This window comes from Heterocephalus glaber, unplaced genomic scaffold, assembly GCF_053883595.1.
Source record: "Heterocephalus glaber isolate CG9 unplaced genomic scaffold, H.glaber_assembly_v1.0 deba00001586, whole genome shotgun sequence".
Lineage (NCBI taxonomy): Eukaryota > Metazoa > Chordata > Mammalia > Rodentia > Bathyergidae > Heterocephalus > Heterocephalus glaber.
In genome coordinates, this window is record NW_028258364.1 from 693,169 (window position 1) to 765,257 (window position 72,089).

Sequence of the window (72,089 nt, forward strand, 5' to 3'; positions counted from 1 at the left end):
CCACGATACCTAAAACATGGAAGCATCCTAAGTATCAATGGATAAATGGACAGACAAAATCTGGCTTATACCCAGTCTTCAATAGGAAGGAATTCTGACATAGGCTACCACATGCATAACGTTGAGGCTATTATACTAAGTGAAATAAACCAGTCAGAAAAAGACAGATACTGTATGATTCTATTTATACAAGGTACTTAAGAGTAGTCAAAATCACAGAGACAGAAAGAGGGTGGTAGTTGCCAGGAGCTGAGGGGGAAGAGGAATGGGAGAATTATTGTTTAATGAGTATAGAGCTTCTGTTTTATAAGACAGAAAGACTTGAGGAAATGAGTGATGATAATGGTTGCATAATATTATGAAGGTATTTAATACCACTGACTGCACCATTTAAAATGATACTATTATACATTTTATATTATGTGCATTTTGCCACAATAAAAAATTTGGAGGAAAAAAGAAAACCTAGGCCAATAAAAATGTCAGTTATTTCTTTCACTTTAGTAGAAGAGCTTTAAACAGAATGAGATTGATAGGGTGTGTGTATAAGATCAATACCACCAAGTACAACAGACTAGGTGGCTTAAACTACAGAAATATGTTACTCTCGGTTCTGGTGGCTGGAAGGCACAGCATGGTTGATTTCTGGTAAGATCTCTCTTGCTTGGGGGCAACCATCTTCTCACTGTCATTACGTGGTGGAGGGGAGAGATATTAGGGCTTCAACATAGGAATCTGGGGAGACACAATTCAGTCCACAGCAGACTGTTTTTATTTATTTCATTAGGCCCTGAATATTTCATGCTAAATATCAAAAAGAAGAAAGAGTATAAGGTGATGATAAACCCACGATAACATTTCAGCTCATCACAAAGATAAATTATTTTCTTAATTCTATTTTTCCGTACATTTCTAAATTGACAATGATATGTCTGTATAGCAAAGGGAGCCTGTAGCTGGTGTTCACACTTGACTCAATCTCTTCTCCCTGAGATGGGGTTCTGGAACCTTACTCACAGTTGGGAGCATGTTACCAACTCCCACAGGGGAGGTTTTCATCAGCTCTCTCGGCTGATAGCAGAGGGTTATCACTTTAAGGACCCAGACCATGGGTTTTCAACAGGCTGAGAATAGCAGGCAGAACTACAAAAGGGCTCTGATGAGGATTCACCTCCTGATATCTGGTTGTTCTCACCTCTATGACAGATGCCAGGCTGTGAATTCTGGCTGTTTGAATAACACCTTCACTCTACTTATCCTAATCTCCATCCTCGGTCCCTGTCACTGTAATTTCCATCTGATTCTTTCACTCTGGATTACTTGTTTCCCAGTAACTGATATTTCTCCTTCATAAAGTGGAGGATACAGACACAGCAAGCACTTGCTCTACTACCCTTTGCTGCCCTCTGCTGACCATGACTGGAAAGTATGCTTAACCTGTTAGGCCTTTGGCCCAAAGCACAATTCTGAGATGAGTGAAGTGTGGATCTGAGATTGTACCCCCAATACTACATAAATAAGATAAATAATATTTTAAGCAATATCTTAAAAATTGAAAACAATTGTAAGAAATACATTAACAAACTATGTGAATATATCCTCAAATAGTGCTTCTAGCGTATACGTATTCATGCCTGTCATCCATCTTCTCATTAACAGCACTCTTAGGCACTTCCCTCAGTGCTGAAACCCAATGCCCAACAGTTAAATAAGGAAACATTTATTTTGGCTCAGTTTGTAGAGGTTTCAGTCCATAGTCGGTTGGCTCCACAGCAAGGCTGCATGGGCAGAGGGGCATTGTAGAGGAGAAGCTGCTATAGTCAGGGTGGAGCAGGGAAGCAGGGAGGGTGAAAGGAGAAGCCAGGGAGGGAGATACATCCTTCCAGGCCACGCCTCTCTATAGACCCACACAATGCAATCACCTTCCAAAAGCCCCACCTGTGAGCACATCAACCATATCAACCATAGTGGAAATTATGCTATTAATATTGATCAACCTTATCCATCAATTTTGAGAGGTGGTCCCCACCTAATGGGAGGTGTTTAGGTCATCAGGGCCCCACTCTCAGGAGTGGAATGATGTCTTCATTGTGAATTGGATGTTACCTCAGGAGTCCATTTGTCATCAAAGTGAGTTTGGTCCCCTCCTGCTTGCTCTCAGGTGCTTGTTTGCCCTGTCATCCACCATGGAATAACCCAGCAAGAAGACCCTCATCAGATGTGGCCCCCAACCTCTAGAACCATGACTCAAATAAACTTCCATTGTATGTAAACTACCCAGTCTCTGGTACCCTGTATCACAGGAGTGCAAAACAGACCAAGATGCTATCTAAAGTGGAAACTATAAGAAACAAGACTTTTATCATATGCTTAGGGGTATGTGATAATCACCAGCAGAACAAAGTGTTTTACAGGAGAGCACTAGAAGTAGGGAAAAGAAAATCAGGTAGAGAATTTACTTTTCATTTGGTGTCACTCTATATTGTTTGATGTTTTAAAAATTTTGTCCATGTATTAATTTATAGTATAAAAGTTCAAAGAAAAAAAAAAAAAAATCTGAAACTGTGCAGCTGTAGCTCTTGGGACTATTTCCTTCCCCAGCTGCAACCATGCTCAGCTTATTCATGGTAAGATCCTGCTGCAACAGGAAGGAGTCAAAAAAGAGCAACAGACAGAAGTTTCTGGTCTACAGTTTGGTTTTCTGGGGCCTTTTGGTGTGTGCTTAAATTCTTTATTTTTGAAGTGCTAACTTTTGGCTATTTTAACCCATGATAGCTACAACCTCATTAAAGTTTTTGCTAAACTTTCGGATATTTGTTATTTCTTGACAGGAATAAACTTGACTCACTAGCTCTGGGGTGTGTGTGTGTGTGTGTGTGTGTTTTTTCAAAAAGTCATGGCTTAGGGCCGGGGATTAGCTCAGTGGTTCTGCCTCCTGCCTCACAAGCCTCACAAGCACAAGGACCTGAGTTTGGTCCCTGGTACCAAAAAAAAAAAAAAAAGGCATGGCTTTGGTCAATTACTAGCCATCTGGGAGCAAATTGACCTGCCTAGGTAGGGATGAAGAATCTATGAAACAGTAGACTCTTACTACTATTACCAGAATGAATACAATGGGATGCATATTAAGACAATACTAAGGGAGTAGGATGACAGTCATTCTTCCATTCCTCACGTTTTCCTGAAGAAGAGTGGGTGCCTTCCCTCCTAGAGAGAACACACTGGAGAAATGTGGGAGTCCACAACCTCATATCAAAGTGCCCAAAGCATGAGATTAGAAACAGAAATGAAGAAACCAGGTCATCTAAATTTTCTAAGTAGGAATAATGTCTCATATTCCACTCACTGAGAAATAATTAATACACATGAGTTTTCCGGAGGAATCACCCCCAAGAATAACAAACCACACACACGTGGGAGCACAATTGTTTATGGGCAATTTCTGCTCCATGAATATAGCAAACTGGCCTCCCATGGTCTCAAACATGCTGAGTTCAGGGCCTGGCTGTCTACCACACAACCATCAGCCACACTGTTTGGCTGGCAACAGCTGTGTCAAACAAAACTATACAACTGGCTTAAATCTGGGACTGACCTTATTTTTATTTACAATGACTTCTATAGTACAGCTGCAGTTTATTCTATCACTACTGACCCCTTGGAAAGCTTAACTAATTAGATTTGAATTAATCTAATTTTGAAGAGGCTGAAGAAGTCATATCCATTCCTGAGTCAGCCCAGCATATGGCCAAAATTTTAGGAATCTTGGCATTTACGTAAGACCTCCTGGCTGAGAATGAGCCAACTGTATTAACTTGTGAATGGAGGGATCTGGACTTTTTAACTCCTATGTTCTTTTCATTTGAAAGTGGATTCAGTTTGGGGGAAGTTTCATATTGCACAAATTTGAAACTTGTTTGTGATTGACCAGTCTTTGCATCCATTCCATGGACTCTGGTGTGCTATTTTGGATATGACTGGGCATCATTAGTAATAAAACATAGAATAGTATTGTGGTTAAGATTAAATTGCCCCCAGAAGTCTCCTTGTTCAGATAGGGCTTTTGGAAGTAACTGGATTGTGAGGGCTCTAATTTAATGCACTGATAACAACATAATGTAAAGGCATTATTGGGAGGCAATGGATACTTAGGAGGTGGTGCATAGTTGATAGTGGTTCATCAGGGTGTGACCTTGGGGACTCATCTGTCCTGAGTATCCTCACTGGCTCTCTCCTTTCTCTGCTTCCTAGCTGCTGTGAGGTGAGTAGCTTTCCTCGACACGCTCTTCTTCTATGCTATTTCTGCTTTGCCATAGGCCTAAAAGCAATGAAGCCAGATGACTCTGGACTGAAATCTCTGAAACTGTAAGCCAAAGTAAATCTTTTCTACCTTAAATTGTTTTTCTTAGGTATTTGGTCAGAATGATGAAATGCTAACACAAATAGGGAACTGATTTTCAGCTTCTGGTGCTCTACGGAGTCCTGTCTGACGCATTGCTAGAGTCCTTTGTGGGCAAAAAGGCAAACTACTCAACAGCAGTTCCAAAGTCTTACTATAGAAAGGTTTTAAGAACACACAGTCCTGTGGCATACAGACTTCCCTGCGAAGAGCCACCCTGGCTTACTTCTGAATTTCTTAAGTCCAAGGGGTTCTGATGTTTCCCAGCCTCCCTTCACAGGCATGTTGCATTAAACATTTTTCTATATCTGTATATCACCTGTACTAACAGTGATGTATTTCTTTATTCAGTGTGCACTTTTGGAATCTCTGGCTTAATCCTTTGCTCATGATAAACAATGTGTTAAAATGTGCTAGTTATATGATTCTATGAATACAGATTGTGAATGTGTGTGTGTGTGTGTACAATTTCTTAAAAATGTCTGTCAGCCTGCTTTCTAAAATCAACTTACTCAATGCCAGTCGGAAACACACTGTAATATAAGTACGAGAAGAAAAAGCTGGCAAACACTTCTAGGAATTCTTATTCTTCCACCCTTCAGGTTTCTATTCCAGTCTTGATGATAGAAAATGGCACTGGAGGAATATTCTGGGCCTAATTTTCCACCCTCTCTCACTCTCACTCCAGCACAAACAGCAAAGAAGGAATCTAAGACTTACAGGAGCTCCAGGACAGTGCTAATTCTGCCTGTGGCAGCTCAGCGGGCAAGTCTCACTTCCAGGTTGGAGCTGGCTGGAAGAAGGCAGAAATTGTCAGCAAACTCCATTTCTCCCTTAGTCTAAGCTTCACTCTCCCATCCAGCCTGGCTGGAGAAACCTAGTTTGGATAGTAATAGATAAATTAAATTTCAATCCTCCTTCTCCTTTTATTTCCCAAAATTGGTCAAAGCCCACAGAGTAAAAGGGTTAGGATTTCACGTTAAACACAAACTTGAACACATCATTTGATTACAAAAACAAGACAGATAAATGAGTGAAGAAAATACTGATGGAAGAAAATAAATATAGTAAAATATCCTGTTTAAATATTAATGGCAGTGTGTTATGAAAAAGTGTTTTCTATAAATAGTTAATCCATCTTAAAACAACAGAGATTCCACCTCACTCCAGAAAGAATGGCTATAATCACTACTTATATAATTGTGGAATTGTGAAAGTATTGAAATGCATTATTTTTTTTGTTAAATTCTTTTATTGGTACATTTTAGGTATGCAACACAATTACCTTTCTTGTTGGGAATTGTACCTTTACATAATGCACCTTGGTTCTTATTTTTTCCCCATTCCTAGCCCTCCCTTCATGCCCTCCACCCTTCCCTATTTTCAAAGACTTTATTTCCATTTTTGCCATTTCTCATCATTTTTCCTTTCCCTTCTTTCCTTTCCCCTCCCCCTCCCACTACCCCTACCCCTTTGGACCTTTTCTTCCTATTTTACATTATCGGTTATTCATTCTAATCATTGGTACATTTTAGGTATACAATATAATGACATTCATCATTGGAAATTTGCACCTTTACATAATCTCTCTGGGTTCTTATTTTTCAACCTTGCCCAGCCCTCCCTTCAACCCCTCCAGTCCTCCCTATTTACAAAGATTTTGTTCCTATTTTTCCATTTTCTCATATTAATCCCATTCCCTTCTATCCTTTCCCCTACCCCTCCCACTTCCTTCCCCTTTGCCCCTTTTCTTCCTATTTCACATTACCTATTATACATTTTAGTCCTTGTTTACACTTTCAGTTTCTCACACCAGAGAAACTATTCGGTATTTATATGTGTGTCCTATTTATTTCACTTAAGAGTATCACCTCAATGTGCATCCATTTAGCTATAAATGTCTCTAATTTCTCATTTTTGATGGCTGAGTAGTACTTCATTCTATAAAAAAAAAAATTTCATTATCCAGTCTCCAGTTGATGGGCATTTGGGCTGTTTCCAAGTTTTACCTATCACAAATTGTGCTGTTATGAACATAGGTGCACATTTATCACTGTGGTATGATTCTTTTAATTCTTTGGGGAAGAAACCCAGCAGGGGAATACCAGGGTTAAATGGGACTTCCAGTCCTAGTTCTTTGAGGTATCGCCATACTGATTTCCACAGTGGTTGCACCAGTCTACACTCCCACCAGCAGTGGAGCAGGGTTCCTCTTTCCCCACAGCCCCGCCGGCATTTGTTATTGGTTCATTTCATGATAGCAGCCATTCTTTCTGGAGTGAGGTGGAATCTCAGCATTGTTTTCATTTGCATCTCTTGAATGACCAATGATGTTGAACATTTTTTCATGTATTTATTTGCTATTTCTACTTCTTTGTCTGAGAAATGTCTGTTCACTTCAGATGCCCATTTTCGGATTGGGTCTTTAAATTTGGGAGGTCTGATCTTTTTAAGTTCTTTATAGATTCGGGATAGTAGACCTTTGTCTGAGGAAAAGCAGGTGAAGATTTTTTCCCACATTGTGGGTTGTCTCTTCACACTGCTGGTGGTTTCTCTTGCTGTGCAGAAGCTTAATAAGAAGAGATCCCACTTGTTGATTGTTTTGTGCTAGTTCATAGGCAACTGAGGTTTGTTCATAAAATCTTTTCTACACTGATGTCTTCAAGGTTTCTACCTAACCTCTGTTCCAACTGGTTCAGAGTTTCTATTTTAATACTTAGATCTTTAATCCATTTCAATTTTAGTTTAGTGTAAAGTAAGAATTTTTATTTTTTCCCAGTACTGGGGATCAAGCTTGGGTCCTTGCGCTTGCGCAGCAGGCGACGAAACCACTGAGCTAAATCCCCGGCGAAATGCATTATTTCAAACTGTGCTTACTTAGAAGAAATCCAAGTACAATGAAAAATATTGTCAAAAAAAAAAAAAGATGACTATTATCAAGAAATCAATAAATAATAAATGCTGGCAGGGCTGTGGGGGGAAAGAAACCCTAGATTGTAGATTGGTGCAACTACTGTGAAAAAGTGTGGAGATTCCTCAAAAAACAAACTAGTGGTTCCTTTTGACCCAGCTATTCCTCTTCTTAGTATCTTCCTAAAAGAATTAAAAGCATCATACCACAGTGATATATGCACACTTATGTTTACAGCAGCACAATTTGTAATAGGCAAATCTTGGAAACAGCCCAAATGCCCATCAATGGATAAATGGATAAAGATGTGGAACTTTTTTTTTTGGTACCGGGGATTGAACTCGGGTCCTTGCACTTTCAGGGCAGGCGGTGGAACCACTGAGCTAAGTCCCCACCCCTGGAACTTTTTTATACAGGGAGTACTACTCTGCTATAAAGGATAAACCTGAGAATTTCTAGATAAATGAGTGCATCTTGAGACCATACTTTTACATGAAATAAATTGGACACACATGTTTAAATACATTGTTTCTCTAGTGTGAGAAACCCAAAGTATAAAGGAGGACCAATATGTATAACAGATATTGTAAAATAGGAAGAAAATGTTTAAATGGGAAAAGGAACAAGGTAGGGGGCAGAGGGAAAGGAAGAGAAAAGAAAAAAAATAGAAGGAAAAAATGGAAACAAAGCTTTTATAAAGGAGGGAAAAAAGGGTTGAGGGGAAGGGATTAGGTAAAAAAGAATTAAGATACATCATGTACAGGTATAAATTCCCTATGATGAATGTGACTGTTAATGCATATCTAAGGTGTACCAATAAAATTAATTTTCAAACATGTCAGTCCTCAAAAAATAAGTCACCCTGTTTTAATTTCACACTAAAAATAAAAAATAAAGAAAAAGTGAATGCACCTTGATACTCAAATATTGAGATTACAAATTCTCATTTCTCTAAAACCACACCTTCGGGTCCAAGTCTCTCACCTCCCCAAAATCCCAACCTCCAGGTACCAGGTATAAAGTGGCTTAATGGTGTCTGGCATACAGATGAGCAATATCTACAAATATCCTTTCCCAGATCTGCAAGATATAGACTGTACAGTCTATTTTTCCAGAACTATACTATTGCCATTGTAAACATAACAATCCAAAAGCTTTTAGATATACAATATTTTAGACAATCTTTAAAACCACTAGTTTCTTTTTAATTTTTTTTTTTTAAGACAAGGTCTATGTATATAGTCCAATCTGGCCTTGAAGTATGTGGCCTTGAACTCTCAATGATCCTCCTGCCCTGCCTCCCTAGAGCTGGGATCACAAGTGTGCACCACCATGCCTGGCTGGCCACTAGTTTCTTGACTTGGTCCCTGAGACTGCCATTTCAGAAAGTCATTCATATCCATGTCCACACACCCACTGGACATGTCCATATCTAGACAGTTTTTAAAGATGTTTGAGATGCATGGAAATAAAGTATGAATTATCCAGATTATACTTACAGCTTTCTCAGCAAAGATAATATCCCAAGGCAATAATGATGTTGATCTAAGTTCCTTTGAGCAAACAAGGTTGCACAGCGAGACAGTACAGATAAACATACATAAAAATGGGCGTTGTACAAATAAATGAAACTGTTTCTCTGGCATAAAAACAAATCAGATGTAGGACAAAAATAGGTGACATGGTAACATAAACTGAGTTCTGTAATTAGAGGGTCAACATTGACACATTTCTCTCTAGGCCTTTTCTAGCAGTCTTGTTGCTAGAGCTACAATGTTTTTGCCAGAGTGGAACAGAATTGTCAACTCTAATGGAGATTAAGTAGTTCACCCAACTAGATTTTTTAAAAGAAGCATTAGTGAATACTGCTGGCTTTCAAAGCCGTAATTATGAAGAATGGAAAGATTTCTAAAGATGGTAGAAAACACAAATAATAAAATTTGAAATTTAGCAGTTTCCATTCCACATTCTAATATTTTATTATAATCAACATAAAGACATCTTAAAATGAAATTTCATACATTTAATGAGTAATAAATTATTTTTAAGTTAAACTGAAACTTATTCTCCAAAGATCCTGAATAAGTTTACTTAATGAACAATTCTTCTGATCAGCTGGAAAACTATATTTCATGACTTCAAAAACTTTACATTAATTTATTCTTCAGTCACTATAGATAGGGTACAGGATAAAGTCCTCTTTGTTTGGTTCTTCTCATTCAGTGGTCAGTCACCCAACAATGATTTATCTGAGGAAAATTTAAATACAATTTACCCACTAAGCCATGCTCAAGTTTTGCAAAGCTCATTTTCCATGCCTGGTGACACTATTATTCTACTTCAGCACTAACACAAGAGAAATAAAATGAGACATATAAAGTACTTAGCATGTAAGAAAGGGGTGTTTTTTCCTCTGTGTACTTATATTTTTGTATAAAATCCAATGTTAAACCCCAATAATAAAAGCTAAATATTAGTCATTAGAGTAAAAAAGAATTTCACCTTTATTTGAACATTATAGCTCTAGTGACATCTGGTGGAAAATACAGGAGTTATAAAGTGGCATTAGATAGCTATTCTGATCTTTTATGTAGAATAAATTTTAACATTAATTTTACATACTAAGCACTAAACAAAAATGGAAGGTGAAGAAAAGAATGCCTAGAAGGACATTTTACTTCATTAATAATTTTTTTAGTCTGTTTCAAAATACATAGGTTAATGAACACAGGAAACTAGTCCATTCCAATAATAAAAAAATATTTATTCAACATGTATGCTTAGGTGAAAAATAAGCAAAAGAATTTATGGATCCTTTATACTGTTTTAAGTCTCTTTTTATTCATTACATGCCAATGAGCCTTCCTTCTCAAGCTTTTAGATCATAATTAACTATATGGTGTCCTACATACTACCTAGAAGTAGCCAGCTGTACTGCAGATAAAATGGAGATACTGTGCGACAATGATGACACTTTGTGAGCCTGAAAAGGTACAAACTAAAATGCTATGAGCTAGGTAGGGATGGGCTTGAATATTTGTGACCAGAAGAGCATGCTGTGATCTAATAATACTGTACGTGGTTTGAAAACTAAAATTCTTGGGCCTAATCCAAGCCACCTGGTTTTTGTTGCTGAAACAGAGCCATTCTCATTCATTGACATGATGTCTGTAGTTGCTTTCAGTGCTCAGTTATGGACATATTATCTCTGGTTCCTTTCAAGCTACAATGACTGACTTAAGTAAATGTAGGAGAAGATTCAATATGCCTGAACTATGTGCCATCTGACCATTTACAGCTTCCACTCCTTAGTCCATAAGATTTCTCTCATCAAACATTCAGATGCCCCTTATCCCTTATCACCACAGAATACTGTTAAGCTTCCATATCTGCAATTGTGCATCCTTAGATTGAACCAATTTTAGAGTGTATTTTAATAATTGGTACCTGTACTGAACAGGTAAACTTGTCTTGTCATTTTTCCCTAAACAATACAGTATGAAAACTACATAGGATTTTTTTTTTATATTAGACATAAGTAATCTAGAGATTTAAAGTGGATGAAAGGACATGTGTGTTATATGCAAATACTACAACATTTTATAGAAGGGACTCCAGCAGCCCCAGATTCTGGTATCCAATCCCCTGAGGCTACTTAGAGAATCAGAGACTATTTGGGCTCATGGATGTTTTGATGTGGCCATAGACTAGACCAGTGGAAAATTGTATAAATATAGTGTAAGTTTTCAAGCTAAACCTCCATTTTTGGCTAGCTACTGCCCCTTCAAAGAATAAAATGAGAACAGGACCACTGTAGTTGATTGGGACTTGGATGAGAAAAAGAAGAGGGGGTATAGTGTTGATGTTCTATGGTTTTTTGTTATGCAGCCAAAGCCAACAAATACAAAAGGTTAAAACTTCTGCCTAAAATAGAGACTGCCAAAAAAAAAATGTATACACACTTCAGAAAAACTTGTATAAATATTTTAATATTTTCATCTACGAGGGATCTTAAAGTATACTGTATATTGCAGAAATCCATTACACTGCCAGCCCTTAGAGATGAAACTGAAAATGCCTGTGCAGCAATCTCAATGGACACTTTGACCAAGACTACCCAAGCAGCAGTTCACTGTGCTAATAAATTTCTGGAAGCTAATGGCCACTGCTTTGAGCACTTCTTGTAACTGTAGAGGCCAAAGGTAAATTGTATTAATTTCATTTATACAAGTTATTCTTTTCCTAAACTGTGTGTACACCTTTGGCAAACTCTATACTCCCATGGAGGTTTAACTTCTCTAACTGAAGATATTGGAAAGATCCTGAAAGGGTGTGGTTTAGTCCCTTCTAGGCTATTTCAAACTTTGATCGGATCAACTAGAACATTTCCTTTCTCTACCTAAGATAAGCAAAACTGAGTCACAATCAGGCCTGACCTAGAGATCCACTAGACTGTCTCAGAATCTTACCTTTCCTATGTTTAACATGGTATGAGAGCCTGTCAGTTTTTTGGGTGCTGGTTTAAATGTCTTCTTCCTAAGCTGAGCCTCGAAGAGGGAGGGACAAGGGCAACTGGGGTCACAGACTAAAGCTTTCCCAATCTAGCTTTGCACATGAAGTTCACAACTGGACTCCTTACTCAACTGCAAAATGTGTATCCCTTAAGGAGTAAGAGAAATAATGGCTCCTCAGAAACTTCCCAAGAGTTAATATATTAACCAATAGTTAACATGTAAATGACAGTGGGGAGGTGATCAAACTACATGCTCAACTTTTAAAAACATAATTTCACAGAATTTAGTCTTACATCTCAAATTGTTAGAATGCAAACTTTTTTAGTGTCATTTTCTTGAAATCATCAAGCAAAACATCAGCAATCCATTTGCTTCAGAAAGATACTCAGGGTCTACAAATTTGTCACTGAGAACCCTGCAAGCTGTCCTTATTCTTCGGTATTCAACCTTTCCTTTGATTCTCTATGCCACTAATATTCTACCATGGGGAGATCTGTCCATGGCCAGTTTTTGTTTCCAACAAGCAAGAGTGGTACATGACTACAATCCTGGTATTTGGGAGGATTGCTGCAAGTTCAAGGCCAGCTTGGGCTACAGAGTAAATTCAAGGTCAGCTTGAACTCTATATAGCAAAACCCTGTTTCAAAACAAAACAAAAAAAAAACCCAGGCTGGGGATTTAGCTCAGTGGTTCCGGCACCTGCCTCAAAAGGTCCTGAGTTCGATCTCCAGTACCAACCCCCCTCCCCCCACAAAATATCTTTTCTTAAATACAAACTGGAAAAAACCTCCTGAAGTTTCAGAAAGGCCAAGACCTTATTTGTTTCATCTTGGCACTTTGCATATAGTATCCTGCGCATTAATAGATGCTAAATATGTAATGTTGCATAAGTGGATACAGACTATGTACATGTACCTAGCAATGAAGGTTATATGACAAATATAAAGACCTTAGGAGAGTTTTTAATAGGAGTGTTTTAAATTATTACAAAATAAGTAAGATTTAGAATAGGAAAAAGTTTTTAGAAGTTTGTCTTAAAATGACTTTGGAAGAATGAGAATTGAGTAGAAAGAATATACTGCTAAAGAGTAGCTCAGTTGTTCCACCACCTGCCTTGCAAGCCCAAGGTCCCGAGTCCGATCCCCGGTACCAAAAAACAAAAACAAAGAGTATTAAAGAAGACAAAGAAAATAAGTCTCGTGCTTAACTACATAAGGAAAACGAGGCTGACAGTGAATCTAAGTGTACAGAAAAATACAACCCAACATTTGCTAAAATGAACAGCAAACTATTACAATGATGCTGATTGTACATCTACTTTATGAGATGAAGAAAGTTTAATCAGAACTTACCCAGTAGACTCAAAGTACCTCATAACTTGCAACTTTGTATAACTGTAGGCTCTAAAACTTAGTAGGCATAAGAAATCATTTGCTATACTGAATCCATTCTACCATTTACCTGTTAATAGCATACAAATATCAAAATATTTTAAGACAAATTTAAAACAACAGATTTAACTTTATTTCATCATTGTCATTTAAAGCTTGATTTTGTTAAAAAGCATTTTCAAACATTCAGAAATTCTGTATTATAGGAATTAAACAATACAAACATTGCTTTATGGGTTCAAGTTATATAAATTAAAATCAAATAATTACAATTTTTTTCAATATTGGAACTATACAAAAAAATGACAAAAAGACCCAATAAAGCAACATTTCATTACTTTCAGGATCTACAAAAAGGTTCTGAATTTTCACTTTCCTTGCTGTTTTATATTCACGTATCTCTCTATCCAGCTTAATCATTTAACCAAAATGAGTAGCTTTATAGCAAAGTAGCTTTTTAGAAAAAGATTCTCCATCTACAATCACCACCTTCAAAGGAATTCCCATTACAATATTGATGAAATCTGCTGGTTCCTGATGAACAATGTGCAGTATCCTCATTATGTTAGCCTAATGGTAAGTCAAACAGGCACTTAAAAAAATGGAACAATTATGCACAGTTCATTAAAGTATAATGTTGGTTTTTCCCATCTAAAAATTAACCAATGAAATAAAACATCAACTGTAGTTGACTTGGTTTCAGGAAAACCACATTTGAGAATTTTTTTCCATTACATTACTTCCCTCATCTCATCCTCAGTCATTGACAGGAATTTTGTAGGCCACCATGCTATTTACTTTGTGGATTGTGGTAGTAAATGAACGAAGACGGACTTCCTCAGAATTGGTAATGAACTGTGGTCCCGACTCTTCCCATTTTTCAGGTACAACCAAATCTTTGTCTGTATAAATCAGGAGGTCAAATGAACCTAAATTGGGGAAAAGATCATTAAAATACTCAAAAGTAAAACTACCCTCTCAATCTCTCTCATGGCAACACATTTTGAACCACTCATTATTAGAAAAGATACTTTAGCTTGGTTTCTAATCACTTAATTTGTTTTCCTCAATGGAAATCTTAGTTCAAAAAATATTATACTCTTCTATCTTAGCTTACAAAATGTTTTGTTAAAGAGAAAAACTATTAAAAATACAATAAGTGTATTATCACATGAGAAAATATGAATATAAGCCACTAAAAAGCTGACATCTTAGTCCTGTCACTGCTGTATTCCAGTGACCAGAATAGCAGCTGGCACATAGTAGGCATCTAGAAAATATTTGATGAATGGAGTAATTCAATAAAAAAGCAAGATACAATAATATCTATCATTGCAGGACACAAAATAAAAGTAGTGAAAGGAATTACAGTATATCAAAATGTTTAATAATGGCTGTTATGGAATACCTTTTCTTTTCAGTATTTCCAAGTTTTCTAGACTATGTATTATTTTGCTTTATAATGCTTTCTCCCCATCTATATTACATGGCACTAACAATTAAGAAAAAAATTAATAAGGGGATAATTCTTAAAGCAGTACCTTAGTCTTTTTCTCAGTAAATTTAAGTCATAGAGAAGTTACTACAACTTACAAGAAACTTCTAATAATGGAAGAAATGTCACTGTAGCTGTGATCTGTCTGATCACAGAACGAATTTCATCCTGGATAGCTTTCTGAGACTTTTCTCTGGGAGCACTATCAAAAAAAAAAAAAAATCAGTTAATTCATTTTAGGTTTAATAAGTTATTTTGCTTCCAAATTGAAATAAGTCATGCATTTAAAGGGATTAAAAAAAGAATAAAAGTATCCTAAGGACTGCTACCTTCATAGGCATTACACATCTTTTACCATTTTATTTATCCCTCTAATAATCTTTTAGGGCTGATTTTAGTAACAGGTCATTTAATGTGAGAGTACTAAAAAATTTGCCAACTACTTCAATTTAAGAAAACTTCAGTATCTCTTACAAATAAGTAGTATCTGAAATATTTAATTGGTACAGTGAGCCCTCGAGTTACATTTGGCCTGGCATATGAACAACTTAGGTTATGACCAGGATTTTAGTTTTAACTTATGACCAAAGTCTTCAGTTATGACCTGAAGGCTATCTGCTTGTGCTTCCAGATGGTCTCAGATACAGATTTAACCCTTAAAGAGTTCTCAAAGGAACATTACAACATCCTTTCTTGTGTGGGGTTAATTGACAAATCAGGGCCAATCTCTCTCTAAGGACACTGAGATCCACATGTACACAGGAGACTTTGAAGGCTGTATAGGGGAGCCTGAGTCTTCATTGACCAACCTGAGTTACAATTAGCCCTTGTGAACGAACTGAGTTTGTAAGTCAAGGGTCCACTGTATCATCATTTTCAGTAATACCTAAATATCAAATTTCCTGTTGGCTCAAATAAAACATTAACTTACATATCATATTATTTTTATAAGCTAAAATTTTCCTAAAATACATCAAAAGCTTTTGAAGCAAAGTACATTTCATTAAAAGAAATGCTCCTAAGTTTACAGAAAAGCATGCCTAGGACAATCCTAAACATAACATTAATATGGGCGCTTCCCAACTAAGGAGTGTTAGAACCTTCAGAAGTTTATAAAATGTCTTAGGGGCCGGGGATTTAGCTCACTGGTTCCACCACCTGCCTTGAAAGTGCAAGGACCCTAGTTCGATCCCTGGTACCAAAAAAAAAAAGTCTTAGGTAGTGCATGGCATTCACTGAAGTACAGCAGAGCTACAACTTAAACTGGAACATAATCCAGGATCATCCCTTGTAGTTAAAAGTACCTTTGAACGACTGATTAAATGGCCCACCTAGTGTATCTAAAAGATTATTTTTCCATATATCACCATAAATCCTCAGGTTCAAATTTCACTGATTCAAACCACAGGCAATTATATTAAAAGTATCCTAACCATACAAAGTAATGACATACTAACATAAGCACAGGAATTTTTCATAGGAGACTGAAAAAGAAAACTCACCTTAGAAACAAACTATATATGAAACTAGTTCAATATAATTAGAACTCACAGAGAAATAAAGCTAATTCTGAAAAAAAAATCAAAGTGGAACATTTTAAACCATACTTACCTGTCATCTTTTGCAGTCTTGTCACACTCAATATCAAACTGCCATCTTTCAAGGACTTCACCACTTTCAACATTTGAGATGACTACTACAAGTTTCTGAACAGAACACTTGTACAGCCAATCTGTAACACATAACAGTGCAATTTTATGGTCCACAGCATTACAAAGCCAATCTCTTCTCAGGTCCTACTTCCTGTCCTCAGCAAATTCCTATCACTGCTATTGTGGATCTCCTCTCACATGTAAGGCAACTCCTCTATCAATAATCAAGCTTGTTTTTAAATTCTTAGTATCGGCAGTGATGTAATACCAGGTGCTGAAGACAGTCATGAACACAGGATACTTTCACCTTAAAAACATAGTAGATAGGCACTAATCTTACCATCACACTAACAAATTGAAATTATAATTGCTTTGGAGGGACAGGTAGTAAAATGAGAGAAAAATGTGATTCCAGGAGGTGAGGGAAGGACTGCATGCATTTAGCTTTAAGGATTTATGGCATCAAATAGACAAAAATAGAAAAAGGAGTCTTTCAATAATCAAAAAGGATGAGAATGTGACCAGAGGACTGAACATAGGCCAGTACAAATGCAATGAATAAAGAGAATTAGCTAGGTAATTTCGTCAAAATGGGGGCCATCTGACCCAAAGCTTGGGGGATCAAATTAAAGAAATTTTACTTTAAGAACCTGGGAAGATATTACTGTGTTTGAAGCAGGGCATGAGGTAATTAGTTATATTTCAAAACCAACATTTTGGCTATAATGCACAAAGCGGACTAGAGTATAAAAAGGGAATCTAGGGGTGCTAGTTAATTAGTAATTCAAGCAAGAGATGAAGTACATAGGAGGATTAACTGGTAGAGATGAAGCAGAAGACATTACATGGTTAAAATATATTAAAAGTTCCTAGATTAGTTCTGGAGTAAGGAAAAAGAATGACTTAGGGGTGACTTTCAAGTTTCTGACTAACATTTTTCATTGGACGATTACACTATTTATTGAAAGAGTATCAACTTTGGAGATGATCCTAAATTTTGCTTTTACTACGCTGAGCACATAAAGATAAAGCTGCTGGATACACAGGTCTGGAATAAGAAGAGATTTGGGTTAGATACAAGTTTGTGAGCCAACTACGTAAAAGCTGCTAGTGAAGATATGCACATATCAAATACAACACACATAGACTGTAAAGAGAGAAGAGGGCTTTAGAATAGGCCCTAAATTGGAATTGGGATAGAACATTCAGGAGATACTCTTTTTGTAAAAAAATAAAAACATTCTTAGCATATGGACAGAACAAAGCGTACATACTACATTGTCTGTGGGGCCTATCAATTTGACACATTATCAACAACTTTTTATTACCCTGAAAATAAGATTGGGTCGCAATCTAAAAGAGATTTATGGTGGACAATAATGTGATTTTTTATTGTAATTTTAACAGAGATAAAACCAATGAGAATAATTAAAATCAAAAGTTAATAAAAAACAAAAACAAAAACAGAAAAAAACAAGATAAAGTCCTTAAAAGACTAGTGGAAATAGGATTCAAACACAATGAATAATTTTACTCTAAGGGAGAGTAACTCTTCTAGTTTAAGTAAAATAAAAAGAAGATCTAGATACACAGGAAGTGAAAAATCCCTGGAGACAACACAAACTAGCACATTGGGCAAGTCTTCCTTTTCCACCAAATTACGAGGCACAAGAGCCATGGTTGCCTAGAGGTTCCAGGCCAAATGATCTGGGTGTAGCCCTATGATCACCGATTCTGGATGCAACTATGGGAAAGTGGGCCCGTTCCTGCCAATGTGTTTGTCTGTCTGCACTGGTGAATGGAAGTCTATCTCTATACCCTCAGAGGGCTCATCTTGCTATTCTGACAGCAATGATCTAAACAGCTGAACTTTTCTTGATCTTAATCTTAGGATGACTTTAGACTCCAGTTACAGAAAATTAATAAAACTTTCTCAAACAGATAATGGAATACCATCATAAATATGTAAAAGTCCAACCTGTTTCTTCTGGACACATTAACTGCAAAAGCCATTTCTAAGGGAGTTACTGGAGACTGTTTTGCTAAGCCATATAAGATTCCTAACATAAATATTCAGCCCACTTAAAATGTAGTGGGGATGGGTAGGATTTCTTTCAGTTTGTACATTATATGCTTCCTCCCAATTGAGAAACACTGTATTTGAGATGGTGGTGCTTTCTTATATTTGTATGTAAAGAGCTAAAAAATGCCCAGATGTTAAAAAAATGTGGATGCTAGAAAAATCTGTGAAACTCAAATTATTAATAGTTAAGTACCTTTTAGTTGTTCCACCACGTTATTGAGGTATTTTATGAGCTCAGGATCAGTAGTTACAAGCAAGGTGAGTCCATATTTCTGCACTCGAGTAAAGGTTTCAGATGGATATATACCACGCTGATATAAAATGCTGTTGATGCCAAATGCTGAAAGCAAAAGAAATGAAAAAACTGTATATGCCTAAAGAAGGGTTTGCATGTCTTCATGAAAGCCGAGTAGGTACAAAGTGGCATCAAGAGGTCTTAAAATCTTCCTTTCAGGAAATCTCTGCATTTAATGCTGCAGAAAAAGAAAACTGTCAAACTGCATTAACCCGCCACTGCTAAATTGCACCTCTCTGTAATCCAAGCCCAAATTCAGATTATGACGTCAGGGATGTCCAACCAGCCAGTTGTATCCCTATTAGCAATGGTTTGTTTCCTCTGATACTCCAGTCCCTCCCTCCATTTTTCCTCCTTTTCTCCCGAAGGTTCGGCTAAAAGGTCCTGCAGGCCGGGTGCAGCAAGGCTCCTCCACACTCCTGGTGAGGGCAGAGTCTCGGTCAAAATGCACCCTAGCGCCCGCCCCATTCACTACGCGTGCTGAGACTCCGAGGGGAAGGGGTACAAGGAGACAGAGGCTGGGGAAGGGGAAGTCTGTAACTTCAACGCTCATGAAGAAAAGGCCACACGCCGAGGCCTGCCTCCCTCCCCCTCGAGCAAGGCGGCGGAGGAGCCGCTTCCGTCTCCCACAGTTGCTCCGATGGGCTCCCCGAGCCCGAGGCCGGGGACCAGGGCCGCTCGAGCTCCTTATCTCTGGCCTGCGGGAGGAGGACTTACAGAAGAACTCGGCCACGATTTCGGCGCTCCCGCGCAAGGTGATGCCTTGCTCCCGGGCGAGCTGCAGCGCCATGGCTGGCCCGCAGACTTAGCCGCGGGGTTTCACTCAGCAAACAGCGACGGCTCCAGCTCGCACAGCACTTCCCCGCCTAACGTTCGAAAATAACGACGCAGCGCGCGGCCGTCAGCCCCTTGCGCCTGCGCGCCCGACTGCTAAGGCCCGCCCCCCACAGCCCTCCCGCCTCCTTTCTTCTGGGCCTTGCCTGAGCGGCCGATCGGCGCAGGCGCAGTAGATGGGCGTGAGTATCCTCTTTCCGGTTGTCCGCCGCTCTTGGTGGAAAGTGGATGGCTGGAACAGAATTTGTGAGATTTTTGGACTAATGTTAACTGTCTGTCAGCTGAGACCGATGTAGTTGAGATGCAGTGCCCATGTACCTCTGTGGTGTCTAATGGATGGTGAAAACTTCCGCCGGATACTTTGGAAGTTCTTAGAAAAACTCCCTGCGTAGCAACCAAACCGCAGCCCCGGAGGGCCTGATTTCTGTGTGGCAAGCTGGTTTTCTGAAAAATGAGATTCAAGAGGCAGTCCGCGTTTCTGTCCCTTGTCCCCCCGAAGCAGGGCAAAGCGGGGTGGTGGGGGCTCCACCCAGGTCCACCCTACGCAACCCCAGGCGGCTGGCTAGGAATAGACCAGAAAGCCCAGCAACGCTGAAGAAATTCTTAGTGAATTTTGAGTCACAGATTAAATGAGTTCATGTTAGGATGAAAAGTATTGAAATGGTGCACAATTAATATTTATGTTAATTGTGAAAAAAATTAACCAGCATGGACGATAACTTGAAAAATGAACTGAGAAACTAACGTCTACCAGGCATACTGTTAATTACATGAGAAATGCCTGAATGTAATAGTTTTTTATTGCTGCATAATAAATAACCATAAATTAATGGCTTAAAAGCAGGACCTGTTAAGTGCTGGAAGAAAGAAGTCTGCGGAGAAGGGCATAGGTGCGTGCTCTGCTTAGTGTCACACACACAAATCAGAAAGCCTGGGATCACATCTGAGATTTGTTGTCCTCTAAGATCTCTGGTTGCTAGATTGAGGTCCCTGTTGTCTTGCTAGCTGTTAGAAGGCCAGTCTTAATGTTTGCTAAGTAGGCTTTTTTACAGTTCCAATTTCTCTATGGAGAGACCTCAGTCCCTTTTGACTCATCTAATTAGATAAGGATCATGTCAGATAATCTCCCTTTTCATGAAATTGATAAACCCTTACATTCCTAGATTCTGCCCTCACCGGGGAAAGGTTTCTATAGTATGTGGTCACTAGGAGCCAGGAATTTGAGGGATCATCTTAAAATTCGGCCTTGTACAGTATTGTGTATCACATTTTAATGAGTTTGAAGAGTAAAACATGGATGTAATGGGATACCTTGACCCACTAAAATATTTCTTACAGCCTTAAGTCTGTGTGTGTACATATCACAGTTTTTAATATGGAGAATAATGATGTTAGGGAAATTAAGGAGTAAGGAAATTGGATGTCCATCTCCTTTCACTGGGAGTTGGGCTAGGACCAAAATTCTGGTATTAGTCTGATAGATATGGTAGTCACCTTTCTCCATGTAAAAATTATCTCCAGAATTTTATGCTTAAACCCAGAACTTCAGGAAAGGATTTCCTCAGTTTCATGTTAATATAGTTTATAAATTATCTGCAAATACAAATAATTACTACTATAACCTGGAGATTCTAGAAATTAAAGAACTAGCAAAGTAGAAATTTTCTCTCCGTAGAGGAAGTATTTATGGTAATAGCTGTATAACATAAGAAGATATAAAAATAAAGTTTGAAAGGTATGTTTTGTGCCCTTTGAGTTTAGAATCTAGTTCTAAATGTCTACTTTTTAAAGAAAAGAAAAAATTGGAGGGTCATGTATTTACCCTTAGCTGTCTTCTGCTTGCCTTGGTGGCTCTTGTTTTGATTACAGTCATGTGCTGCATAATAATATTTTGGTCAGTGAGGGGTTATATTTATGATGGTGTTCCCATATGTCCAATTATGATGAGGTTGAAAAAATTCCTGTCATCTAATATTTTTACTATACTTTTTCCATGTTTAGATGTGTTTGGGTACACCAATACCTGCTGTTGTGTAATAAGCAGTACAAGTTTGTACCCTAGTAGCCAGGTGCTGTATTATATAGTATACCCTAAATGTGAAGTAGATTTGTATAAGCACATTTCAAGATACTCACACAGTGATAAAATTGCATAACAACTTATTATGACACTGTCCCTGTCACTAACTGATGCACGACTGTATTTTCCTAATCTGCTCCTTTTAGCAACTTGGCATTTCATAATCTCTTCCATCTCAGTGCTTTCCATAATGTGTTTGCTCTGGCTAGAAATTTCGTTTTTATCTGCTCAGATTTCTAGTCATTAACGCCTATGTGTTAAAGAAATTTTGCTTGAACCCTCAGACTATGTAAGAATTTGAACTAAAGTACATATTGTCAGGGTATTTCATAATGCTACTCCAGAGGATTTCTTTGATTGTTAATAATTATGTAATGATTTATATCATATTTGAAAGAAATTGAGCTGAAATAGGAGCACCTGAGGCAGGGCTTTATTGGGGAAAGAGCTGCTGGGCTGTCTAACAATGGGGAGAGAGTGAGAAACTAGGTGAGGTTTATAAAGGGTTGTATGGCTGGAGAGCATCATGGGGGTTGAGGATTGGTTGTATTGCTGGGGCAGGTGACAGAGTTTAAACTTCTTGGCAGATGAGTAGCGGGCTGGGGTGACAAGTTCAGTTATACTTTCCCAGAGAGGAAATGATCCAAGTACAAGAAGCGGGCTCCATTTTGAGTAACAGACCGCCCTGCGACCATTTTGTTTAACAATATTTACCCTGGTTTCTTGTGTCAAAGATCGTATCAAGTTACAGTATAACTAAAAACTTATGTCACATAGAAAGTATAGCCCTCTACCTTGGAGACTTCAGACCAAGTGGTAAGGCTGGTAAGGAGCTTGCCACACAGAGTTATAGCACTATTGATACAACACAAAGAGAGCATATTTTGACCTTTTTCATGATGGACTGTTATGGGTTGTTTTTATTTGTTTGCTTTTTATGGCAAATAGAACTGTTAAGGTGATTTATCTATATTGGCTTAATCATACTTACAAGGATAAGAGTATAAAGCTTAAGTTTGATTATGATTAGAAATAGCATTTCAGGAAATCAGATGACTTAATATTTGGTTATATGGATATGGACAGTTTGCCTTGGAGTTTATCTAAGCCATGACCTCCACTTAATTTCTTTAACACTTATATTATCTAGGATAGTATTTAATGGATTCTCAATAAATATTTGTTGAATAAATGAGCATTTGAATATTTTCTTAGAAAAAATTCATGGAAGAATCTAAACATTTTTCTAATTGGAGAGCAGCTTAGGTGAATGAGGCTTCTTTTGGGGAGTTTTGAATATATGAGTTGACTGAACTGGAGGTACCAGAAATTTCTAAGTTTGTAGGATTGACAAATTAAAGGAGGATTATTTGAATTATTACTTCAGTAAAATCAAAGACATGAACACTGCCTTTACAGAATGTTTCTTAAAATCTTTTTATCACTTGAGCTTTTTAACATTCTTCACAATTTCATGAAATCTTTATGTGTATTGTTTAGGGAGAGGCTATTTTGACTAGGACAAGTGTCAAGAAATTACATCCATGTGCATAACCAAGAAAACTCATATTAATTAAAGAGATATCTGTGTAGGAAATATCATAAACAGGCCTATATTTCATTTAAAAAAAAGAAATACTCATAAAATTTTCTAAAGGTAGAAACAAATGGAATCTTTGACTGAAAGCAACTTCATTAATGACTTAATCTTATAGATGAGGAAACTGAGGTCCCAAGTATTTACATAGTCTAAGATTCAATATCTGGTTAGTGGAAGATTTAGTAGAAAGTCTATAGTTAGTGAATTAGTGTCCGCTTAAATTATATCTATATGAAAACATGCTGAGCAGTGTTCCTAATTTTGTAAACTTTTTTAGTGAACTGTTTTTAGGCTAAGAACTTTTATTTAGTAACCTATAATATAACTTGTTAACAAAATGGCAGTTACTAACCATAATGAATTTTATATAGATGCACAAAGAGTTCCATGGACAGAAGATGGCACTGTTTGCATGTATAATACAGTAATAACTTTTAAAAATTTAGGGCATGTGAATGCTCCAGTCAGCATAAAACGAAAGAAAAATTAACTTAATGGTTTCTAAGGTATTTGCATATATGGAATATTTCAGAATGAAGTGTTGAACTATATTACAGAATGTTATCCTTTTAAACTTTAGCATATGTGCACACATACATATACTAAAATATATAAAAGTGAAAGTATTTATTGAAATTTAATTTGCATATTAATTTACTTTTATATGGAAAAATATTTTAGGTGATTGAGTCCTTATTCACATAGATTTAAGAGCGTTTTCTATTAAATAGGCAGGAGTTGTTTAAAAACTCTTGTCACATCATTAGAAAATAAATTTCACTTTAATTGTTAATATTATGATTTATGGTATGTCTCATAATTTTAAAAGTCTTGGTTTCTTTTCTTTTTTTTTTTGGTACCGGGGATTGAACTCAGGACCTTCTGCTTGTGAGGCAGGTGGTGGAGCCACTGAGCTAAATCCCTGGCTTGGTTTCATTATTTTTGGAGGCACACTTAAAAGCCAGATATTTTATCTTATTTTAATAATTAGGGTTTTGTTTTCAAGCTCAAATATAACTTCTGAATGGAAAATGCAAATTGTTGATTTATTTCTACCCACCTATATTAGCAATTATGCCAAGTTCTTGTTCAAAAGGGCTGATTATGTTTCCACTTCCTGATGCCAATTAGGCATTCTTACAAAGTAATTAAAAAGTCATGTATTTAAAAACTGTTAACAGGTGGTTTCAAAAACAAAGAAATTAGCAGTGTTTTTACCCACTTTCTAAAAATAACAAACGTAGGCCAGGTTTCGTGGCACATTCCTGTAATCTTGGAACTCAGGTAGCTGAGACAAGAGCATTGTTGAGTTTGAGACCAACTCTGGACTACATAGTGAGTTCAAGGCCAGCCTGAACTCCATAGCAAGACCTTGTCTCAAAGAAATAAAAGGAAAATAAAAGAAAAAGCCAAACACAATACCTTTTAATTTGGGAACTAATGAATTGTTCCTACCTTTTTATTAGTTTTGGAACTAGTCATTTAGAAAATTATAAAAAGATTAGAAAAATGTGTTTTACATTTTTCAATTATGCAAATAGAAGTGGGTTTTTTTTAATAGTTGACACAAGCATGCCCTGTGAGTAGCATGAATATCTTTTGAAAAACATTTTCTTGCTCATTCATTTTAAAAAGCCAACTTTCTTTGAAAAACAAAATGATTGTTAATTTTTCTGAAATTCCTGTTAGTGTTGTGCCCAGATCGCGAAGTCCCCAAAGACCACCAAGGAGCCGATTCCGATGCAAACACACGAGGGTCGGTCGTTTATTCAAGCTCCAGCAGGGACTCACAACCGTCACCGGCACAGCGGATGAGGATTGAGAGCACCGAATTTTAAATCACCAGGGTTTTTATTGTGTCTACAGCAAGGTTTGGGGATTTTCCATTTAGCAGTTACATGATCGGTTGATATTTAGCAAGTATGGGGTGGGGGGTGGGGGGGGTTGAAGGGCGGCTACATGTAGATTTTATAAAAAAGGAACAATCAGCTCATTGACAGAATGTTCATGGTCAGCACATAGGTAATGGGCCCGGGAGCGTCTGTTTTCTGGGCAAACAGAGGATTGAGTTAGGAGCTGTGTCCTTTTTTTTAATCTGTTGTCCCAGAGCAAGGACATTTTATCATTACTTTATGGGCACAAAGGAGACTAGGGGAATAGTTGACTTCAGTGAAGTGGAATTTATGTTTAGGCCACTTTACTGCCTTATTCTAAGATGGAGTCAAATTTTAAAATGGAGTTATTTAGGTCTCACAGTTAGCACAGTACTCATTGTTACCTGTATAGAAAAAGGTCCTCAAAATCTGGAATGCTTAATCTGATAAAACTTTTTTTTTCTTTACAAGTAATTCAGTTTAAACTGGACAAATTATCTGAATAAGTATTTTTCAGAGAAAGAAATACAAATGGCCAACAAATATATGAAAGGAAGCTCAAAAATTTTGGCCATCAGAGAAATGCAAGTCAAAAGTCTAGTGAGGTGCTGTCTCATCCTAGTTGGAATGGGTGTTATCAAAACCAAATGAATTCTGGTGAGGATGTAGAGAAAAGGAGTTCATAAATTGTTGCTGGGAATGCAAATTATTTTTGCAGTCATAATGGAGAATTCTATGCAAACTCTTTAAAAAACTAAAAGTAGTTCTATCATATGATCCAGGTATTCCACTGCTGGGAATATATCCAAAGGAAATGAAATCAGCATACCAAAGATACCTGCAGGCCCATATTTATTGCAGCACTATTTACAATAATTATGATATAGAATAAACCTTGATGCCCATCAACAGATGAATGGATAACAAATGTGGTAAATATACACAATGTAGTAGTATTTCACCCAAAAGATGAATGAAATCCTGTCATTTGTGACAAAATGGATGGGACTAGGGGACATTCTGTTAAGTAAAATAAATGAATCACATACAAAAAGAAAAATACTGCATATTCGTTCATACATAGAAGCTAAAAAAATGTTGACCAGAAAGTAGAATAATAATTACTAGGTATTGGAGGGTTGGGGAGAGGTGGGAAAAGATAATTTGCTTGGATTTAGTCACTGTATGCTATATGTATATATGGAAATACCACACTGAGCTCTTAATAAGTACAATTGATACATTTTAATAAAAATAAGAATTTTAAAAATTTTGTGCACAAGTGTTCTGATCAAAGTATAGAATGATAGTTGAAATCCAACCTACTCCTTGAGTTTCAACTTTGCTGATCAGTCAAGCAAAAGTAAATGAGACAATACACTAGAATATATACATGTGACAAATTTGAAAAGTACAGAATGTGAATAAAAACACAGTGAATGTTTAAATTTTTTAAATATTTGTTTTAGTAAGAGATACATTACTATTGATCTTCCTCAAAACTCTCTTCCTTCCTTTGAACACATGTATCCCATCTGTCTTGCCACTTTCTGAAGCAGTTCTGTAAGTCCTTTTTCATGGGTGTTTTCTTTTAGTTGCACCCTCCTGGCTGCCTTGATGTCCTGAATTGATTTAAAGCATTTACTTTTCATGGTCGTGACTTTGGGGAAGAGTCAAAAGTCACCTGGTGCCAGATCTGTTGAATAAGGTGAATGAAGACACAAACTAATGTTTTTATGAGCCTGCCTTTCCATTGGATGGGATCTGGCAGCAGCATTCTCCTCATGAAAAGACACAAAAACACTTCCAGAACTTCTTCATAAAGAATGCCAGAATGCATCTGTTACACATTCAGGGGATAGACCTCTTTATATTTGATCCTAAATTTCAAGTCTTCTCCAGAGTCCAGGCCTGGCTGCTGAGTTTCTTCATAGGAACCTGTCACTGAGCTCTAGAATCCCACCTCTGGAGACAGATCACATTGTAAACAAAAGCTAGAGGTGCAGGGGACAAAGGAGAAATAAGATGGGGAAGTGGTGTTGGGCCCTAGGCTTGGGCAGGCTTAGACTGTGTCAGGCAGGTCCTATTAGATCAAAGAAGCCATAATCTCACAGCCCTTCCAGTTGTAGGCACAGACTGAGCAATAAACTATCTAACGACTTGGAGTGGGCCAAACAGATTTCTGAAAAGGCACAACTCAGAGCCAGAACAAGGGTCTCTGAAATGTTCCAGAATGTTAGGTTGTCAACTTCAAGATATGCGGGAGTTTCACAATTAGATGCTTTTATTCTCTTTTTATATCAAAATGAGGTACAACTTTCACAGTAAACTTTTGAAATTATATTTTTTGGCAAAGTGCTCATTTTCAACTTTTTGCTAAATATTTTGTAATCTTATTAAGAATATACCATCAAGATCTAAAGAAAATTGGTCTCAGTGAACAAAACTTATGTGTATTGACATCATTTTAGGCAGCTGCAATCCTGGAGAATTGTAAACATAATAATCATTGTGACCCTCATAAGTGTAACTAATTTCAGTTGTACTATGAATTCTACTAGGAAACAAGTGGATCTTGGGAATAAAAATAATTTAACAGGTGTCTTAGTTACTTTCCTCTCGTTGCTGACACAAATACTCAACACCCAAAGTTGAAGGGGAAAGGGCTTATGTAGCTCAAAGTTTGTAGAGGTTTCAGTCCATAATCGGCTGGCTCCAAGGCAGAGTGGCATGGCAGAGGGGTGTCACGGAGGAGAAACAGTTCATGATGCCAGAAGATAACAAAGCAACAAGGGACCTTAACAGCGTCTTTCTCCTCCTTGTATCTTATCCAGACTACCAGGATTAAGGCGGTGCCAAACCAATCAGTGTACTAGTTTAGCAATCACATACCCTTAATCCCAGCATCACATACTCTAGATTCAGCCACTTATGACCACATGAGTCTTTGTGGGGACATCTAGACCCAAACCATAACAACAGACGAGATATTTTGACAAATACTTTTAAACTATGGTGTAAATATAAACATATTTGGTAGCTATTTTGATTTGGCATGAATACATAATTTTTAAAAATTATTTATTTGTGAACTGCACCTTTGTGCCATGCTTCTGAATCTGTGGTTTTCAAATTTGGCTGAGCCATGAATTACAATGGGTGACTATTCAAAGAAAAAAATCATAGCATTGACACCAGAAAATAACTGAATAGTAATTGATACAAAAAAGAAGCAACTCTTTTTTAATGAACATTCTGAACAAACTAAAAGTATATAATAATACATTTTTAAAAACCATTTGAAAGCAGACAATGCATCTAAAATAGCAAAAGCAGTATTCAGTGGTGTTGGATGGGTGGCTTAACTGCTGGACCTTTTTTCCTGTCTATAAATTGGAAGGCTTACAGGTATTCCTAAGATTTCCCAGATTTGGCAAGGTATAATTGTAATGACACTTTCTGTTTTAAGGATGTAGAATTTATGTGCTCACCAACCTTTTAATATCATGCCATTATAATATTCTGCTTTTGCAAATTATGTTTGCATGCCGTTAATTATATCAGATAGCTTTTATGGCACCAGGTAGTGGGGCTTCCCTCAAACCCCCAAATATTTATCAGTGAGGCCTTTGAAATTATTAAAAGCAATCATTCATATTTTGATTTAAGCAATGAAATAGCAGTCCATTAAAAAGAAAATGCCAATAATGATGAGACAAGTGTGTTTGAAACAAGAGGAAGTATTTTGAGGGTGATTAATGACAGTGTATCTTTTACTGTAATAACATTTTTAATTGAAAAATTCACTGTATGTATTTGATTGCCCCTTTTGGTTTATATTGAAAATGTGTCCAGAATTGTTTGATTGGCCTCTAAAAACTAAAGTCTGGATTCTTCATATATTTTTACTTACCTGTGTTAGGAATTACGCTAAGTTCTTGATCTCTTGGGAAATTGAAAATATGGAAGGAAAGGAAAATGAAAGTATAAATAAATTCTTATTTTTCATGAAATGTAAGTGCAAGGTGTTTTCTAGCTTTTCAGTGAAGGAGGCAACAAGTTAAGGAAGCTAGGAAGAAGAAAGAGTCAGATAAGTGAAAAGAGTTGGAAAGAATTTGGGGGTATTTGTGAGATGAGAAGTCAATCAAGGAGAAATACATTATTCCTTGATGAATATGCACTGACTAGTATTTATCTCAGTATGATGCAGTGTGTTTACAAGAGGAAAAAAACCAAGAACATTTGTTTACCAGGTGAATGTGGGTGGGAGTGGTCAGTAAAAAAATTACTGCACTTAAAAGGCTACAAGATGAGAACCAAGGGAATGCTATACATTGGTACCTCTGTTCGTGAATGCTTTTTTTGGTGAACAGCTGGTTCACTAACAGAGAAGCATTCGGGAAAATTTTGTTTTTGTTTGAGAACTCTGCACCAGGTAAGGAACACAAATGTGACCATCTTGTCCAGAATCATGGAATGAATTAACCGAGGCACCACTGTATTTGCAATCATTGCAAAATGAATTTAAAAATACCTAGAAGAATGTTTCTTGAAGGACATAAAACTCAAACCATCCTTAAAACTTTGTCAGGCAAAGGTGGGTGTTTTGGTGGAAATGGTTTTTAGTGAAAGTTTAATGGAGAATATGAAGTCCAGCTGAGCCATGAAGAAAAAAGGTAAGGAAAAAAAAAGCCCTTTTCAGGTGTAGATATATAGGGAGTATTATAGACCCAGAATTTAAAATCAATGGAATAAGTGTGGAAGCATCAAACTAGCTCACTTTTCTCCTGGGACAGAGTCTTGTAATCAGATCACATCTGGATCCTTTCCATAGAAAGCCTTTGTGACAGGTTAAAAGTTTGGAATCTTTCCAGGAGACATCAGAGAACCACTGATTTTTCTTTGAGAAATATAACTAAAGTAGTTTCAGTAACATTATCACAACAAATATGAAGTATAGATTGGAAAGGTAACACTCTGTGAATGAAGCACTGAAGACCTCACTATTTTAGATACTCATCAATGTGAATTCCAATGAGTAATGTAATGACCAGGAAAAAATCTCTATTTTTGCATATTAGATTCATCAATTTTTCACATTTTTCTTATCTTCCATTATCTTTGATTCTTGGTCTTCTTTAGCTCCTGCCCTTCCTTTGGCATTGTTTAATCTATTGATCTTTTGTGTGAACTTTTCTGCTTTCTCTTTAGATTTTATTCAGAGAGTAGACATGCACACTTCAGTCTCACCATAAAGAATCCCAGTAACTCATGGCTTTTGTTACTCAGTTCCTAATGTTATGAGTATATTCCATAATTCTTGGTAAGCTTCAGTAATTACTAAAGTTCATATTACATATCATCTTAAGCTCAGTAAGCTATTTGTTGAGTTTTCATGGTAGTAGGATTAAGATATTAGATTTTATGTTGTATTTGTGAATGGAAGATGAAGATACTAGTTTTTGTAACACCAAATTTCTTATTTTACTGACCGCTCAATTTTTGATTAAATATGAAAGCCTTTAATATTAAGGTCAAAATTCATATATATTAGTACTTTGGGGGAATGCAATTTACATGAGCATCTGGGTTTTGGGTGGATGTCCTGAGTCTGATATATTGTTGAGTAGCTTTCTTTGAAACACCAAAAGGTTACTATTGGTTTCTGTCTGAATAAATTGTTTTTCTATTTAATAAATTACCTATTTCTACCTTCTCTTATAGTGACTTAATGTCCACAAATAATGAACATTAAAATATATGAAGTTAAATATAAAAGGGATAAAAAAAACCCTATGGAAATCTGTCTTAGTTCTGGAATATCGACATATCTACATACAGCATGTTTTCAACACTATTTGAATCTGTAAATCTGTAATGGGCTTCCTTTGAATCTACAAAAACTGGGAACTTCCTATATTTGTTTCTAAGTATCTCAAAAACATTTTAAATTATTTAAGTATAAATTCTCAGTAATTAATGCACAATGCAAATTATACCAAAGGCAATAAAAAAGTCAAACTAATAAACTTGACTTTTTAATTATGAATGTGATATTTTATGAATTATTCATTCCTGCACTTATGCTTGAACACTGCTGCTTGAAAGCCTTTTCTTTTTTCTTCAGTGAAAGAGGACAGTCAAACTTGGTTTCATCTTGAGAGTTCAATAAGGGGTGAATAAAGGAATAAAAAGTCATCATTCTGGAAAAAATGAATTATTTGAAAGTTCAGCTGGAATAAGGTATCTTAAAAATTTTGTATAAAAATTGTATCTAACTTCATAATCAACATGATATTACATAATGTATTATCTAAACACAGCATAATGTTTCTAACAGTTTATGAATAACAACTTTTTCCAAGCATGACAGATTAAGTGAAAACAAAGGGAATGAACAAAAATGGGAGGGGCCATGAATGTGTATCTTCCTGCAGGAAGAGGGCAGTACTTTGGGGGAGTGCAATTTACAAGAGCATCTGAGTCTTTTGTCAGGTTTTGGATGGATGACCTGAGTCTGATATATTGGCGAATAGCATTAACAAAGGTCTGGTTGTCAAAGACTAAAAAGAAAAATGCAATTAGCTACTGCAATGAGGTGATGTCTGTGTTTGGGGGAAAAAAATGATACCTAACTGGCAATAGAAAATACAGAAATGATACAATCAGCAAAAAGACCAGAGAGGGTGTGTGTGTGTGTGGTGTGTTTGTGTGTGTGGTGTGTTTGTGTATTATACAGTCATCTTAACTAAGTGGGGTATGAAAAAAAAGTCATTTCTGAGGAAATGTACCTGTTCCTGAAGAAATGACCTGGTGAATTCATTAAAATTAACTCACAACAACATTATTTCACCAACCTGACATTTGCAATTTGTAATTTTTAAAATTAGAACTAAATGAAAGTATGCTTGAGTTTAAAAGAAGTTTGCTCTTTTGTTGGTCTCGTTTTTTTTCTCTCTACAAACCATGCTGTCCAGAGTAGAGAACCATATCTAATCTCCCAATTAGGTCAGGACCCAGGATAATCAATCTCCTTAACAGCCGATGCCTTGTTTCAGCAAATGAATGCTTGGTTTCAAAAGCAGTTTTGTGTTGAGAGAAGAGTGCAGTTGGCATGGGTGATTAGAACTCTTTTAAACCCTATAAAAAGCTTCTGTAGATTGTTTTATGCCCACACTGTGAACTGAAGTAAAGGCTGTAAATCTCCATCTTGAATTGAACATGGTAGGGACTTTACACAGCCTATGAGAACATCTACATGCATATAAATGGAATCATTTGAGGTCCACATTTTTACGTTCATTTGAGTTAATCTGTGATTTTGGTAAGATTTAAAACTAATGTGTTGGTCTTTAGTAGGTGAGCTTCACGTTATTAAGTATATTCCTTAATAACTTCATTACTAGATTAGCATTGTTTAAACTGAAAACATGACAGATTAACATAATTCTGGCGTTTTCCTAGTTTGGACTACCTTTACAACTTTCATTGTTTGGCCTTCCTTTGAGTTAATTTATAAATGCCTTCATACCTGATGTCTTTTCAGTTCATATTTGTCTTATATATAAATGTGTAGTATTTGGGACTGCCTTGAAATACAGAAAAAAACAGTTTATAAACAATGAATAGTAAGCCAAAACTATTAATTTTATTTTGCTAACAATTCAAATCATTAAATCTAAGATATATTGAAAAATAATGAAACAAGTTTCAATTTGGTATAACCTTAAGAATTGCAATGAAGGTCTCTATAAATAGTTTTAGATAATCGTTATTCCAAATCTGATTGGAACTTGTCAGTGATACTTGAAGTAATATATTAAACAGTTCAGGAGGCCATATAAGTACCTATTTTCTATTTTAGGAGAGCAAATTACATTATCAAGAGCATCAAATCGAAACATTTACAAGGTAGAGGAGGAGAAGAAATTATTCACCAGATTACTCTGGAATTTGTAATTTCAATTTTACTGACTAAATAAATCATCAGTTCTATCAGTTTCCATCCTTTCTTAAAAGTTGGTTCAATCTGCCTAAACTATGGAAAGTTAGTATTTCCTGTAGTGCAGGCTGATATGACACCTGAGGAAAAATTAAGAAACATGATCTTTTAGAATTTATGCTAATTACTATCGACAGCTTACATATCCGTAAAAGTATAGGGTTATATTACTTTTTAAGTGAGATTCCCTAGCTAAATTGATAGATAAGGTAAGATAATTAGATATCTATACAAAATTTTGATAATACACACATTCTGGTTGACGAACAAACAAAAAAACCCAAAAACCACTGTGACAATTCTACTTATTCTAATGTGTAATAGTAGCTTAATATGTCCTAACAGAATGGCTTGATGTACTAACAGGTCTTAACATTTTTAACTGGAAAAGAGTTTGATGTACAGGTCTGTTACTTAGCTACATTTTAGATTCAGAACATGATTTAAATATTATAGAGTGTAAGGCAGTTCCCATTTGATTTAATGAAGCTAACATTTGGTGTTTGACTTAGATTCCAGTGATTTTCAGCATCCAGAAATTTCCAAACTAAAATTCTGTCTTATCATGGAGTTCTTGAAGCTAAATTGACACGTTATTTCTTCCTTACATACACAGGAATGCATTTGTGCACACACACACAAAATATGGAAATAAATCTGAAAGAAATATACCAAGATATTAACAATATCTTTGGGTGGATAAGTTTGAGTGATTTAAAAAATCTTTATTATAGACTTGCATTTTATGATGGTTGTATAATTAGAGAAAAATATTTTCAATTTCAAATTTCAAATATATTATAATCCCACCATAGGTGGTATATTGTTTGTCAATAATATATTCATGATTTCATGAATCTCTATAAAAACCTGAAAAGGAAAACAGCTTGGTCTCCCATTGATATTGCTAGTTTGGCCAGGATATTGATAAGAACTACTCAGTGAAAGTTTCAGTGTAATAACTGTAAAGAGTATGTTGTGTTTACATCATCTTAGAAATGGTCTAAGATAAGAAACAATAAAAGTAAACAAATTACACCTACCCAAGATCTTGGGATCCCTTTACCCCCTTAAAGATTATTGACTACCAAAGAGCTTTTATTTATACAAGTTATAGCTGTTGGTATTTTTTGCATTATAAATTTAAAAATATGTATTTATTTACACATTCATTTAAAAATAACAATGAAAACAAATTCCATGGTCAGCATACATAGTACAGTTTTTCTGAAACAAAACAATATACATTTATATATATATATATATGTGTGTATACATGATGAGAGGAGTGGGAGTGTGCTACTTTTTTGTCAATTTACAGCTTTAATGTACATTCTTCTTCTTTAATGTACAGCTTAATAGAGCTGGGTTCTCTTATCTGCTCTTGCATTCAACTGGTTGCAATGTGGCATTTTGGTTGAAATCTATAAAGAAAATTTGGCTTCACACAAACATGTAATTAGAAAAGGGAGGAATATTAAAACTCTTTGAAATGATTATAGATATTCTTTAATATTACATTAATTCTCAACAAGTAATAGTTTAAGATAGTTTCATTTTGAAATCTTAACCCATATAAATAAAATTTTAAAACTTTGGAATTTAACAGTTTATCAAGGAAGATTTCTAAAAAGAGTCTAAATTTTGCTTTAAAAGTCTAATATTCAAAGAAGTATAATATTCCAATCAACAAAACAACTCCAAACAGATTCTGAAGGGTATCTTACTAGTTTGATTTTCATCAAAGTATTTTCTTAAATATTCAAGAACCACACAAATCTCTGATCCTCGTTTTAAAATGTTTAGTTTAAGGTTTATTATTGATTATATGAACTATTTCTTAAAGCCTTTGTTTTTCATCATTTTGGAGGTAACTTGATATATATTAACTGTGCATATATGAACAGCACAGAAAAAATGTTTCATCAATGATATTCTAAGCATGTGTAATCCTTGTAAGTATAAAAGAAAGTATTTTCTAAACAAAACCATTGTTTGAGCCTGAAAACCAAAAATTGATTTGCAGAAGAAAATGTTTGTGTCAGTAGTAAATGTTTATACCCCAAACTAAAGCCAAAGTACACATTTCCTTTCATGACACTTGTATGATATGTCATACATTATTAAAATTAATTTGGATGTGCCCACACATGGCTCCTTTATTTGTAAACATTTGCACAAAATATCTGGACAATTAACTAATTATTAAAACTCTTTAAAAATCCCCATTTTGAAAAATTAGGTCTAGTTGTTTCTGTACCAGATATCCTTCTTTTTTTGGTACCAGGGATTGAACTCGGGACCTTGCACTTGCGAAGTAGGCAGCGGAACCACTGAGCTAAATCCCCAGTCCCAGATATCCTTTTTTTTGAATGACAAAAGATATAATGTCATTCTTCATTCTTTACTCACAGATCAAATAGTCGTTCTAGAAGATGTGGCTATCATATATTATTCATGATTCTAAGAAAACCATTCTTTGCTCTCATACTTGCCACTTTAGATGCCACCTTGGATTCCTGTCATTGCATTCATTGTAGCTTAAAATTATTTGTACATTCAGTTAATTAGTGTCTGCATCCCTCATGAGAGAGAGAGAGAGAGAGACCAGTTTCTGGCTGGGTCCGATTGACATTCCCCAAAAGCATGCTCTGAGATCAGGACTTGACAGAAATAGCCCCTAAAAACAATAGAAAAGTGAAAAGTGAGACCAAAAAGGGAAGGAAAGCTTATTAACGATTATCAGTGTAGGTAACCAGGATCAAAGTAGTATGCTGGAAGCTTCTGGGGGTTCCTCCCAGGAAAGGTCTGAGCGAGCTTTCTTTGCCACTCTATGTCCAGGACCTAGCACACAGTTAGACACATGATAGCACTCTATTCTAGTTGCTGAACAGATGAATAAATGAATACTGATGAGCATTTGTGTACTTAAAATGTTCCAGGAAATTTTCTTGCACCTTTTATACTTCTGGGCTTCTCCATTCTTCTTAAAATGGGCTTGTAGGATGACCCTCAATTCTTTGTTGTGTGTTTTCTCACATCCATGGCTGTCCTATTTTTATCTTCACCCATGACTTTTTGTTTTAATGTCAAGCTAGTGAAGGCAAACGAGCACTCAAGACAAGTTCTGTCTTGCTCTTTACTATTTTTCTCTTTTACAGATATTCTCTTAATTAGCCTATGATTGTCTATGATTGATGAATCTAAATCTCTAATCAAACTGTGGTTCAGCATCTTACAAGTATTTCTATACATTTTGCCAGATGCACATCCTTTGAAACCCATATATTGGTCTATGAGTAAAACATCATCTTTTTTTTTCTTAAACCTCATCTTTCATACTAACCTAGTTTTTATTTAATGTGAAACATTGTGCCTATTATCTTGGTTGCTTTATATTTTTGTATTGTTTTAAGTATTCTTGAGTTTTATTTTTGAAAATCACTAGTTGGAGACTATTTGATCTTTTTGAGTTTTGCTTCTAAGACTTGTTAGGCAGGACTACATCTGTGTTTAGTTTAGAGTTAATTTTCTCCCACTGTGGAAGCAAGACTGCTCTAAATACTGACTTTTTTTTTTTTTTTTTTTTTTTTTTTGGTACTGGGGATTGAACTCAGGACCTTGCACTTGCAAGGCAGGCATGGCGCAGTACCACACAGCTAAATCCCAGGCCCCTAAATACTCTGATTTGTGATCCTTGATTACAAGGGTTTTTTCTCTCCAGCAGTTGGGTTAGGCTTTATTCTTGACTCTGTTTTACATTGCTTGACTCTGTTTTGACACTACTTCCTTCAGTCTTTCCATGTGGTTCTTTTATGTAGTGTATTAGTCCAACTTCCATTGCTATAATAACATACCTGAGGCTGGGTAAATTATGAAGAAAAGAGGACTATTTATCTTACAGTTGTGGAGGCTGAAAGTCCAAACAGTATGGTTTCAGCTTTTGCTAGGGACCCCTTGGTGTGTCAAACATGGTAGAAAGCATCATGTCAGGTGTATGTGTGTGTGTGAGAAAGAGAGAATCACATGACAGTGCAAGAGGCCAGAGAGAACCCAGGGAGTGCCAAGCCTTGCTTTTTTACAACCTTATTATAAGAATTAACCAGGGCCCTCTAAGAACTACATCAATTCCTTATGAGTTCATTGTCTCAATGACCTAACCACTGACCACTATGTCCTACCTCTTAAAGGTTCCGCAACACCTCTCAACCCTACCACACTGGGGTGAAGTTCCCAACACACTTGGGCACACTCAAACCATATCCAAAACAGCACCTGACCACAGGTCCTTTCCTCGCACATCTGCATTGATCAGTACTTGATTGAATACTCAATGGGATCTTTATATTTCAAAAGTTCTCCCTTTGGAAAACTTTGTTCTTTCCAGGTCTGGGAATTTAGCTCAATGGATTTAGCTCAGTGGTTGCACTGCCTTGCAAGTACAAGTTCCCAAGTTCAATCCCAAGTTCAATCTTGTTCTTTCCAGCACTCAGTAATGCAAACTCTAATGATCTTTACTTTTCCGAACTCTCAGTTCTGCTGCCTCAACTCAGACAGATGCCTGGGCTTTACTGGGCTCCCCTCCCCTGTGTCACAACCTGGAAACTTTCTTCAGGCAGTAAGCTAAGCAAACAAAGGACTGACTTCTAATTTCTCCCACCTCTCAAGATTACTGCCCTTCACTGCCTCATATCCAATGTTCTTTTTTAAAAATTTTATTGGTACATTTTAGGTATACAATCTAATGACATTCATTGGGAATTTGCACCTTTACATAATCTATCTTGGTCCTTATTTTGTCTCCATTCCCCTGCCCTCCCTTCAACCCCTCCACCCCTCCCTATTTACATAGGCTTTGTTTCCATTTTTTTCATTTTCTCATATCAATCCCATGCCCTATTTTCCTTTCCCCTACCCCTCCCATTTTCACATCCAATGTTCTCACTTATGCTTCACATATTTTGTTTACAATTGTTTCAAGAGAGAGTATCAATATAGCACCTGATAGATAATTTTGAATGGAAGGGAAATCACGTTGATTCATTTTCAAATGTTGCACCAGCTTTACATTCCATGTAAACCCCACTTGCTTGTAGTGTATTATCCTTTGTATATATTGCTAGATCGGGTTTATTGTATAATTTTGTATCTGTGTTTATAAGGGATATAGGTTTGTTCTTCTCCTGTAGTGTCTATCTGGTTTTGCTCCTGGGTAATACTGCTTTCTTTTCTTTTTAAAAAAAAATTTTTTTTAATACTGCTTTCTTAAAATGAACTTGGAAGTGTTTTCTCCTCTTCTAGATTTTGGAAGAAGTTGTATAGAATTTACATTACTTCTTTATTAAGAATTGTCTACACCTTACTAGTAAAACATCTGGACCTGTAGTTATTTCAGTCAGAAAGTCTTTAATGGCAAATTTGACTTCTTTAATAGATATAGAACTATTTTGGTTTTTTTCCTCTTAAGTGAGATTTGATACTTTTCAAACTTTAAAGAATTGGTCAAAAGGGGCAAAGGTGAAGGGAAAGTGGGAGGTGTAGGGGAAAGGAAAGAAGGGAATGGAATTAATATGAAAAAATATAAACAGTCTTTGTAAATAGGGAGGGAAAGAGGGGTTGAAGGGAAGGCAGGGGAATGGGCAAAAAAATAACCAAGATAGAGTATGTAAAAGTGTAAATTCCCAATGATGAATGTCATTATACTGTATATCTAAAATGTACCAATAAAATTAATAGTATAAAAAAATCGGTCAATTTTATTGAAGTTGTCAAGAGCTGTTTCTACGGAGTGCTGCAGGCAAAAGCTAGACTAAAGTAGACTTAAGTCTTTGAGGAGTTTTGGTACAAAGGAGTAGCTCTGATGTAGTGGTATTTGGACAGAAGTAGGTTCATGAGAAGGCTTTTGATTTTTTTTAATATAAGGGAAATAAAAGAACATATCACGATAAGAATAACCCAGTACAGAAGTTTGGTTGCCCATGTCTAATTCATAATGAAATTGTGTAATCAAATGAGGTAAAATGTATACACACTGGTTTCAAATCATAGACTGAAATGCAAGAGTTTTAATATTAATTTAGTTCACATTCTTTTGGTCTTTCATCCTTGCATTCTAGAGTAAAGGAGACTACTGACTTTTACTCAGTCAAGAATGGCTCCCAGCTTGAAAGGAAAAAAAACAACCCTAAAACAAACAACCTAACCCTAACCCCCCCAAGAAAGAAGTAAGATATATCATGTACTGGTACAAATTCCCTATGATGAATATTATTATGTATATCTAAAATGCACCAATAAATGTTTAAAAAAAACTTTCAAATAACCTCTAACCTTAAGTTTTATTCTGAAATGAAGATTATTATGATTGAGGAGTATGAGATAAAGTATAAGAGGAAAGGTTTGGGGGGCTCAGATTTCAGGTGTTCTAGTGCATGATTGCCTGTCCCATTGTTTGGGGGCCTGTGGTGAGGCAGGACAGCATGGTGGAGTATGTGGTAGAACAAAGAGTTCACCTTATGCCCAGGAAATGAAAGGAAAAAATGGAAGGGCTTGGGTCCCACTATTCCCTTTAAGGGTACATAACACCAGTCACTTGAAAGTGTCTCAGAAGATCCTATCGTTTAAATCTCTGTCATTTCCAATAGCGCCAAGATGGGGAACAAGTGTTTAGCACATGGATCTTTGGAGACATTCCAGAAGTAAACTGAAGTGTGTGGCAAGACATTTCTTACTGTCCTTTCTATCTCCTCGGTGCTCCTGTTTTAGATTTATTTTTTGTATTAAATTCTTTTATTGGTACATTGTAGGTATACAACACAATTACATTTCTCATTGGGAATTGTATCTTTACATAATGCATCTTGGTTCTTATTTTTTCCCCATTCCTAGCCCTCCCTTCACGCCCTCCACCCTTCCCTATTTACAAAGACTTTATTTTCCATTTCTCATCATTTTTTCCTTTCCCTTCTTTCCTTTCCCCTGCCCCTCCCACTACTCCTGCCCCTTTGGACCTTTTCTTCCTATTTTACATTATCAATTATTCATTCTAATCATTGGTACATTTTAGGTATACAATATAATGACATTCATCATTGGAAATTTGCACCTTTACATAGTCTCTCTTGGTTCTTATTTTTCACCCTTGCCCAGCCCTCCCTTCAACCCCTCCAGTCCTCCCTATTTACAAAGATTTTGTTCCTATTTTCCATTTTCTCATATTAATCCCATTCCCTTCTATCCTTTCCCCTAGCCCTCCCACTTCCTTCCCCTTTGCCCCGTTTCTTCCTATTTCACATTACCTATTATACATTTAGTCCTTATTTACACTTTCAGTTTCTCACACCAGAGAAACTATTCAGTATTTACACATGTGTGTCCTATTTATTTCACTTAAGAGTATTGCCTCAATGTGCATCCACTTAGCTATAAATGTCTCTAATTTCTCATTTTTGATGGCTGAGTAGTACTCCATTTTATTAAAAAACCACACTTTCTTGATCCAGTCTCCAGTTGATGGGCATTTGGGCTGTTTCCAAGTTTTAGCTATTACAAACTGCACTGCTATGAACATGGGTGCACATATATCACTGTGGTATGATTCTTTTAATTCTTTGGGGAAGATCTCCAGCAGTGGAATAGTGCGGTCAAATGGGACTTCCAGTCCTAGTTCTTTGAGGTATCTCCATACTGATTTCCACAGTGGTTGCACCAGTCTACACTCCCACCAGCAGTGGAGCAGGGTTCCTCTTTCCCCACAGCCCCACCAGCATTTGTTATTGGTTGATTTCATGATAGCAGCCATTCTTTCTGGAGTGAAGTGGAATCTCAGCATTGCTTTCATTTGCATCTCTCGAATGACCAGTGATGTTGAACATTTTTTCATGTATTTATTTGCTATTTCTACTTCTTTGTCTGAGAAATGTCTGTTCATTTCAGATGCCCATTTTTCGATGGGGTCTTTAAATTTGGGAGGTCTGATCTTCTTAAATTCTTTATAGAGTCGAGATAGTAGACCTTAGTCTGAGGAAGAGCAGGTGAAGATTTTTTCCCACATTGTGGGTTGTCTCTTCACACTGCTGGTGGTTTCTCTTGCTGTGCAGAAGCCTTTTAATAAGAAGAGATCCAATTTGTTGATGCTTTGTGCTAGTTCACAGGCAACTGAGGTTTTGTTCATAAAATCTTTTCCTACACCGATGTCTTCAAGGGTTCCACCTAACCTCTGTTCCAACTGGTTCAGAGTTTCTATTTTAATATTTAGATCTTTAATCCATTTTGATTTTAGTTTAGTGCATGGTGAGAGATATAGGTCTAGTTTTAATCTTTGGCAAGTTGAAGCCCAATTTTTCCAGCACCATTTATTAAAGAGGCTATCTTTCCTCCAGTGAGGGTGTTTGGCTCCTTTGTCGAAGATGAGATGGCTGAGTGTGTCTGGCGTTGTATCTGCACCTTCTAATCTGTTCCACTGGTCCTCAAGTCTGTTTCTTTGCCAGTACCATGCTGTTTTTATCACAGTAGCTTTGTAGCATAGTTGCAGGTTAGGGATTGTGATACCCCCTGCCATGTCTCTTATACCTGGAATTGCTTTTGCTATTCTGGATCTCTTCTTGCTCCAAATGAATTTTTGGATTGTTTTTTCAAGGCCTATGAAGTATGCTGCTGGGATCTCAATTGGAATTGCATTAAATCTATATAGCAGTTTTGGAAGTATAGCCATTTTCACTATATTAATCCTTCCTATCCAGGAGCAGGGGATGTCTGTCCATTTTCTGATATCATCTTCAATCTCTCTTTTCAGAGTGCCATAGTTTTCAGAGAAGAGGTCTTTGATTTCTTTCCTTAGGATGATTCCTAGGTATTTCAGTGTTTTGGATGCTATTGTGAAAGGAATTATTTGTCCTATTTCTCTCTCAGTGCGTCTGTCATTCGTGTAGAGGAAAGCTATTGATTTTTGTGTGTTGACCTTGTAACTAGCTACTTGACTGAATTTGGTTATTAAGTCTAGAAGACTTTTGGTGGAGTTCTTGGGGTCTTCTATATAGAGCATCATGTCATCTGCAAATAATGACAATTTGACTTCTTCATTACCTATCTTTATTCCTTTTATTTCTTTCTCTTGTCTAATTGCTGTGGCTAATGTTTCCAGAACTATATTGAACAAGAGTGATGATAGTGGGCATCCTTGTCTTGTTCCTGATTTTAGTGTGAAGGATTTCAGTTTTTGACCATTTAGTATGATATTGGCAGTTGGTTTTTCATAGATGGCTTCTATCAGTTTGAGGTAGAGACTATCCCAAATTTTGTAGTGTTTTTATCATAAATGCATGTTGGATTTTGTCAAATGCTTTTTCTGCATCTATGGAGATAATCATATGGTTTTTGTCATTGGCTGTATTGATATAGTGTATTACATTGATTGATTTGCGTATGTTGAACCATCCCTGCATCCCTGGGATGAATCCCACTTGATCAGGGTGTATGATCTTCTTGATGATCTTCTGCATTCTGTTTGCCAGTATCTTATTAAGGATTTTTGCATCTATGTTCATTAGTGAGATTGGCCTATAGTTCTCTTTTTCAGTTGGGACTTTTTCTCCTTTGGGGATCAAAGTGATGCTTGCTTCCAAGAATGAATTTGGGAGTATTGCTTCCCTTTCAATTTCATTGAAGAGTTTAAACAGTAGTGGCAGCAGTTCCTCTCTAAATGTCTTGTAGAATTCAGCAGTGAAGTCATCAGGGCCCGGGCTTTTCTTAGTTGATAAGTTTTTAATTACATTTTCAATTTCACTGGTTGATATTGGGTTGTTCAGAATTTTTAGGTCTTCTTCGTTCAACTTTGGTAATTCATATGTATCTAGGAATCTGTCCATTTCTTCTGTGTTGTCCATCTTATTGGCGTATAGGTTCTGGAAGTAGGTATTGATGATCCTCTGGATTTCTGCTGGGTCTGTTGTAATTTCACCCTTTTCATTCCTAATTGCATGGACTTGGGCCTTTTCTTTCCTTTTTCTGACAAGGTTGGCTAAGGGTTTGTCAATTTTGTTGATTCTTTCGAAGAACCAACTCTTGGCTTCATTGATTTTTTGTATCGTTCTCTTAGTCTCCATTGCATTGATTTCTCCTCTGATCTTTATAATTTCCTCCCTTGTATGAGCTCTGGGGTTGTCCTGCTCTTCTTTTTCTAGAAGCTTGAGGTTTAGCATCAGGTTGTTTAATTGGGCTCAGTCTGTTCTCCCAATATGCGTATTCACTGCTATGAATTTCCCTCATAAGACTGCTTTCATTGTGTCCCATAGATTCCGTTATGTTGTATTGTCATTGTCATTTAATTGAAGGGACTGTCTGATTTCTTCCTTAATTTCCTCTGTGACCCATTGGTTATTCAGAAGTGTGTTGTTCAATTTCCACGTGTTGATGAAATTTTTTGAGTTTCTTTTGCTATGGATCTCCAATTTCATCACACTATGGTCTGATAATATACAGGGGATAACTTCGATTCCTTTGCACTTCCTTAAACATGTTCTATGTGTGAGTATGTGGTCTATTTTTGAGAATGACCCATGTGCAGCTGAGAAGAATGTGTATTTGATTTTGTGGGGTGGAAGACTCTGTAAACATCTGTTAAGTTCATTTGTTCAAGAGTTCGATTGAGTTCTAGTATTTCATTACTTATTTTTAGTCTAGTTGATCTATCTATTTGTGACAGTGGAGTGTTGAGGTCCCCCACTACAATTGTATTAGTGCATATATGACTTTTCATGTCTGTTAGTATTTGTTTTATATAGTAGGGTGCACTAGTGTTTGGTGCATAGATATTTATGATTGTCATCTCTTCCTCTTGGATTCTTCCCTTTACATGGATGTAGTGTCCTTCATCTCTCTTAATCAGGGTTGGTTTGAAATCTACTTGGTTTGCCAAGAGGATAGCTACTCCAGCTTTTTCTTGGTTCCTGTCGCATGCAGTATTGTTTTTGTTTTAGATTTTGTTTCTAAAATGAGAAACAGAAAATCACGCTGATAATTTTTATTTAATTGTGAAAGCAATCATTGAAGGAATATAACAATAAACTTTAATTCCTTTTGGGGAGGAGGGGGCAGGTATTAGCAGCTGCTATGAAATAAGTCATCCAAAGGAGATCCAGTAAGACAAAAGACCTGCTGGCTGATGTATCAGTCAGCTTTCTCTTTGCTAGGACATACATAATTTAAAGGGGGGGTCGTTAATTTGGCTCATTATTTCAGAGGACTTTGTCCACAGTGAGCTGGCTCCAGAGTAGGAATATCATGGTGGAAAGGCCTGGCAGAGCAAAGCTGCTGAGCTCATGGGGGCTGCCAAGCAGAGGAAGAAAAGAGTGCAAAAGAAAGGAACAGAGATCAGATATTGACCCCAAGGTTGCATCCCCAATACCCAAACAGACACACTCAAAAAGGTGCTTTCCTAATCCTCCTGGGGGCTCTTGAGTTAACAAATTGACTATTAAGCTTAACTGTCACAGCTGAGATCAGTAAGCTATCATGGGTTTGGGTCCAACCATCATGTAAAGAGTTGGAATGAGAGTTAACTAGGCAAAACTTAGTACTGGTGTAGAATCCCAATAGAGAAAAGATTTTTAATGCTAATCTGTGAACAGTGTGACAGAAGAGTAGCAGAAGGATGTGTTGTTACAGGATGAGATTTCACATGTTGGCAGGGCCAAATTACTAGGACTTGTGGGCTACGAATAAAATATTAGGTTTTATTCTCGTTGATGCTAAAGGATTTCTGTTTTTAAAAGATCACCTAGGCTACTGCAGAAAACAAGTGATTATAACAAGGAAGAATGGAAGCTGAGAGTAGAGAGTGTGTTATGGATACAGAATTAAAATTTTTAAATTGGACTGGGTAGAATTTTGAAAATTACTAGTACATGACTTGGACATTTTTAAATCTTTCCTACCTCATTTCCTATCTGCAGAATGGAGATTATAGGAAGATTAAAATAACAAATTAAAACAAATACCAAGGTTGTGTCAGGCTCTCTGTCATGTTGCAGGAATTCAGTAAACATTAGCTATCATAGTTTTGTTATTATAGTACTCAAACTAATCTTCCTATGTCAATTTTCTTTCTATATCAAACATACCTTTACATTGTCACTAGAACTGTTTTTGTTTTTTAAGTCACAGATGGTAATCCTTTTGTACTTAAGAAATTCCTTAAGTCCCAATCAGTAAAAATTTCATGGCCTACATTTGAGATATCCACCTGTCTTGCATCTTCATTTATCACATCATTCTTTCACCATATAATATAGTCTCGGGACCAGTGTTTCTCAAACTTTAACACACATTTTATCAGGAACTTGTTAAAATGAAGATTCTGATTTTAAAATGTCTGGATAAGACCTGGGGTTCTGTGTTTCCAACAAGCTTTTATTGGATGCTTCTACTACTGATCGCTGGACCACACTGTGAGACACAGCAGTACAATAAAGCTCCTGCAAGGTTATTTTGTGTCCTCCATAACTTTGTCTCTTCTAATTAGTCTGATCTCACTGTCTAGAATAACCTTTCTAAGTGTCTTTGTTATTGAAATCATTTTCATCTTTCAAATTCTATCTAATTCAAGATCATTTTCTCCATGTAATGATCTTCATACCTCAATTCCATTTACCACCCTACCTCCCCAAATGTTTGCCTTCTCCCTTCCATGTATCTTTTGATACTGCATGAAGTTGGTATTTAGATTGTGGGTCTTCTTTGTTGTACAGTACTCCTCAGGTCAAGTGTTGTGCCTTTTGTTTCTTCAGCAAGTTTCACAGCTCCTTGAACAATAAGTGAAGCTGTTTGTGTACTTTTGAAAAATTGTGAATTACTGTTTAAACAGTGTTACTCCAAGTAAAAGAAAAAAGTTCTTTTTATCATAAACTATTGATTTAACATTTCTTTATATGAATCATCTCTTAAATTTTCTTCAGTGGTGGTAGCTGATCACCTAAAACAATAAACACTCATTATCACATCAATATATTGAGTTGATTAACTCTTAACATATCCATATTTCTTTTCCAGTTTGGAAAAACTCAGGCTTTCTCTTAGATAATGGCAGCCAAAAATCCCTAAAGATAATATACACTTTGGCTAATGATCTCTCTCAACTATGTTAGCGGAGGTAACAATGGTTAAAATGTTTTTGCCTGAAGTTGGTAATAAGAAAAAGAATGGAAATATAACTGGCTTTTTAACATGTAAATGCTGTTATATAAAAAGGATAGGTATGCTACTTAATTTATATTTTAATAACTGTAGCCAAATTTTGTAAAAATTCATTTGAAACTTCTAAAAATCATAGTGGAGCACTTGTCTGGCATGCTCAAGGCCCTGGGTTTGATCCTCAGCACTGCAAATAATTAGACTAACAAACATATAAATAAATATCATGTTTGTAAGCCAGGCATGGTGGCTGATGCCTGTAATCCTAGCACTTGGGAGGCTAATCCAGGAGGATCACCACAAGTTTGAGGCCAGCCTGGGCTACATAGTGAGTTCAAGGCCAGTCTAAACAATGTAGGAAGACCTTTATTTGTTCAATGTAGAAGTTTAGAAATCACATTGTAGTAAAAGTTTCTTCAAGGAGTTTGTGTGGAGTTGACTTTCATTCCTCAAGACTCCTCCTTCAGCCTTTATGAAATTTTCTCAAGGAGAGAAATGAGGTTTGTTCTGTCCTCACCACTACCCTTAGTTCCCAACTGGGAAAATTCTTTTTTGAAGCCAATTACAACTCCTTGCTTACCATGTAGCATAAAATGAGAGCACTCCTTAATGTGGCTAAACTAGAGCTATGGCTACGTATCAGCAGGTTGGAAGGTTCCATTTTCAGGACCAATGAGTTGTGCTTTTCCATATACACAACTCTTGGCATTGCTGATTTCAGTTAAATAGACTTTCACATTTTAATTTACATAGTGTTAACACTTTACCCTGAGAAGCCACAGTTTATGGAGACATTTCCTGTCTGTCCCCCTTGCAATTAAAAAAAAAATCCATGGGGCATTCATTTACACTTCTAAAAGTGATAAGCAGTGGTTTTATGCCATTTTCATTTGCACTGCTTCTGATCGTGCCATCACTAATTAAAAAGGAAATTTAGGGCAATATAAACAATGCTCCAGCTATACCGGAAGCTTTTTTTTTTTTTTTTTTTTTGGTCTGCTATTGAAGAAGAAAGGGCTTGTGGATCAAGGATAGGTTATGTCCTTTATGAGTTGGCTTTAGCATCTAACATTTACATCTTCCTTTGTGGAACTCTCTTCTAGTTTAGCTGCTATTACCTATCATTCTGTCCTACTTCAGCCAATAAGCGTGCTCTTATATCAATCACTATATTGGATCTTGAAATCTGAATATGATTTTAGCATGAGGAAAGAAAGTAATTTGTTAAACCTAGTAAAGAAATGACTATCACTGAATCTCAGATATAGGAGAAGGTCAGGAATAATTTAGAGGCAGCTCAGTGACCAGTTTGTTGAACAGTAATAGGTAACTGAAAAGGGAAATTTGGGATCAGATTGTCGAGAAACTTCAATTTGAAGCAAGTTGTTTGGGCTGTATCCAATACACATTGATGCTATTGATGGATTATTATTTTTTAAATGGTGGTATGAAGGCCATATTAAATTTGGGTAGCCATAGGTATGAGACACCCAGGGACTAAAGTGAGAGTTAAGACAATGGAGGTAAATGCACTATATGAAACTGAGGCTTGGAAAGCTAACCCACATGTACAGTCTAGTCCTAAACTCATAAGCTTAGGTAACCAATTATATTAACAGGAATTATTATTTCTGCAAAGGAATAGTAATGAAGAATACTGAATCTCTCAGTGCATGTCTTAAAATTTTCCCATTTGCCATACTTCTACACAGTGGGAGACAAGCTCTGGGTACAAGTAATCAGTCTAACAAAATGGTTTATTGTGATTGAGGAAATAAGCTAGAATCCAGTAGTTACTTGCTGAGGTTCAAGGCAGGCTTCAAGTTCTGCAGTTTGTATATGAGATGAAGTGATATAAGTTGACTATGGAGGCTGAGATTTTTAGGCAAGTTAACTGAACAGAAAGTAGAGATACTAAAGCCATAAAATGGATTAGGCCAACATGATATGACTATACGATTGTCTCAGGTATATTCCTAGTGCACTGGATCATGGGTTTATTTGGTGATAAAGGAGGCTATAAGTTTGAAGTAACCCAGCTGTCCATGATGGATCAAGATCTGGAAAAGCCAAAATCATCGTGACATTGAGGTTGTAAACTACTGTGTGACTCAGCCTGCAGTAGTTGGTATAGCTTTGAGGAAAAAAAGGAATGCAACAGAGTATACAGGAGGTTTCATATAATGTCTGTATTCTCTTAAATATTCTTTAATGATTTTGTGATAATGTTCAAATGTAGTAGTCTGTTGAACTCCCTACACAGAACTAAACAAATGGCTCTGTAATATATTATCTCTTGCAGTTCTCTCTGTGGATTTACTGTTACAAGCAATTTGATTTACACACTGTCCTGACAGAATTCATGTTTTCCACTTTATGTTCCTTTTCTTACAATTCCTTCTTCCTAGAATACCTTTTTTTACTTCTTTCTACTTATGTAAAATCCTCTAAAACCTAGGACAATCATTCATTTTCTCTATATTTCAGCACAAAGCAAGTTTTTTACTAATATCAGACTTCTACTTAGTCATAAACCATTTGCTTGTCCTTCCTCCTATATCATCTCTTTGTCTGAATTTTTCAAAATGACAGGTTGATTGACACTCTGCTTAGGGACTGTGCTAAGTACTAGAGAAGACCATATCTTCTGTAACAAGTTCTGATCTTATTGTTTCTTAAGTTATAGGAAATACTATACATGGGTGTATTAGTCTTCTTGGATGACTGTGGCAAAATAAAATATATAATGGGCAGCTTAAACAACAGAAAGTTATTTCTCAGTTTTATAGGGTGGGGACCCTACCATCAAAATACTGGCTAATTCGGTCCCTAACGATGGTCCAGTTTCCGGCTTATATAGTTGTGCACTCACAGGGAAGACACAGGGTTATCTGGAGCATCCTCCTCTTCTTGTAAAGATACTAATCTCATTATGAAACCTCTGCCTCATGACCTCATCTATACCTAATTACCTTCCAAAAGAATGCCTCCTAATTCCATCTATTCGGAATTAAATCTATTCATGAATTAAGAGGAGAAACAAATATTCAGTCCATAACATTCCATTCCTGGCTCCCTAAAATTTATATCCTCAAATATAAAAACCATTTAATTCAAACATCCCCCAAAGTCTTAACTGACTCTGGCATCAACTAAAAAAATCTAAGTCTAGGGCTGGGGATTTAGCTCAGTGGTTCTACTGCCTGCCTCGCAAGTGAAAGGTCCCAAGTTTGATCCTTGGTACCAAAACAAAACCCCCCAAAATAAAAAATCTAAGTTTAAAGTTGTATTCTTCTCTTTCCCATTGCTATAATAAAATACTCGACGTGTGCATTTTAAAGGAGAAGAGGCTTATTTTGGCTTATAGTTTCAGTGGATTCAGTCAATGATTAATTGGTTCTAACATACAAATGACATGGTAGAGAAGCAAAGCAAAGGAAAGCTGCTCCCCTTCGTGCCATGGCACCCAGGAAGCAGAGAGCAAGGGAGAGGAGCTGGTACAAAGATACATTCTTCCAGGTCACACCTCAAGTGATCCAGGCTTCAACTAGATGGAGGCTTCAATGAAACCCCAACTCCAAACAGCACATTCAGCTATATGAATAGCTGAACACATGAGGCTTCAGGGGATATTTTAGACATAAATCATAAAAATGCCTTATCTAAATCAGATATAGGTGATCCTTCTGGTATAGTTCATCCTGAAGCAAAGTTCCTCTTTAGTATGAACCTGTGAAATCACATAAGTTATATACTTCCAAAATACAGTGGTGGGATATGTTTATGATATTCTCATTCCATAAGGGAGAAATAAAAAAGAATGAAGGGATAGCAGGCCTCAAGCAAGTCCAAAATCTAGCAAGGGAAATCTCATTTGATATTAAGGAGAAATGACAGTATTTGTGTTCATGCTCTGCCCACCATGCACACTAGGTTGGCAACATCACTCCATAGCATGACATCCTCCTGTAGGTAGGTTGTGCTCTAACTCTCTACAGTTCATCCTTTGTAGCTAGTGTTGAGGCAGCTGTATCCTTAGGCTTGCACACTGTGGGCCAGTCTTGAGGGAAGCATCCCCAGTGATCCTTAAATTGCCTTTGTTGTCCTTCCTTCTTCTTGATGTATAACACACGCTCAGAGCTGAATATGTCTATGGTCCTGTCTTACAGAATCCAAAAATGCAATAACTTTCATTCTGTCCCACTTTTTCTGTCACCTTTAATCCAAACTGGCAATATATTTCAGGTAGAGCTCTGTATATTCCTAGCCATTAATGAAATGCATGATTATGCTCATGACACTCTTTCTTGTGACAGTTTTCTTTGAAATAGATCTCATCTTTTTTTTTTTTTTTTTTTTTTTTTTGGCAATATAGATATACTGAGAATTTTCTGGCTCCCTAGGCTCTGGCTTCTTTCTACTTAATAATTCTATTTTCAGTTTATCTTTTTCCTCTTTTATTGCATTTTAAAAGAGAAGGAACCAAGTCACCATTTCCATACTTTGCTTAAAAATCTCCTCAGTTAAATATCTAATTTTATTGTTTGCAAGTTCTGCTTTCCCAAAAACACTGAACATGAATATTACTTAGTCAAGTTCTTCATAAAGTTAGAGCAAGGATTTCTTTTCCTCCAATTTCCAATAGTATATTTCTCATTTCCGTCTGAGTTCACACCAGAAACACCTTCACTTTCATATTTCTACCTATATTCTGTCTATGATGATTTATTAATTTATTTTTCATTTTCTGAGAGCTTTATTGATGCTTGCATGACAGATTACAAGTGCTCCAAAGCAAGTCCTTCAGTGCCCTTTGTCTTCATCACCGTATCTGGCAGCAGAAATACAGAAGCCATGTTTTCTTTGAGGAAGGAAATATAAAAATGCTTATAAACCAATCACGTTTTGCCAAAAGAAAGGTACAAAATACTTCACAGAGAACCAAACTACACACTTGACAAGAGCATCTGGAGAACAAGACTAATGGTTTTGAAGGCAGTGGCACTTGGTTCCATTGAGACTAATCCTGGCCACGAGGTGGCCAAACAGCCATCCTAAGCCACCCCACTGATCCACTTCACTGGGTCCTGCCAGCTGGGACACAGGAAGGCAACTTCAAAGGCATGATCCCTACAGTCACCACAGTGGTCACATTGCACTTGCTGCAGTCTGTGGTCACTTTCCCACCTAGCTGCATAAGGGTGGGCCATTCCAGCTCAGGCTTGGCACTGAGTGGCTTTCAAGTGACACCAAATCCTTCTCAGATCCGGGGTCCACAGGTCACTCTGAAGGCCCACGGCAGTTTGCATTGTCCAGCAGGTTCAGCTGACACTCTGGTACCTGCCCCAACCCAGATGCCAATTTGTTTGGCTAAATAAGATACTCTTAGAAACACTTCAGCTGATTGTGTGTCTACAGGAAGTAACAACTTAGAAGAGACTGGACAGTGAGGTGATCCACTGAAATTCAGGGGACCTCCCCCCACTGCCTGGATCCAGGAAACTCAAAACAATCATTTGTTGCTTTTACTGAGGGATGGAGCTATGCATTACCATGGCCTCGGGACTGTAGAGAAGCCACTGACCACTCACACCATGTGCTCAGTTAGGATCTAGTCTACCTAGCACTAACCACTGTTACTAGTACGTAAAGTTGGCTTCAAGGGCTAGGGAGAGCTTAGTGCTTGCCTGGCATATATGGAGCCCAAGTTCCATCCCTAGCACTAAAAAGAAAAAGAAAAACTGGCCTAAATATCCAGAGTCACAATGCTGTCCACTTGTAAATGTGAAAAGCTCTGTCATTCAGAAAAGCTGCTGCCTGCACTCCTGCTCCTAAACCCAAGTGCAGCACACTCTGGAGAGTACGGTGGCCTAAGTGAGTCTTTGTCCTGCAATGGACCAAATGACCTTTGGCTTATGCCTCATTCAGGAAAATGCATACTGCTCTGATACAGAATACTCTAGAAACATGAAATGAAATATTCTCAAATTATATGGTTCAAGGTAACATTCTTGCTGTAAAAAGTGCAGACAAGAATTATTCAGTTCTATTTCTGTTAACTAAGAGGTATCTCTTATAGAAATTAATATCCAACCCAAATCCACTTCTGATAAAATATCATCATTCAATTGTCTAAAAACCATCAACTTTCTTAACCAATCAAAATAATAGCCAGTCCCTCCCCCTACCAACCCCTCTGGCTGGGCCTGCCCTCCGGCCCTGCCCATCCCTGTCTCCTATGAGCCCGGTGCACCAGCAGATGGCCGAGCTGACTTCCCAAAGTTCAATAACTTCCTTGCTTCCCAAAATCTTTGTCTTCCTCCTTAAGAACCAGTACTCCAACAAGCACCAACAGCGATGAACATCAAAAAATATAAAATGCTACAAATACCTAAATAAGACAGTCAAGAATTGCTATAAGAACCCTTTCCCATCCCAGAAACCCAGAGATTTCCCACCCTGCCAAGCAGTGCCCAGCAGCAAGCGAAGAAAAACAGATACCCTGGCTGACTCCACTAACAATACCTAGGCCCCCTGTAAGTGAACTAAAACCACCTGTTAAGGTCCCAGCAAGAGGTACAGCAATTTTACAAATGGGCAATATCCAATCACAGTTTCTCAGTGACCAATCACACAAGTTGCATAGGTTGCTGACCAGGACATTCAGCCTTCTAACATCTGTGGCTTCCCTGTAGTTTTCTGAGATGCCTCACACCAGAGACCCCCCCCCCCACACACAACCACACTAACACCACATCTGTCCACTGCAGAGTCATGTGTCAAGAAGAGTATGCAAAATAAGTGTTATAAAATTTATTCATGTAAGCATCCAGACACTTCTAGGTGGGCAAGATGATATGCAGATTCCACTACAAGGTCCAATGGAAAATTATGTTGGAGAGGACGAGACATCGGGCACAGATTGGCAGTGGCACGAATCCAAAAAAAAGTGAGATGAGAGAGCACTTCATCTAGGAGAAACTTAAAATAGTAATTTAAAGCTTCATGAAGCAAGCACGAGCTGGGCCACCATGGTGTCTGGAGATGCCCAGGACAGGCCTCTTCTACCCGTAGATGGAGCCGTGAAGCTCTTCTGTGGACCCCAGGTTCCCCCCCACCCCACCCCATGCCTGGCTCTTCTCCTTCAGCTCTGCAAACAGAGGAGAAATAATTGTGGATAAACACTGAGAGAAAGGCCTCTTTGGGATGTCTTTTATCTTACTTCTTTCCAACTCTGAGGGCTGAAGAGCTCCGTTCTCCAGATTCTTGGGGTCCTTCTCCTGGATTGTGAAGATCCAGTCCCTAGAGCCCTCCGGTTGCCTGGCCATCTGTTTCCGCATCCGAGTCATCATCGGAGCTGGAGTCCTCGTGGCTCTGCTCGGCCTTCCACCTCTTGTACCTGTCGATGAGCTTGGTCAGGTAGCACGTCTTCTTTGCATTGCGAATTATAAACTTGTACTTCAGCAACTCCTTCACCGTGGGTCTAAAGCTCGGGTCCTTGTTCAAACAGGCCTCCACAAACTCCTTGAGGTGCTTGCTGTAGTTTCCTTCCAGTGTGTGTGTGTGTGTGGGGGGGGGTTGTTCTTTGGAATGAGGAACAGAACCTTCATGGGATGCACCTCGGAATGGGGTGGCTCCCCTCTTGCCAGTTCTATAGCTGTGATGCCCAGGGACCAGATGTCTGCCTTCAAGTCATAGGCCAACTGTTTGATGACCTCAGGTGCCATCCAGAACGGGGTGCCCACGAAGGTGTTCCTCTTTATCTGGGTGTCCGTCAGCTGGCCGGCCACTCCAAAGTCGGCTAGCTTCACCTCTCCATGTTCAGACAGCAGAACATTGGCCACTTTAATATCTCTATGAATCTTCTTCTCTGAATGCAGATAATCTAGTCCCTTCAGTATTTCCCTTAATATGGTACTGATCTGAGTTTCATCTAAAGGACCAGGTTCTAATAGATTCAGTGCAGAGCCGCCACCAAGATACTCCATTATTAGCCACAATTTCATATCCTTCAGATAGGATCCATAATATTTAGTTACATATGGACTGTCACACTGACTCACCACTGTGATTTCTTGTTGAATGTCCTCTATCTCATCTTCAGCTTCTTCCAGATCAGTGATTTTTATGGCAACCACTTTCTGAGTCCAATTGTCAATGCCTTTGAACACCTCACCAAAAGAGCCCTTTCCAATCTTCTCTAGTTTTGTAAAAAGCTCCTCTGGGTCTGCTTTCAGGTTCTGCATGTCCGGCAGGCCCGGCTGCACTGGGGAGTGTGCCATGGTGTGGGACGGCGCTTCCTGAAGTGGGACGGCCAGGCCCCAGGCAGGGTGACCAGGCCGCAGGGCTCAGTGGCGCGCAGCAGGCCACATCCCCATGCGTGGCGCTGGGAACAGGGCGAGGGCCACGGGGGCCTGAGCAAGGAGCAGCAGGTGCAGAGTATGGGAGCCGGGTGGGCCTGGGCCCCTATGATTATTTATGTATTCTCTATGAAGATGGAAGTTCTCTCTCTAGATTTCCCCTTGTCTCTGTGAACCCTCCCTAGAATCACATTTAGAGTCCATGTTTTTGGCATATATTTCAGAACTCCAGGACTTGCTGACTAGTCAGTTCTAAGGCCACTTCCACATATTTAGCATTTAAAGCAGGACTTCACTCTTGGTACTATTGGGACCCAACAATTCTAACTATTGATGTACCCAAAGAAGAACTCCCAAATACACACACAAAAAAACTGATATAACTGTATAGGGAAATAGATAAATTCACAGTTATAGTTGGAGATTTCAATGCTTGCTCTCAATTCTTATTACAAAGAACAAATATTAGAAAGTTTTTAGTTTTGAACACCAACAACCATCTTTACCTAATTGGTATTTATAGCAACCACCAGCTAACATCAACAAAAACATACTGTTCTTCATACATAAAGAGTATTTATAGATATATAATAAGCTGAGAGATAAAATGTTAAAAAAAGATTTAAATCACATTAAGTATGTTTTCTGACAACAAAGAAATTAAATTAGAAATAAATAGAAAACTATTAAGATAAATCTCTAATATTTAGAAACTAAATAGCATACTTTAAGCCATGGGCCATCTAACAAATAAAATGGGCAATTAGAATTTTTGACTGAGTGAAACTAAAACATGAACATTGTATTTACAACATATAACCAAATAGTAAATAAAGAGAAAGTTGTAGAACTAAATACATTTTTAGGAAAGAAGAAATATCATCAATGACTTAAAATTTAGCCTTAAGAAACTACTAAATGGGAAAATTAATCCCAAAGTTAGCAGAAGAAAGAAAATAACAGTAGAAACCCATGAAATAAAAATGTAAAAATAACAGGAAGTTTAAAAATTTAACATTGATTATTTGAGACTATCAGTAAAACTAATAAAATTCTAACAAGAGTAGCCAGCAAAGAAGTGAGAAAGCACATATCACCAATACCAGGAATGAGAGAAGCATTATCACTGCATCTTATACAGATATTTACAATGCCACTAGGGAGTACTATGTATAATTTTATTAGGATAATTGGGATAAATAACGTGAACAAATTACCTGAAAGATACAAACTCATTAAAGAAGAAATAGATAACCTGATAGCTTCTTATCTATTAAATCTATTAAGGGAATGGATTTTGTAGCTAAAAACCTTCCCACAAAGAAAACGTCATGCCAAAATGGCTTCAGTGGTGAATTCTACTAACCATAATTTTATGTAAATTCTTCTAAAACTTAAAGAAGAGGGCCTACATCCAAACTGTTTTAAGCCCAGCATTACTCTGACACCAAAATCAGAACAAGATATTACATAAAAAGAAAATTACACCACTGAGTTAAATCCCTGGCCCGAGTATCCATAATAAACATAGATGCAAAAAATTCTTGACAAAATTTTAGAAAGTTAAATATAATATATAAACATGACTATATATATTTAATAATTAAGATTATCCCAGGGCTGCAAGATTGGTTTGATATTTGAAAATCTTCAATTTAATAAACCCAAATCAGTTCAATATGTGCAGAAAAAGCATTTGACAAATTCAAATATCCATTCATGATTGAAATCTTTCTAGAGAACTAGGAACAAAGAGAATTCCTTAACTGGATAAAGAGTTATAAAAACATCTACAATTAATATTATGCTTAATAATGAAAAACTGAATATTTTCCTCCCTGAGATCAGGAGTGACTGAAAGTTGTCTGATCTCACCACATCTATTCAGTATTGAAGATTCTAGCCAGTGTAACAAAGCAAGGAATAAAGCAAAAACAAACTATTGATTCATACACTAGTATAAATCTAAAAAGGCCCTGTTTTATTAACATTTGCAGATGGTTTTAGTTTCTCTAAGCTAAACATTTTTCATTTTCAATAATTTTTAAAACATGGAGTCTTATGGAAGCATTATTTTTTTATTATTTTTTAAAGTTTGCTGGTAAATGTCCAAAGTAAATTGTTTTTGAGTTGTCAATGCATGCACGATAGTTGTATATGCACTCATATGCTGCAGAATGACATTTCAGTCAGTGACAGAGTGGAGAGACGACAGTGGTTCCATAAGATTATGTCACCTAGTGAGGTTGTAACCATTTTAGTTTGTGTAAGTTCACCCAGGGATGTTTGTGCAATGATGAGGTCACCTCATGACATACTTCTTATCATGTGTCCCCTTCAGTGAGGGCTGCGTGACTGTACATTAATTGGCTGATTTCACATTAGCTAGAAGTGTCACATAAAGTACCTTTTAGACATAAATTTTGCACCTGATGTACATATATAGGCTGCAGTAAATTACTGCCAGAAATGGATAGGAAGGATGATTCAGACCAAGGAAAGTTTGAAAATAAAATAAGTGGTTGCTTAAGGGTCAAATGGGAAGTTAGTCCTTTTCTTCTGTGATGTCATCTTGCTGATTTCATCAGGTTGTAGTTTTTAAATGTCTATCTTATAATCTTTTTTCCTGTTTTCTCTAATTCTCCTATTTCCTTTCCCTCTCTCTTTTTCACTTACTATTGCTGCATCAATCTACTGAGCAGTACTCAGTACTACCTCTTGCTCAATGTGTCAAGTAAAACACTCTCATATATGAGATGTCATCTTTGCTATAGTAATTATTCTCTATAATATAGACATAAGCTCTTTAATTTGGTATATTATACAATAAATCCTGCTTTTAATATTAATTTTTCAGAATACATATAAATGCCCTCAACTGCTATTAAATAAATTTTTTTAGGTACTAAGTTCATTTCCTCAGTATTCAAAGCACCAGGGAATCATTTGTATGTGTAGAAATTTTCTTCAAAATCCAGTTTTTGATAGTTTCTCCATGAGAGAGTGGAAAAGGACCACGAACATCAAGTTTACCTATGAGATACAAATATGATGCTATGATGGAATAAATAACCTTATATTAGTTAATGAGACCTGAGAGATGTTTTACTCTCTAGTATCTTGTCCTCTGTAAGCAAGATAATGAAGCCAGGTCCAAAATAAATAGGTCTAATGAGTGACTTAATAGAAGCAAATATCTTCCTTTAAATGCTTTACCATTTTATGAATTTTCAGTCATGCTCATATTTCCAATTCTGTAACAAATTGCATAAACCTTCCTTTGGGGAGATGGGAAAAGAAAGACTATTAATGGCCACTGAGTCTCCCAAATGTTTTGAAATGTTTCCCTTCTTAAGAACCTCCTGCAGACCTGTGTTATTCTACAAGTGTAACCTCTATCAGTACTGAAAGATTCCATTGGTGTCAATGTGCTTCTATCATCTTGGTGCCACAGATGCTCTCTGAGATAATAAATCCTATTTACTAAGCATCAATTGTATGCCCAGCACTGTTCTGTATTTTTTATGTCTGTAATCTCTTCTAAAGCTCAACAATAATAGGATGTGACAGTCTTATTTTGTACAGATAATGGAACTAGAACATAGAAAGTATTAGTAACTTACATATGCTCATGCAGCTGATAAAGTAGAGATCTTTGAACCTCTGCTTTTGGCCCCAGAGCTCTCATTTTCTCAACTTCGATGTTATTGTGGCCACTGACAATATCCCAATTGCTATCTTCAGCTATTGGTAAGTATGTCGTGCCACTTTTTAAAAAATCCTACCTGGCAAAGATTTGAAAAAAGGAAGAATTGCATGTTTAGCTATGTTCTTAGTGACTTTTTTTCATCACTGAGACACCATATCCGACACCCAACTAAAAGGAGAAAAGATTTATTTTGGCTCATGCTAAGTCCATATTTAGATGGATCCAAGGCAGGATGACATGGCATAAGGACAGGGTAGAGGCATGAAGTCCAGGGAGCAGACAGCCTCAAGGGAGGAACCATGGAGAGAAATAAACTCTCCCAGCCACACCCTTAGTGAACTTCTCTTTTGACCAGACCCCACCTCCTAATAAATTGGCAGTAAGCCCCCATGATCTAATCACCTTCCAAAAGCCCTGCCTATGATCACATGAGCCTTTAGGGAGATATCTAGATTAAGAGTTATCTAACCATATTGTAAATCTCCCAAAAGCAACAATCAAATAATCAGAGGCAAACACATATCACAAGTGGTACTCACTTAAAAACAGAAAAACAAATTGTTCTAGGCTCTTTTCACTATTAAAAGGAAATCTATAGGAAACAAAAGCAGACCAAACCAATGACTTCGGTTTGAAATGTACACTGCGCTTTTCCATGCCAATTAGGCATCCAATTAGTTTTCTGTTCTAGCTCATTGTCATCCTTTGGAATCTTATCCAAAATTTTACATATCTGTTTATCATAATGCTTTTGCACATATGTGAATTAGAAACAATGGCTTCTATCAGTCATGTTTTTGCTAAATTGAATTGTTTTAGGATCAGCAAAAGGGGGTAATGAACTCATTGAAAGTCAAGTGCCTCCCAACAAGTATACTTCCTTTTTCATGGATCTCCAGATGGTAATTGGCCACAAAGGGACTAAAATCTACTTTGTTTTGTGTTTCCAGAATATTTATAATCTGTATTCTGAAATAACAATGATTGAAGTAATCCTTAGGACTTCTATCTACTCTTCAACTTTGTTGCACATACTATCTGCTCTTTTTATATAATTCTTGTTATTTTGGGGCTATTTTTTGTACAGATATAGCAGTTTACACAAATAAAAGATCATTATCTGATGTGGAGATTCATAAAATTCTTCAATCTTTTATTTTGTCTAAGTTGCTTTCTTCACTAAAATATTCTAACTAGCAATATTCTAGAAATTTTTATGTCAGGTATTTAGACATAGAATAGACTCTCAAGAAGTAAATAAAATTTATATCTGCATGGCATAGTTCCTACCATTAAAACCATTCCCTGGCTCTGATTTGATACAGGTGGGCCTTAAAGAGTTGGCCCATTTCCAAACCATTTTCTATACAAACATTCATGAAAAAAATCAGCCTCAGTTTCAATTATGGTGATTATATTTAACTGACATCAAGAATGTTTCTTTTCTGCATTTCTATCAAATGGTCCATACATACCTGACAGCTTGACCATGTATTTGAGGGAGAATAATGCTGATTGGGCTGTGTCATTTAGGATGAGAAAGAAAGCTTTTTGGTTTTCTTTAATAAAAAATATTTAATATTCTAAAATGATGCAACATGGTAGAAAACATTTGATCAAAGAGTTAAGCAATTTAGAAATCTACATTACTAAAAAAATAAAAATAAGAAAAGCAATAGATAGGTCATAAATCCATACCTACTCTATAATATGTAGCTTTTCAGATCTTTTGACACTAAGAAATAAAACACTTAACAACAAGCCTTGTCATGTAATAAAGATGTTCCAAGTACTTCAGCTTCCTACCATTATGTTTTTTCTTTGAGGTTGGAGTATGTCCATATGTAATAGATAAAATCTTAATTGTTGTGAGAAGCATTACTGCTCTGCCCTACATTTCTGCTGATTCTTAGTTTAGAGTGGAATAATTTCTAGTCTGGTCTAAATTCCTGCACCCAAAATTTCTCAATTCCTATTTGTTATTTTCGTTTGATTTTAGATGTTTTTCTATCCTGCTTCTTCTCTAAGTGCAGGACTCAGACCTGGTTTCTGGTTCCCCAAAGCTATAACACAACAAAGTTATGTGTGTAAGTGTCTTGGGTTTGAAGGTTAACATAAAGGACTTAAACTCAGAAAGAACAAAATGCAACTTAAATTAAAACAATATTTTCTTAAAATCTCTGGCCCTGCTGTCTAGTAGGAATTTTTCACTGGCCATCCTTTTGCTTAGTTGATAGCTGTTTTTCTGCATTCTTCTTTCTCCCTCTATCAGATTCTTCCATCATTCCAATGAATTTCAAATAACTGGCTACCATATCTTAGTCATCCTTCAGCCCATCAATAAAAAAAGTAGACAATTTTTCCTAAATAAAAAAATCAGTCCCACTGCCCCATTAACTGATGAGTCCAGCTACTAGCAAAAAAATCCAAACAAATAATAAATAAGTTAAATGCTTTATATATCTATTTCTTCATTTTTGTGGCTTGGGATCAAACCCAGGGCCTCAAACATGCCAGGCAAGCTCTACCACTGACAACTATATCCCTGGCCTGATTTCCTCCTTTATGTAGTAGGATCCAGAGAAATTCTTTGGAGCATGTCATGCTCTGACTGCAGGGCTGATACCCAGCTGATAACACTTGTGAGATTATCTGGCTGAAGATATTACCGGCCATTCTGACTGCTTGGTGCCTGTGCCCAGCAGTCATTAAATACTTTGACTGTTGCTGGGTAGAGTGGCGCCTGATCCTACCACTCCAAAAGGTTGGGGCAGGAGGATCACGAGTTGAAACTCAGCCTGGGTAACTTAGTGACAACTAGACTCAGACTCAAAAATTTTTTTTAAGTTTATTATCAAAAGGTCTGGAGATTTCAAAAGGCAAAAAACAAAGAAAGAAAGAAACAAACAAAAACATTTGACTATTATCTCTGGCTATTTTCTATTTGAAATAAAGGCATTAACTGTAGTTGTATGGTTACTACAACACGTTTTTATTTTTTATTTCATTCATTTCAGATTGCTTTTCTTGCTCTTAATCACAGATTGTTAATAATGATATATCTTAAAGAAATAACAAGTATTCGCAGAAGTACACAGTAAAGGACATCAATTGCTTTCTTTTTTCTCAATCTGCCTTCTTCAAAATGCAATTACAAATGCATGTGATATTCTCAGTGGCAGACTGATTGAAATTTAACATTTAAAAACAATATGAGAAAATGGAAAAATAGGAACAAAATCTTTGTAAATAGGGAGGACTGGAGGGGTTGAAGGGAGGGCTGGGCAAGGGTGAAAAATAAGAACCAAGAGAGAATATGTAAAGTTGCAAATATCCAATGATGAATGTCATTATATTGTATACTTAAAATGTACCAATGATTAGAATGAATAATTGATAATGTAAAATAGGAAGAAAAGGTGCAAAGGGGTAGGGGTAGTGGGAGGGGCAGGGGAAAGGAAAGAAGGGAAAGGAAAAATGATGGGAAATGGAAAAAATGGAAATAAAGTCTTTGTAAATAGGGAAGGGTGGAGGGGATGAAGGGAGGGCTAGGAATGGGGAAAAAATAAGAACCAAGATGCATCATGTAAAGGTACAATTCCCAATGAGAAATGTAATTGTGTTGTATACCTACAATGTACCAATAAAAGAATTTAATAAAAAAAAAAACCCAACAATTTACATGTAAGTTCTAGAAAGCATATAGCTATTTCTGTGTTTTCTGCTTTATGGAATTTTTTGGTAAATAAAAGTCTCAAAGTTGGTCTTATTATTGTGTTAAATAATAAATAAACAAATAAATTCAATGTAGGTAATATATTCAAGCATAATTTTTGTTTAGATTCATCTTTTACTTGATTTTCTTTGGTTTAAGTCTACACTTCCAAAAGTGAGCTTGGAAATACCTTAATCATATATTATATATATTATATGCCTCATACTGTGAGTCTGACTCCTAGAATGATTACTTCAAGATTATGTGCTTGACTCTGTTTATACACTTAGAAAATTTGAACCTAATTTCCAGAAACAGTGTATAAACTTAAAATAAGAAGACAATATCTTTTCCAAAAAAAGGTCATCTCTTCTAGATATAAACTGAGAAACAATAGCTTCTTTAGTTTTTAAAATTGGGAATGTGAGAATAAGATGAATGCAGTTTTATGTAAAACTAATGACCCTTTAGAAGTGTCTGCAAAGAAAATTTGCTAGTTTTGCCTCTGCTGATAAAGATGCCTATGCTGGTTCCTTTGTTGATGGAGCTGCTGTCAATATCATTATAGTAGAGAAGCAGAATATCATTATTGTAGAGAAGCAGTAGAAAGGCCACAGGTATTTTTTTAAAGTCTTAATTAACCTTTAAAATGAAGCTAACACTTTCCAGTTCCATTTAGAAGTTCAGATGAACAGTAAAGAAATTCCAAGATAACTATAAGAAAGTAGAGCTGCAGCCCACATTTCATTACACTGTGTCTTGGTTCTTAAGATGCATCATATTTTAAAAATTCCAAGATTTGCTTTCTTTCTTTTTGCACATTTTATCACCTCTGGAACCAGGCTGTGTCTGTGGTGGTTCTGATGTAGGCATCATCTCCTGTTCCTGTGCAGGGAAATTTGCAGAAAGAGGGTCAGCAGCTCGGAATGATTTCAGACAGTGCTGTGTTTCTGATACCCTTAACTTCATGGAGAAGTTTGTTGAGTAAAACAAGGTCACTCATGATTTTGAGTTAAAAATATTTGGAAGATCTAGACTTGAGATGTAGATAAGCTTTAGCAATACTTTAACAAATTTGTTTTGTTTACATTTTCATTTTTTCATGGGCTCAAGAATGATATAAAATAAAAATGTGCATTTAAAAGTCCCATTCAAGGGCTGGGGATTTAGCTCAGTGGTTTCGCCACCTGCTGTGCAAGTGCAAGGACCCGAGTTCAATCCCCAGTACCAAAAAAAAAAAAAAAGTCCCTTTCAAGTCATCTGACTTGAAAAATGCATGAATAATCTGAATAGGCACTTCTCAAAAAAAGAAACATCAATGCTCAACAATATATGAAAGATGCTCAATATCAGTTGTAATCAGAGAAATGCAAATAAAAACTAAAATGAGATATAATTTCATTCCAGTTAGAATGGTTATTATTTAAAAAATGCTGATGAGGATGTGGAGAAAAATCGGCTCTCCTATACTGGCAGTGGAAATGTAAATTAGTACAGCCATTATGGAGAATTTTGTGAAGATTCCTCAAAAAATTAAAAATAAATTTATCATGTGATCTAACTGAACCACTCCTGGGTATATTATCAAAGGAAATGAAGTTAGTTTACCAAAGAAATAACAGCATGTTCCTGCTTATTATGGTACTATTCACAATTGCTCAGATATGGAATCAAACTAGGTACCATCAACAGAAAAATGGATAAGTAGGATGTGGTATACTTACACAATGGATTATTATTTAGCAGAAAAGAAGACCAAAATCCTGTCATTTGTAGCAACATAAATGGAACTGGAGGACATTGTGTAAGTGAACAAGCCAGACACAGAAAAACAATAACTTTATGTACTCTATCATATATAGAAAGTAAAACAAAATCAATCTAAATGTAGAATAGAGATTATTAGAATCTGGAAATGGAGAAGGAATGTGAGTAAAGGCAGGCTGGATTTCATTAATGTACACTGTATACATATATCACACCTAACCCCATTAATGTGTACCATCAATATATATCGACCAAAATAAAATTTAAAAAACCCTTTCAATAATTATGAAGTACAGTTCTAGGTACCAAAAACATTGTTACAAAATTTTAAAGCAGATTTCCCCTCTTCTATGTTGTATAAAATAATGGCATCCTTAAAATAAACATGGTGATCCTGATGTGGACAAAGATTGTGGGATTTTAGAATGCTTGGATTGGTAATTTTAAAGAGATTTTTGTTGTTGCTATGTCTTGTAAATGGTTGATATGAATCATACCATATCAAAAACGTTTTTAAGGCAGATTGAAAAATAAAATTGAAAAGGATTTAAAATTTCCTTTCATTCCATAAATAACATTCTTCTTGAGAATTGCTTCCCAAATGTGCCTTTTAAAAGCAAACTTCAAAGTCTCATTTTGGGCCATAAATAAACTACTTTGTCTTGTTTATTATAGACAATCATCTTTGAGGGTTTTGAAGTTTATTTCGGGAGAGGATTTAGCACTCCACAAGTTTATGTTAAGATTGTGATATTGACGGATTATCTTTCTTAAGATGTAATAGACATAATAAATGGCTTAAAACACTCAATATTTTCAGTGTTTGCCATTACACTATTTGATGGTTATTATTTTTTTAAATCATTCTTATCTTCTTTCCTGAAAAGGAAACCAAAATTACTTCCAAGTCACTTCACTATCTATATTTGCTTCATGTCTATGATTTAATATTGTTAAATGAATACAGTGACCCCATTTTTCTTTCCCCAAGGAAGATTTATTCTGCATCAGTAGAATTCTTAAGTAATTAAAGAATACATATTTAAATGTCAAACCTAACATTTTATTTTTTACTATTTATTATATAAATATTTCCACAACACACCTTTCTTTTCATTAGAGAACACACAAAATTGAAACCTTAGAGTTTAGTCTTAATCAGGAAAGAAAGCGCTTCCTTGTTGATGGGGCTTTGGCACTGGGTGGAAGGTAAGATGTCAGATGCAGTCAGTGATGAGGACTGCATTTAGAACTGATGAATTTTTAGCTTTCCTCAAAGATATAGACCTCTGAAAAGCACTGTCCCCTGATGTTATTCTGAATATCAGATGCAGAAGATATTGAGGCTTTCTGCATCTCCATTTCAGTTACCACCCCGGGTACAGGGCTCTCAAATGTCCCTTTCTCCCAAGAGGCAGCTCTGTAACCTCATCACACATATGAATTAAGTACCCCCTGAAAGAGGATACTTAATTCCAACCTTCCATTGTAGTCAGGAGACAACTCCATCTACATTCAGGCCTCCAAATCAGAAATTTTAGTGTCACCTGTGCTTTCTCCATTTCTAGTCTTCTGGCGAGGCCAGTCAGCTGCATCCTCAGTCACCTCTTCCTTGGACAGTTTGTAGGCTAGCCCTTCTTACTACTGTGGGTTTAAATTTACAAATTTTAATTGTATACTCTCTTTTGAGAACTTGAAAGTCATTTTTCCTTGCTGGGAAAAAATTCTATTGGCTGTTAGCAAATTGCCTTCTCCCCCAAACAATAGGCCTGTTCCTTGCCTGTCTTTTCTCATTGATTCAAATATGATGGAAAAGTACTTTATATTGTCCTAAGTATTTTTCACAAGTCTCAGCTTATTTTCGACATAGCACTTTTGACACAGATTTAAAACATACTACCCATATGGTTTTGTATGTTTTTTAAAAACTTTACACTATATTGTATGTATTTTTCCATTTAATTAAATATATTCTGAAAACATAATATTCAATGTCTGTTTAATAGCCCATCTTATTTAATCATTTCCTCTTTGGGGCCATTTGGTTTGAATCCAACTTGTTTTTACTTGTTTTGCAATTTTAAATAATGCTTCTGTGAACTTCTTGGTACATAATTCTTTGCCCAGATTTCTGATTATTTCCTTATGCTGTACTCCAGCCACCAAATACTGTCCATTTCTTGTGCTCAGGGACTTAATAGGGGGATTATTTTTCCAATTGATATCCAGTGACTATAGTTTCTGCTCCGTGATCTCTAGAACTGTTTTGATGAGTGACTGGCAGGAGTGTCATCCATCTGGCCTCAAGATCTTCCACGATCCTCCTCCAACTTACAAGCGCTTGCAGCAACCTAGCGTGCTGGGAGGACAGGAGACTAGAGGTCAGGGTCTCTCCTCCTGACTGGGTGGTGAAGGCCAGCAGGAACTTCTGTGTGCACATCTGTGTGTTCCATGCATGGTGCAGAGGCAGGGACAGAGGGGAGAGATGTTACTGTAGAGGACAGCTGGTTTATGATTCTCTGTGGGTTGGGAAGATGTTAATACATAGATCTTTAAATCTGAAGCTGAATGTTAGTTTAAAAAAACTGAAACCTCAAACTGGAATACTTAGCTAACTATACTAAAGAATTTTGTCTCATTTTTTAGTCCTGCTATTTCTTTTTTCTTCCTGGTCTCTCTTTTCCATGTAGTATTTGAGGAAAAGCAGTAAGCTATGTAAAGTGTATATGCTGTTTCTGCTTCAGCCTTTCATTATGTGTTTTACCCTGGATTTCAAATCAGAAGAGAACTAAATGAAGATACTAATATCAAGGAGGGTTCTTCCTAAAAGCATATATGCAGTCGCTTATATAGAACTATCTTTAATCCTTGGAAATTAAAAACATTGCATGCAGGAATATTACTTTTTGCCTCTGTTTTTGGTTTACTCTTCCTGTTATAGTATTCTGACTGTCTTCATCTCTGCAAATTTTCTAGAATTTAATCTTTTGGTGTTGTTTGCTTTGTAATTGAGGAGTCGGGCATTATGCTCAGGAAGTCCCATAGGTTGTATAGAGGCATTTCTCATAGAACCATGTTTTGGGCGCTTAATGACATGAAGGATTCTTTGCCCATGTTGACAGCTTTGGTTAAATAGGCATCCTGTTGTAGTTGACTTGCTGGATCTAATTCCTACGAGGAAACACTTGTCTTACATGGCTGCTGGTTTTGCTTGGATGTGTGAGCTGAGAAATCTATTAGGCTGTAAGTTTTCCTTTGGAAATTTTGAAGAACTCTCAAGTGCTGTTGAAAGTGAAGGATAGGATAGCTCCCAGGGAAACAAAGGGTTTATTACATTTCTCCAGTAATGAGGCTATCTAGAGAAAGTAGAAAACAAAGCAGTTATAGCTGCACCTGTGGTGCCATATGCCATACACCGACAAGAGAAATGGCTAATCAAACAGAAGAAGTCCCCAGCCACTCTCTCCTAGACTATATTTATCTCCTCAGCTGCTTATTGGATCTCTCAGAAGGAAAATCAAATACCCTGCATCACACCAAACAGATATCTGCTCCTGGTTTTGTGTATTTTTCCTCTATGAATCCATTCTCAATTCTCAAATACAGTAGGCTGCAAAGGTAGGAAACTAAAACTTGGTTGGCAGCAGACAAATCCTCAAATGCTTGACTAAGCTACCTCATTATCATCCTTCTCCTCATTTTATTTTATATAGTACTTAAAAGTTAGAGGAGGGGCCAGGGATTTAGCTCAGTGATTTCACCGTCTGCTGAGCAAGCACAAGGACCAGAGTTCAATCCCTGGTACCTAAAAAAAAAAAGAAAAAAAGTTAGAGGAAACAGTAGTCAATTAGCACTGGTGATTTTGCAATATTTTATTCACATGTTTAAAGTTATGTGACTGTCATATGGGGTTTTTTGGCATCTAATTTTGTGACTAGGTAAAGTTTGATACAAAAGCAAATGTGTTTAAATTCTTTAATATTTTTGTCAAGTGAACAAAATGTCTCTTGCCAGTGTGACAAGCTACTACATATGTGTTCCTCTAGAGAAGTAACCTGAGGGACAGCCAAGGATGGGGCTGAAGAAGGCCAGTAGGTGACCACAGGTGGCATCATTGAGCCCAGAAGAATACATTCCCTTTGTATCTTCACTCTGGGACAAGAGAACTGAGGGCAGGCCCACTGGCCACATTCAGGGCATTGGGCATTTCCATGTGGCTCACATGAAGTGTATAGGCAGGAGCTGCCTGAACACATGGTTTCTGACGTAGCGTGTGAATAATGGTTACTCTGCACTTCAAGGCATTTTATCAGAATTATTTATTATAGCACAATTGTTTGGGAATGAACACCAACATTTATAAAAACTCAACAGCTATAAGTAGACTGAAATTTCTATTTTCATGCTTTAGGATTTTTTTTCTATGACTTAAAAATAGAAGATGAAATTTGTTTTAATCAGGGGAGACCACACTGGCATCCTTTTTCACCACATAAACATGTTATAAAACTCCCTTTAGGGGAGCTTCATCACCTGCAAAAAAACCCTAAAAACCCCAAATCATTTCTTCAGACAGAAAACTGATGTGTTTGGCTTAATAAAATAAATTGGGTGTGATTTCTGAAAATTTTTTCAGTAAAAGCTATGTCAAGCTGTTGGTGTCCCACAGGGAAGGTTCTTAGGATGTGGATCAAAGAGTTATGTGGATCAAAGAATGTTATACAATGGACCTTCAAGTTTTGATCAGCCTGACATATGAACAATTTGGGTTAATTAGGTTAATGGAAGATTCATCTGCCTCTGGTTATCTATAGCATGTACCCCGGTAAACATCCAGATCTCAGCTATATTGACTTACAATCAACATGAGTTACAACCAGCCATGGGGAACTGATCAAGTTCATAAGTCAAGTGTCCACTGTATATTGTAGTTGCCTAAACACAGTTGACATTTGTCAACCATCTCAGCACAGTGTATAGACTCAGATATGAAATGTGAGAAAGAGGCTATTTTCCTCTATCAAGGCAAATTTAGAGCTAAGCAGGTTTTCGGCTAGGTGGGCAAGGTCTTGTGCACCATCCTAAGTAACCAACAGAGAAACATTGGAGTCAGAGGTCAGAAACTGCAGCTAAAACCCATTTGTTGGACTATGGAATCCTTTCCCGGACAGTCACAAAAATATCAAAGTTGAAAAAACTATTATTAGACGTAGACCTCCTTCAGTACACAGAATAGGATCTCACACTAAAAAAATCAGATTTTTATTGAAAAATTAATAATAGTTAAAGGACACAGTAACCAGTGACAAACTGGAAGATACATAAATTACACATGCAGTGTGACAAGCAATAAGTTAATTAAGAGGTAATTAATGTAAAAAAATCATTATATCAATATATTGGTGAAATTGCAAAAATTCTCTTACCTGTTTTATTGACATAGGTTTGACAAGTTTAATATTCCATAACCATATAATTTCATGTGTGATATTATAAACTATTGTAAGCTAACAGATTATCAGACTTTTGTTTCATTTTTCTCAATTTCATTTTTTTCTTTTTTTATACAAAATGATAATAGCGACAAAAATTATACTTCCTTAGAATTACATAGGTCAAATATCTGCAGTAGTATAAATGTCATTTCATTTTTAGTTGGCTTTTAAAATGGAAAAATCAACTTAATATATTCTTGTAAATACTGCAGTTAAAATTTGACACACTGACTAGGAGCCTGAAAAGTACAACTCTGTACCTATAAATTGGAAGACTCTTCATAATATCAAATATATACATCACATTAATAAAATATTGTGTTTATTTTTAGGCTATCTTTTTGCTATACAGACAACTTCATAAAGTAATCTGTTACAAAGTGACAATAGTTTGTATTTATTCTTCCATATTTGTTCAGATATAATAGTAAAGTTGTCATGGAAGAAATACAGGTTGATATAATTAATGGTAATATTTACTAAAGAGATATATGAAGTAGAGATTTAATTAGATTCAAAATACTGGAAGATGCCTACAGCTATGGTAAAATTTATGCCTGAAAAGTCTTGACTCATATTTTTCAGAATATGGATACAGTAGGATGTAGATACCAAATTGAATACTTCTTAGATATTTAAATGTCTAGAAGAGAGCACATACAGGATTCTGCTGGATGAGCTCAATTATCTCAGCTCCACAATGACCTTAGAGCTTTCATTTTATTAACCTCCCCTCACTTCTACACTGGGATGAAAAGCACCCCCCTCTCAGTTCTAGTTGAGAAATAAGGTACTTGACTCTTACCTAGAAATCCAATGTGCAGAGTATGTATTTGTGTGTAATTGAATGTGTAATACCTGGCTTCAGCAGCCATCACAGTGAAATCAATCGTTGACAAGATGAAAATTCTATTACAGTAAAACTGGTGACTCACCAAATCCAAATTGTCTGTGTAAAAAAGCAGCTTGTGATTGCTATGAGGAAACACAACTTATTTTCTTAGATACTTGATTGCCTTGTCCTGAACTTAAGTCTCAAAACACAAGGGAAGTGGATTCCCTCTAGATCCCTGCACTGTGTCTAGGATGGTAGATTATGTGGCATATTAATTTCTGTGGTTATGAATGGGAGTTCTCAGGTTTGCATGTGGTTCTGACAGTCCCAGAATGCCTCACGTTATGAAACTCCGCTAGTCATTTTTAAGTAGAGACTTATCTTGTTTAGGTAAGAAACTATAGCCTAAAGTTTTAATTTCACCCATTGTTTTTAGACTGTTCTTTTTCAATATCTTTTATAAATCCTAGGTATTTTTTCATGTAAACTCTGTATTGGTGCACGCAGAAATAGCTCTTGCTCTTACTGGAGTCTATGGTCTATGCTTTCTGGTATTTCAAGTTCCTTTCAATGTGGGTCACTTTATACTGGAAGGCTAATTTTCAGTGTCTTCACTGGCTCTGAGCACTTTGATATTTCTGTGTAATGGCAGCCGACCAGTGGAACACCAAAGATGGATAATAGTATTTCAACTCCTGTGTCTGTCTATAAGATACAAACTACATTAGCATTTCTGTTAACATTATGAAGAAGACACTGGGATGTTCACATTGTCCAGGTGTCTTTATCCTTTTTTTTTGTACCAGGGATTGAACTCGGGTCCTTGCGCTTGCGCAGCAGGTTGCGAAACCACTGAGATAAATCCCCGGTCCAGGTGTCTTTATTTTAAGCATGGAAAAAAACCTGAGAAAATTACTGAAACATGATTTTAGAAATGAATTCTGGGGCTATGCATAGGCAAAAAGGAGCATGTAGGATGTGATGTAGTTCACATTTCAAGCAACAGGAAACAGTTTGGGATTGATCTATAGGAGTGGCTAACAGGCATCATAAGTATAAGCAATATTCTAGAGTCCTTGTTCCAGAGTCAAAGTGAAGTTTGTTAAAGTAGCTAGGTGTCTTGGTTGCACTGGCTGCCATAACAAAATACCACTGACTGAGTGACTTAAACAACAGTAATTTATTTTCTCACTGTTATGGAGGCTAGAAATCCTGATCAAGGTCCCATAGGGTCAGTGTCCTGGTGAGGGCTCCTTTCTTGGCCTGCAAATGGCATTTTCTTGCTATGCTTTTATAGGTGGAAAGAGAGAAGTCTCTGGTGTCTCTTTGCTTGATATTAATGTATTAGTTATATTTGGTCAACATGCCAGTCTAATGATTTTATATTACCTCAAGTGACCTCCTCAAAGAACTTGTCTCCAGTCACATAAGGGTGTAGAACTTCAACATATAAACTTTTGAGGGACAGAATTTACTTCATAGTACTAGGTATGAGAACAAAAGTAAATACCAAGGAGAAAAGTGGAATCCATTAGAAAATAGAGTGGTCATCCATGCACACAAATAAAAGTGGGCAAGGATGGCTTGGAGACATTTGCCGTTAGTTTGTGAGGATGTGCAGTGGCTCCACAGTGAGCCTGTCAGAGCACTATGATGTGCTTGTTTTGCTAAAATGATTTTGAATGAGGAACGTTTCATAGAGCAATTTTGTTGAGACCATGTCAAAATGGATTCTGTAAAAATATAAGAATTCTTATGAGAATATAAGAATTCTGTAAAAATATAAAAATTTTTTTTTTGGTACTGGGGATCAAACTCAGATCCTTGTGCTTGCGAGGCAGGTAGTGGAACCAGTGAGCTAAATCCCCAGCCCAGAATTCCAACTTTTTA

General features: G+C 36.6%; 1 protein-coding gene and 1 pseudogene across 1 annotated transcript; both read right to left on the reverse strand.

The window, feature by feature from the left end:
- Nucleotides 1–5,311: 5,311 nt before the first annotated feature.
- On the reverse strand, nucleotides 5,312–19,653 carry LOC147823388 (mitotic spindle assembly checkpoint protein MAD2A). Its single transcript, XM_087193242.1, has 5 exons — nucleotides 19,458–19,653; nucleotides 18,639–18,785; nucleotides 16,322–16,442; nucleotides 14,809–14,912; nucleotides 5,312–14,144 (listed from the first exon to the last, which is right to left on the reverse strand). The coding sequence occupies exons 1-5, from the start codon at nucleotides 19,528–19,530 to the stop codon at nucleotides 13,972–13,974; spliced, it is 618 nt and encodes a 205-aa protein (XP_087049368.1). The 5' UTR covers nucleotides 19,531–19,653; the 3' UTR covers nucleotides 5,312–13,971.
- Nucleotides 19,654–53,321: 33,668 nt separating this feature from the next.
- LOC101717453 (serine/threonine-protein kinase 24 pseudogene) lies at nucleotides 53,322–54,606 on the reverse strand (annotated as a pseudogene).
- Nucleotides 54,607–72,089: the final 17,483 nt, after the last annotated feature.

Bases quoted from the DNA above. Each gene is read 5' to 3' on its own strand.
- LOC147823388 (XM_087193242.1), bottom strand. From the start codon at position 19,530: ATGGCGCTGCAGCTCGCCCGGGAGCAAGGCATCACCTTGCGCGGGAGC. The intron at 18,786-19,457 runs GTAAGTCCTCCT...TTTTGCTTTCAG, and splicing joins AATCGTGGCCGAGTTCTTCT to CATTTGGCATCAACAGCATT. The intron at 14,913-16,321 runs GTAAGTATGGTT...TTTTTTTGATAG, and splicing joins AAGACTGCAAAAGATGACAG to TGCTCCCAGAGAAAAGTCTC.